This window comes from Hevea brasiliensis, chromosome 4 (genome assembly GCF_030052815.1).
Source record: "Hevea brasiliensis isolate MT/VB/25A 57/8 chromosome 4, ASM3005281v1, whole genome shotgun sequence".
In the NCBI taxonomy this organism is placed as follows: Eukaryota; Viridiplantae; Streptophyta; class Magnoliopsida; order Malpighiales; family Euphorbiaceae; genus Hevea; species Hevea brasiliensis.
In genome coordinates, this window is record NC_079496.1 from 116035221 (window position 1) to 116106744 (window position 71524).

General features: G+C 33.4%; 6 protein-coding genes, 1 long non-coding RNA gene, 1 other non-coding gene and 1 pseudogene across 8 annotated transcripts; 3 read left to right on the forward strand and 6 right to left on the reverse strand.

Moving 5' to 3' along the window:
- Positions 1 to 2088: 2088 nt before the first annotated feature.
- LOC110657308 (uncharacterized) lies at positions 2089 to 4100 on the reverse strand. The gene is made up of 2 exons (XM_021814461.2): positions 3573 to 4100; positions 2089 to 2727 (listed from the first exon to the last, which is right to left on the reverse strand). The coding sequence occupies exons 1-2, from the start codon at positions 3738 to 3740 to the stop codon at positions 2191 to 2193; spliced, it is 705 nt and encodes a 234-aa protein (XP_021670153.1). The 5' UTR covers positions 3741 to 4100; the 3' UTR covers positions 2089 to 2190.
- Positions 4101 to 10382: 6282 nt separating this feature from the next.
- LOC131179360 (uncharacterized) lies at positions 10383 to 13036 on the reverse strand. The gene is made up of 2 exons (XR_009148408.1): positions 12067 to 13036; positions 10383 to 12010 (listed from the first exon to the last, which is right to left on the reverse strand). It is a non-coding gene; the product is annotated as an uncharacterized LOC131179360 (long non-coding RNA).
- LOC131179801 (small nucleolar RNA snoR77) lies at positions 12471 to 12595 on the reverse strand. The gene has a single exon (XR_009148687.1). It is a non-coding gene; the product is annotated as a small nucleolar RNA snoR77 (small nucleolar RNA).
- Positions 13037 to 15979: 2943 nt separating the features above from the next.
- Positions 15980 to 28535, forward strand: LOC110657304 (L-arabinokinase). Its single transcript, XM_058146172.1, has 29 exons — positions 15980 to 16343; positions 16594 to 16701; positions 16811 to 16879; positions 17037 to 17120; positions 17245 to 17321; positions 17835 to 17901; positions 18834 to 18891; positions 19021 to 19088; positions 19175 to 19237; positions 19385 to 19438; positions 19531 to 19633; positions 19711 to 19820; positions 20467 to 20586; positions 20691 to 20747; positions 21512 to 21684; positions 21776 to 21944; positions 22221 to 22304; positions 22558 to 22683; positions 23002 to 23132; positions 23213 to 23294; positions 23899 to 23986; positions 24673 to 24716; positions 24817 to 24912; positions 24993 to 25069; positions 25572 to 25772; positions 26482 to 26647; positions 26791 to 26862; positions 27423 to 27626; positions 28210 to 28535. The coding sequence occupies exons 1-29, from the start codon at positions 16239 to 16241 to the stop codon at positions 28324 to 28326; spliced, it is 2973 nt and encodes a 990-aa protein (XP_058002155.1). The 5' UTR covers positions 15980 to 16238; the 3' UTR covers positions 28327 to 28535.
- Positions 28536 to 29652: 1117 nt separating this feature from the next.
- On the reverse strand, positions 29653 to 32685 carry LOC110657303 (AIG2-like protein D). Its single transcript, XM_021814457.2, has 6 exons — positions 32534 to 32685; positions 32059 to 32326; positions 31873 to 31945; positions 31671 to 31763; positions 31453 to 31536; positions 29653 to 30087 (listed from the first exon to the last, which is right to left on the reverse strand). The coding sequence occupies exons 2-6, from the start codon at positions 32205 to 32207 to the stop codon at positions 29944 to 29946; spliced, it is 543 nt and encodes a 180-aa protein (XP_021670149.1). The 5' UTR covers positions 32208 to 32326; positions 32534 to 32685; the 3' UTR covers positions 29653 to 29943.
- A 410-nt stretch (positions 32686 to 33095) lies between these two features.
- LOC110657302 (proteasome subunit beta type-6) lies at positions 33096 to 41731 on the reverse strand. The gene is made up of 8 exons (XM_021814456.2): positions 41492 to 41731; positions 41309 to 41385; positions 41151 to 41206; positions 40689 to 40761; positions 40388 to 40499; positions 33987 to 34060; positions 33533 to 33607; positions 33096 to 33434 (listed from the first exon to the last, which is right to left on the reverse strand). Exons 1-8 carry the CDS (start codon positions 41586 to 41588, stop codon positions 33303 to 33305), a joined length of 696 nt encoding a protein of 231 aa, XP_021670148.1. The 5' UTR covers positions 41589 to 41731; the 3' UTR covers positions 33096 to 33302.
- Positions 41732 to 48576: 6845 nt separating this feature from the next.
- LOC110657301 (uncharacterized) lies at positions 48577 to 50364 on the reverse strand. Its single transcript, XM_021814455.2, has 3 exons — positions 49340 to 50364; positions 48948 to 49221; positions 48577 to 48864 (listed from the first exon to the last, which is right to left on the reverse strand). The coding sequence occupies exons 1-3, from the start codon at positions 50315 to 50317 to the stop codon at positions 48728 to 48730; spliced, it is 1389 nt and encodes a 462-aa protein (XP_021670147.2). The 5' UTR covers positions 50318 to 50364; the 3' UTR covers positions 48577 to 48727.
- Positions 50365 to 57444: 7080 nt separating this feature from the next.
- On the forward strand, positions 57445 to 58814 carry LOC110667572 (probable LRR receptor-like serine/threonine-protein kinase At4g31250). Its single transcript, XM_058146173.1, has 2 exons — positions 57445 to 58299; positions 58398 to 58814. The coding sequence occupies exons 1-2, from the start codon at positions 57882 to 57884 to the stop codon at positions 58547 to 58549; spliced, it is 570 nt and encodes a 189-aa protein (XP_058002156.1). The 5' UTR covers positions 57445 to 57881; the 3' UTR covers positions 58550 to 58814.
- A 2486-nt stretch (positions 58815 to 61300) lies between these two features.
- LOC110667564 (U-box domain-containing protein 35-like) lies at positions 61301 to 65127 on the forward strand (annotated as a pseudogene).
- The last annotated feature ends 6397 nt before the right edge of the window (positions 65128 to 71524 follow it).

Below are 71524 nucleotides of genomic sequence, written 5' to 3' on the forward strand. Positions count from 1 at the left end.
ACAGGCTATCGACAACCTTGCCCTTGTTGGAAATGATTTCTAAAGTTGCAGGATAGATTGCATCTGTCCTCTGAACTTCAAATACAATAAGGCACCCAGCGCCTTGATCCAATGTTCCAGGAAACTTCATGTCCATAATCATCTGTGACAGCTTCTTCTCCACGTCATCAATAGGTAATTCAATTAGTTCAGTAATATGTGCAATCCATGTGCACAGATTTTGTTCCAAAAAAGTGTAATACAGGGATGAAAGGTGCCTTTGAAGAAATTATCCCAGCGACATCATCAGCTTGATTCACCATGATTTTGCACGGTAGCATTTATTTAAGACTGAAAACTGCCTTAGGTCTTCCAGAGCATTGAAGGACTCAAATGCTTCAAAGAAATAGCTGTAAACAGTTTTATAATCCTTCTTTTTAGCATGAAGAATAATCCCACTCTGCAAATCAATTGTGGCTTATGAAGAAGACATGGGCACTGCTGGAATAATTGAAGTCCTGCTAGATGAGAATTCACTGATTGTTTAATGTGAAGAAATCACAGGATTTGGAAAGTTGCTACATTTAACACCAATATGAAATAATTTAAAAGATCGTTTAGACAGAACCAAATAAAAAAAAAAAAAGGACATGAAAAAAAAAAAGAAATGTTCTGTCTACATGTTAAAAGATGGAACGGAGCATTTTGCTTAAACGAGAGAAGTAATAGAATTGTAATGGAGTAATTTTATGGTATTTCCGTGATTCCATGTAGGCAAATTTAACATGGAATTACAAAAGCAATGAGTGATTTACATGCAAATAAAAGTAGTTATGTTCACTCATCCTTATCTATTGATTTTAAAGACAATTATATTTTTTTTTTCAAATTTAATAATTGCTTATGCTTATTTGCAATGACTCTAATTTGGATTTGTATTACAATTGTAATTTTCATTTTAGATCTTAATGTTGTGGAATAAATCAATAGAAATTAACCTTAGTTTAAAATGATATTTTTAAATTTAAGGGTTTATTTGTTTGCAATTTTTCATGGGAATGGTGCCTCCCTCAGCAGGAATCATTAAAGTTAACTCGATGCAGCCATCTTAGGCAAAGAAAATTGGAGTGCCTATGCTGTTATTGGACGAAAGCATTGGGGAAACCCAATTGGCTGGATATGTAACAGATTTGTCGCCATATCAGACCCTTTAGTAGCAGAGTGTTTGGCTTGTAGAGAGGCAATTCTTTTTGCTAAATCTGAAGTGCTCAAGCGCATTTGTATAGAAGGTGATTCCCTTAAAGAGTCATAAAGGCTCTTCAAGGAGACAAACCAACTCTGGAAATCTCGGGAGTGATTGCTGATATTCTTCATATTGCTGATGATTTTGATGATGTCTTCTTTAGCTTTGTTAGAAGATCTTCTAATAGGGCAGCTCATTTTTTGGCAACAAAAACTCTTCATGATACCTCCTTTACTTGCAATCCGTGGATGCAAGTCAATTATGTGTCAAGTTGCATGCCCTTTTGATCTCAATGAAGCTTTCTTTCGTAAAAAAAAAAAAGGGGGTTGTAAATACTTGAAGGTTAAAAAAGCCCACATTGACTTTGGATTAGCTGGGCCTCAACCCAATTCCATCATAATTAAGATCATCCCACGAGCACATTCCCTTTTTCACAAAGTTTTGCTTTTACTTTTTGCTTCTGTATTCGCTATGATTCCTATGAATATTCACCAAACATTTTAGTGGCGCGGCAAATAATTGGAACACCGCAGAAAGCACGTTGGGGAATTGTGCGCCGTTGAACAAAGTAGTGCTTATACATTCAATTAATAAAAGATCTAACATATTATAATTTTAATTTAAAAAATAAATGATTATTACTTAAAAAGTTATTCTGTTTTATCCAGATATTATTAAATAAAAAATTTTAATTATTTATATTTATATTTCTTCTACAAGATTATCTTTTATTTATCTAACATATCATAATTTTAATTTAGTAGTATTGAAATTATTTTAAAAATTATAAAGTTTTGAATTTAAATTTCAGTCAAATTTAATTATAAAAATAAATTAATTAATTAAATTTCAAATATAGACAACCATTTAAAAAAAAAAAAAAAGATTGAGTTGATTTATTAACTATTTAAGTTAATTACAAAATCCAACCAATATGATATCTGATATGATATACTTACTGAATACATTCAGACAAAATCCCTATCCACATCCCCATTAACGCGGCTCTTTTCCTTTGCTTTGGTAAACACGAAGTCCAAATTGTAAAGCACTGGGATCATTGTAACAGAGCACAAGAAAACTAGCACCGGCCCAAATATCCACAGCAGAAAAGGCATGGCTACATAAAAAAGCCTGTTGCCCACTGTGTTGAGAATAAAACCCCTTTCTAGTAGCTCGGTTACATACTCAGGGGTCACAATGGACAGGGGATCAGGTGGAGTGTTTATGAGTAAGTTCACCTGGTTCACAAACCTAATGGACAGAGAGTGGCAAAAAAATGAGAAGAGGAATAAGCATAGCAGGGTCACATATTTCAATGCCACCATAAATTCACCATGAGCCCCATAGACGGCATCGTTTAATGGCTTCTTCACGCTATAAGTACTGCTTATTATGGCTGCCAGCCCAGCAGACAGAAGGATTGATGTCGTGGCCATTAAGGTGGATCCCATTATCAAGTTTCTAAGCGTTTGGACGGCCAAGATGTTCTTCTTGTCATTGTCCTGCACCAAAATTTTACATTACATTACTCTCATTGTCATATACGTATATACTACTCCTAACACTGCCGTTTCGTTTGGTACTTGAAAAAGTAATGAGATTTGAGTGGGGGGAAGAAAAAAGAAAGATTTCTTGCTTGTCATTTACAACAAGCAAGGCAACAGAGGTTGTTAAGAGACTTGTTTCCAGGCAACTGCCTCTTCTTCTCAATGAAATTTGTGTAGGCTTCTCAATTATTGACGGTGCAAAGTGAGCAAAAAACCTATAAAGAAAAATAAATTATCGACCATCTTCTTCTTCTTCTTCTTTCCCCATGTATATATACATATACATGCAGCAGCTTCAACAGTTGCAGTGATCTATGGTGAAGTGCATGCATAAATAATAATGTATATAGAAACTTTGCATGGGGAGGGCTCTGCCGACTTGGATGGGATCCATCATTTGCCACAAATACTCCTCATCACCTTTTGTTTCCAACTCTATGTTTACATGATTCTTCATCTTACGTTAAGAAGAGGGAATATGATCATCTATTTCTAATTTCTGTAATAATACTAATTAATACTATCCCAAGTGAAGAAGAACTGCTATATGTATTGAAGATGCTTATATATATGCAGAAATCAGGCAGTTGCAGAGCTAGAATGAACTTCAAACCAGAATGTAAGAATTTTTGTTTTATCCTTACAGTGAGCTGAAAGCATAATTAATTTGTGAACATGGTTAGTAGATTAATGGAAAATTATAAAGCTTATATGTATGTTGAATAGAATCAATGAGTTTTAGCTCAATATAAGGTTTCGAAAAACAAAAATATGTATGCATACGTAGAAGATAGAGATACCTTCATCATGGCAGATACCCAGTAACGGCGTCCGCTGGAGTTAGTACCAATGATGGTGGAGAGGGGCTGCGTTCTAACCTTATGCCACAACCATATATGATAGGCCATGGTGATAAAGAATCCAAGCGGTACTAGTATCACATCTAGATAAGATTTTCTCCACTCCATCTCTGCCCTGCCCTGCTCTGCTCTGATCTTCTCCACCTATTTGACTCTTAATTAATATCTTCCTCTGCTTATTGTCCAAGCCCTTCCCATCTATTTATACACTAGTGGAAACATGAATGTAGACCTGTTTTAAATGAGCAATTCAATCAACAGGAACAAGGAGAAAAAGCACACCCCTCTGCCTTCTTTTCCTTTTTATAAACTCCTTGATAAGCCTAATCTCTTCTTTGGGAATTTATCACTTTTTTTTTCTTGTATTGTTGCTCAACTATAAAACATGCCCCATATCTATTTCTTATATTTACAAGAATGGTACACTTCCATGAAAGGAAAACTCATTATCCTATAACACCACTAATTCATCTCACTGTGATTAGAGAAAATTTTAAAGAGAAAGACAGTGTTAGATATTTTTATAACTGATAGATGAATCTAAGGCGCAAACGTAACACAATCACATATAGAGGGAAAAAAGAAATGAAAATACAAGATTTTATATGTGATTTGATTATAAAGACTACATTCATGAGAAAAGAATAAGTTTTTCAAACAATAACCTAAATATATTTATCTAAATTATCACAATTTTCGAATGTACTCAAATTTATTGGTCCGTACCCTTTGTTACTATCCCTAGACTTTTTAAATTGAATCATAATTTAAATTCAGGAAAAACATATACAAAATTTAAATCACAACACAGAGGAAATCATTAGTTTTTCTATTTTAATCATTTATAATAGGTTAATAAAAGAAAATCAAATATGGCATTTTTTTTTAATATAAATATTTTTAATGCAAATCATATTTATTACCAATATATATATAAGGCAAGTAAATTGAAAACTTGATTTTAATCATTGTTGTTAACTCACATTTTTTTTTAATATAATTAATTTGAATTAAAATTTAAACTCAAAATTTTACAAAAATTTTAAAGATGATTCTATATGATATGAATGTTGTAATTTAATTCTAAGATTTGGGGAGATGGACGTTGGAAAGGATTTGTTTAGCATTGACGGTAAGCGTTGAGAAAATGGCATAAAGGGGAAATGGGGAGAAATGGAAGGGTGAGATGGGGAAATGAAGATTGGGGGGGGAAGAAAGTGATAATCTGACAAGGCGCAGGGAAGAAAAAAAGAAAAGAAAAAGAGAAAGAAATGGGCAAACACGCCTTTGTCGTGAGAGAGTGTAGAGAACGTGTATGCGCACTATATATGGAACCGTTTCCTCAATTCTGTTTATTCATGAGGTTAATGGTTATGACATTATGACTCATCTCTCATTAATTTCTTCTCGTTAACCTCTCTCTCTCTCTCTCTCTCTCTCTCACCATTCTCTTCGTTCATTTCCCATAACTCCATTATTATTATTATTAAAGTTTTAGATCAGATATATACTATTTGCCATTTATTTATTTATTTCAATTATAATAAGTGCAGTAATTACTATACGTTAATTAATTTCTTTTATATAAAAATGAGCTTTATAATTTTTAAATTAAATATTTAATGTAAGATTTACGTAGGATTAATATATCAATTAATTATGTGCATATCTTAATTAATTGAATAAAGTTAATTAATTAATTTAGGAAAAAAATCACGTATATAATTCCAACCAAGTGTTGCATTCAGTCGACATGAGATATAATGGAATCATATTCAGTTTCCACTAGTTCAAAGTTCAGACCAAACATTCTCTCCTAAGGTTCATCAATACAAACCAGATGGTAATATAAATACCAAGTCCAGAACAAATTATTTTGCAAAGTCGAATTTATGAAATTAGATTTAATGGGATATTCGTTAGGTTAATTAACAAGGAATCATGATGGATATATTCCTGAATTCTGCAGAAATTAATATATTCTCATTTTTAATCAACTTTGGAATTTGATGGCTGTATATTGTCACCTACCAAATTGAATGTTGCTCTGTTGATTCTTCCATATCCTAAATTGGATTCTTACATTTTATAGATTTTTTTTAATTAATTAATATGTGTTTAACTAACATATTTAAGGAGTTATTCTTTTATTCTAATAATATATAATATCAAATAGACTCTTTAATTTTATTAATGCGATCATGTTAATGACATTGAATAGTAATATATAATAGCGTGAATAATTAAAATTAATGTTGAGTTTAAAATTTAATTAAATTAAAAATTATCTAGGGGTTGATATTTAATATTGGATAAATTTGATAACACGTGTGAAATTCTTGTTTACATTAAATATATATACATAGAGAGAAAAAGAGATCGGATTGTTAAATAAAGCGGAGTTCGTAAAAAGGATGCGGAATAATTACTGAAATTCACATGTATTCATTCCATTAATGGAAAATTTTGGTTACTTGAATCACTTAGTGCTATTATAACATAGGGTTTATTGTGGATGCTAATTTACCTAATTTATTAAAAATGTTATTATTATTAATAAATTATGATTAATAATATAAAAATGATGAAATTTCAAATTAATATGAAATTGAATCATTTGTGATGACCCTTGAATTGATGGGATAGACGTGCAATAATCATAAACATTGAAAGGATTTGAATTACATGAAGTGAATAAAAATGAAGGGTACGTATACATATAGAGTTAGCTAGCTTTTTCAGCTTTATTGTTATGGATTTGCTTTTGGTTGGCTTTATAATTAATGCCTTAATAAAATAGCAAGTTTAATTTTAGACAGAAATTCAAAAGGTTTTAAAAGAGTCTTGTGGATCTTCCAATTATCAACAGGCTTCAAATGTTTTTTTCTTAAGAGCTATTTGGCCTCTTGTGTTTTGTCACCTTATGCTATTTATGCATTATTATGCATACGTAAATGATTGGTTGTCTTCATTGCTACTTAATTTGCTCATATATAATATATATATATTACAACAATAGTTATTAATTGTGTTTGCATATTAATTAATATTTTGTTTCCAAAACCAACTAAATATTGGAAATTATAAGTCTATTATAAACTTTAAAAATCGCAATTGGTGTGCTTTTTTGATAATGTGTATATATCCTCCTCATATGCTTATTAATTGGGTTTAATTGATCTTAAACTACCCCATATCCCATGCATGAGCTTTTAATATTGCCTTCCATTTAATGGAAGCAACTTTAAGAACGATGCAATGTTTAAAAACTTTTGACCAAGAATTAATATAATTGATAATTCATTCAAGTGAATTTTTTAAATGATATTATTATTATGTAAAGCATTTGATTTCAAATTCATATTATAAAAATTTTTTATATTATTATATAAAGAAATAAAATAAAACAATTATTATTGTAAATATATTTTTTTTTTTTTGATTGATTGATCGATATATGATAAAAGTTTTTGGATATGTAGTCTAAAGGATACGTCTTCATCTGAATGGTGTATGCGTTTGAATGAAATAAATTTTTGTCCAATTTCAAGTAGCATATATAAAAGACATGCAAGAGACAAGTGGTGGAGTGTGCATGTAATCTGCATAACAAAAATCAAATATAAAGCTAGCTGGTTGAATAGTCATTCTGTCATATTCAAGGTTTCTTTCCTTCACAATTATATACATATATATATATATCCAATGGGTATAAGAGGGAATGAAGGGAGTGAGTAGAGGTCAAACATAAATATGGGATCCACATAAGACCATTAATGTAAATTGCATATATAAAAATCAACCAGTGCAAGGGGACAACATTTGCAACTTATTGGGAAGTGAGGAGTCATAAAGTAATTAAATGCATTACATACATATAGCATTAGCTAAATAGGCCGATGCTTGCCGGCTGCTCCAAAACGAAACGATAACTTCTACATATTTATAAGAAATTCGACAAATACAATGGATTAGAAATTTGAGAAATGAAATGGATGCTTGAGAAGTTTATTGATTGTTTAATTATAATGGTTTTTTTTTTCGTATCTGGCTGTAATTATATATATAAACTTTATAATTAAATCATGTGAATTTTGTGTTCATTCTTCATATTCTCTCTTTATTGTAATTGTATGATTATGCATGCACATTAAATTTATTTGCTTATTTTAACATTAATAACACTAAAATTATCCTTAAAATATAAATTTTTACATTCTAATTAAGCCAAATAAAAAAAAAAATTACATAATCTTAAAAGTTGCACAACACATTCTTTTTCTAATTATTTATAAAATTATAAAAATAATTTAAATATTATTAAATTAAAATTCATTGATTAGATAAATTTATTTTATAAAATTATCACTTAGGATATTATTAAAAAGCCCTCACTACTTTTGCCCCCTTCCATTCTCCTATTCAATTAAATAAGAAATTAGTATGGAGTTTTCTTAATATTAATTTGAATATATATGTGAAATTCTCAAAAAACAAAAAGATATTTAATTTTTATTTTGAAACATCTACAAGATAATTACCAAAAAGTTCTTTAAAAAAAAAAAAAACCAAATAGCTTAACTTTCCCAATAATATTGCAATCATCCCTAAAAATATTATTATATATTTAAATTCTCTAGAAATGAGTACCCTATGTGTCTGACTACACAAACATGTTACAAGAATATCATAACACTAACACCATATCGCAGCAGTTTCCAGAGCTTTGTCATGCTCCAAGTACAAACGCATGTTGGAGAGTGATGCATTAAGTCCTAACAACCAAAATGGAAAATAGCGTGTGTTCACTCATTCATATGGTCCGGCTAGTGGAAAATAATAAACCATTAATTAGTCGCAAGGCCACGGTAACTACCAATAAAAGAGGAGACCCACACGACACGTCTTTTGACTTTGAGTTTTATAATTGCCAAGACAAACAATGGCATGCTTGGTTTCATACACTCAAGGTCATGTTTAATGGTCTCAAGTGGCTATCTAGAGTCCGGCAACAAAAAAGTGGCCAGCTAGTGTGTCAAAAGCCTGAAATTCATCATCATAGCTAATTTATAATGTAACTTTCATTAATTTTAACAGCAAACCAAAACTCAAATTAATAACCTGGCATTATAATTTCTCAAGAGGCTATTATAATATCATGTGTCAGTCCATCCCTAAAACTAGAGGTAGCTGCGGTCTGATTTCGAACTAGAATTGAATCGGAATTGAAATCAATTTTGATCAAAACCATATCAAAATCAGAATCGATTTCAAATCGAATCAAAACTGTTATTCTACGATTTGGTTCAAGTTTATATTTTTTAGAAATCGTGAACCGGCGAATTCAAAACGGATCAAACCGGCGATTTAAATACAACAAAATTTAATAAATACGTTACTCCACTCCTAATTCATATATATCATTAATTCTCTACACAATTATTCACTACACTCTCTTTAATTTTTAATACTCTTTCAATTTCTCTCACATTTTCTAAATAATTATTTTCTACACTTTTTTTAATTCTCAATACTTTCAAAATTTCCCTGCTTTGTTATTTTATATGCTCACTAAAATTTTTAATACTATCTCAATTACTCTGTTACTATTTTATATCTTCAATAAAATTTTCAATACCCTCTATTTTGATTTTTTTTCTTTTATATTTTTTTAATTATTAATTATTATATAATTAAAAAAAAAGACAAATAATACTCAATTCAATTCAACTCAACTAAATTTTTATCCCAAAAATTTATTAGGATTAGTTATATGAATTTAATTCAACTAAACTTTTATCTTAAAAATTTATTAAGATCGACTATATAAATTCTCTTTCTTCACTTTAAACGATTTTTGGTTAAATTCTCAAAAATATATAATACTTCTAGATTATGTTATACTATTCTCTTTCAAGTCAGTTTAAATCACCTATTCCTTTCTTTTTATCTTCTAACCCAATGTGCTTTACTTGTCTAACTGAAACTTTCCTATGTCTACACTTCACATGACTAAAACATCTCAATCTCCCTTATCTCAATTTATAACTGAAAATTTTAAATCCTCTAAATCATAAAAAGATACATAGGCAAAATTAAGTTCATACACCTTTTTTTTAATTTTTTTTAATTAATTTCATCTCTAATTTTTTGATAAGTTCAAGTCTTTACTTAATAAATTTTTCTTAAAAATAAGTTATTTTTATTTTTTTATTCTTTTTTTTCTTATTTTATTTTCATTCAAAGATTTCTAAGAAAAATTAAAATATTTTTACAAATAAAACTTAAATTCTAAAATAATAAAATTTTTCTCTAATTTTTTTCCTTTAAGACACTCTTAAACCGCCCTTAAACCGCTTCAAAACCGTATTAAATTGTCATTTTTCGAACTGTCCTTTAAACCGAGGCTCGAATTGAAACCGACGATTTATGAATCATCTTCCAAATCGTTCAATGGCGGTTTGATTCAGATTCATAATTTCATTAAACCTGAACTGACAGTTCAGGAACCGCTGACTAACGGTTCCTGAACTGTAACCACCCCTACCTGAAACATGCAAGACTATCTAAATTATTGGGGAAATAATAAATGATTGGTTGTAAGAGTCGAAACTTATTATAAAATAAAACGTTGAAGAATACACACGACCTCCATATGCAAATTAAGACAATAAATGGACGGCACACGATTAATCAAAATTAAGATAATGCCAGGAACTACATGACTATTAAAGCTTTGCCATGTTTAAATGATTAAAGCATATTTTCCTTCTTGCCAATGCAGATCCATCTTGTATATGCAAATACCATACAAAATTGCAACCACAAGGTACGACAAAGCCTCCACCTTTATATAGGTTTGCTCGTATGACTAGAGCACCTTGCTGGACAGCTCAAGTACTAATTACACATTCTTTATGGCTGCAGTCATAGGTCTATAAACTACAAAGCTCATGAACAACTGATCATCTTACTTCCCAGCTTACTGTCAATTTGGTGACTTAGTAAAGTCTTGACTGTCTTACTATTATTACATTGACAACACTTCACGTTCTAACTTCAAATCATCAAGAAAAGAAAATTGTTACTGACATCCAATTGTTCCATAAATTTAATTATTAAAGAAAATCAAGACACCAAAATGTAAAAGAAGGGCACATGCGCCATTGATAACATTCTCTAAAATATAGCTTATATATAGAGGAAATGGGTTGGTAATTTCAAATGTAGGATAGCTGTTGTTCACAGTGAAATAACATATATCAGAACAGTTTTGCCATTTTTCCAAAACTTAAATCACCACCATCAGTACATCTGCATCTGCTAGCCATAAAGGACACATCAAGTCTAATGAACATATACCAAATTGGTCTTGGCCTCCTGGTCAAAGCCCTTTTTGCCATTATAAAAAAAAAGAAGAAAAAAATTATCCAAAACTATTACTGCATTCAACAATCAGTGCTGAACTATTTGACTCATCAATCACAGTGAAGCATATACAAGAAGTCATATTTAGCCCTTCAATCTATATTGCATTAATCATATATGCACGTTACAAAGAGGCTTCTCAAAGAATATCTTTTGAAAGGCAATAAATGGAAAAGACAGGAACCTTAAATAAGCTCCTTAAAAAAAAAAAAAAAACTCTAAGCAAAGTGGTTGAAATATTCCCAGCTCGACAAGACTCATCAGAATGGATCCACACCATCACTATAATTTGGGAAGGTAACACATTTGAAAAATTTACAGTTAGGACATAAGACGTATCCAATCTGCATCAAAATTTTAAGCATAGAAGTGAGGATTATCACCATAATATCTTTTAAAGAGATGCATCCATAAATCACAAATCACGTATACAGGATTCTAAGGTACATTCAAACAGAAATCCAAGCAATGGCATGACAGACACATAGCATTAATAGAAGGCTCACACCACCTGCTAATAAATATGCTGCAAAACACAGAGCAGCATACATAGGACTATGTTAAAATAAGATATCTATCAATTAATTCTTACAATTGAGTTTGTCAGGAAGTAACAAACTGTACTGAAACCTGATAGGATAAATAAATCCTCAGGAAGGAAAGGAACAAGACAATTTAAGATCACTAATTCAAACCAAAAAATTCCATACTTAAATAACACGCAGAATCTAAGCCAGACATTTGAAACAAAAATGTAAATTCAGACCTGGATTTTAACTTCAGCAAACTTAAATTGAGCCAATGCTTGGATATGGTATCAGAGCAAGACACAATACAATAATAAGCTTACTGTTAATTCAACATATCACTTTAAATTTTATTTTTTAAGACGCATAGAAGGCTGAATTTCCACTTCTAAAGTTTTAAGTTGAATTTCTTCTTCTTCTAGACTATGGAAATTCCGATCTAGTCTCCTTCAGCAGAAGGCTTTCAAAGATCCACAAACTTAACTTTAAATGATTCTTCTAATTATCACCTCATCTTGTTCTCAAGCAAGCACTTCGTTGGTATAAACACACTGATGCAAAGCTGCAAAATTTTTATTTTCTTAATAATGAACTATGGAATTTTGTTCAGACTAGACAGACTAACAAAATGGAGATCAAGATTATTTCAAAAGAGCATCAGAGAGAAGTAGGCTTCTGCAACCAACCAATCCGCTATATATAGTTTATATTGATAATGATATTGATATTCCCCTTGATTCCTCATCTAAAATCCCAATAAAAAAGAAATTTATTGGATTTTCTTTCCTTTTCTTCTTGCTTCCCACACTTGCCACCGAACAAACAATCTATAAAATTCAACTTACAAGGAAGAAAGGGGTAAGAAAATAGATGAAAAGTCATAACTGTGCTTAGGCTTACTAGACCAGCTTCAATGAAAAATCAGCAAGTCTGAAGAGCAAAAGGCAATTAATATCCGAGCAGTTAAACACCTTCTTCGCTACTATATCTTCTGCAAAGAGGCTGCCTGAATTACTGCTCGATAATTAACTTTAAAGAAGAAAGGCAGAAACCAATTAAATGAAAATTTAGAAAAAAAAAAAAAAGGATTTTTAAAGAATAAAATGTGACAACCTCACAAAGAAATTCGCTATGATAAGAAAAAATCGTAGCGAACAAGAGTGAGAGGATGAGAAGATTGATTTAGGGAGCTGCATTCATCTCTATGGCACAGGTAACCAGCCAAAGAGCCAAACTCCAGCCCCATATATTCAAAATCCATATACATAGAAAACAATTTGCGTCCTACCGATGTGATTGTACAGCTAGAATCATTGGTGCCCAAGCGCAGCCTGGCTAAAACCCTAACTCAGTAAAAGGTAGATGATGGAGAACTATATATACACAAAATCACGAAGCCCTATGTCATTAAATAAAAATAAAAATTAAATTTCTTCCTTTGCCCTCCCATGTTCCTCTTTTTTACCTTAATACCATCTTTTCTTTCCGATTTTTATTTTAACCCTCACATCCGCAAATCATCTACTTGGATCAGGACCTATTTAGATTAACTGTTGAATATAATTGATAACTGTTAGCTGATACTGTTAGCTGATAGTTGATAACTAATAGCTATTTTATATTAAGTATTTAGTAAAATTATATTTAGCTGTTACTGTTAATATGTGAAATGACTAATCAAAATATATATCATATAATTTATTTTTTAAAATAAATATAAAATTATAAATTTATTACATTATATTATTTATTTTATTATTAAATTAAATAGATAATTATTAAATTAATATATTATATTATTTAAATAAATAGATAATTATTAATTTTTTATATTATATTATTTAAATAAATATATAATTATTAATTTTTTATATTATATTATTTATTTTATTATTGAAATAAGAAAATAATTATTTTTTAAGATAATTAAATAATTTTAAAAATATAGATAAAATAATAAAATAATTATTATTGTCAATAGAAAATTTTATAATTAATTTTAAATTTTTGGATATAAATAAATATTTTATATTTTATGTTATTAATAAAAAATATTTTAACAAAGTTGAAATACGTTAATTAAAATATTAACATTATAAATAAAAATATTAATAATATTAATTTTTAAGTTAAATAAAAAAGGATAATATGGTCAAAATAAAAAATAAAACCATATCAACTATCACCGATTTGATGAAAGCAATTTCTAAAAATAGAAATGACAATGGTGATGGATATCATATCAGTTACCCATCAGCTATCAGCTCTATTTTTTTAAACTTACCAAACACCACAATTACCTGATGGATATCATATCAGTTACCCATCAGCTATCAGCTTTATTTTTTTAAACTTACCAAACACCACAATTTACCTGTTTGGGTGTCTATCGGCTATCAGCTGCACCCAATAGGTAAACCAAACACCCTCTTAGGCTCATCGCTGAGCAGCGGATTAGGGGTGATCACTAACAGAATTGGACTGAAATCGACGATTTAAGGTTTAAGGAATTAGAATCGAAATCGTAGGGTCCTTTCAATTTCAATTTTAGTTTAGTTTGATTTTAATTTGATTTCATTTTAATTAAATTTAACAATTGAAATATTAAATAGAAAAAAAATTTTGATTTTGAATTTAACTTAACCAAACCAAATGATTTTAATCCAATTCAGAACTGATTTTAATCAAAACAGTTTAATTAGTATCCATCTAGAGTTGGGCTGGTCTGGTTCTAAATCCTACCCAGCACCTAGCTAGGTCTAAGTGGGACCAAGCTAAATAGGACGAATAGGTCTATTCAAGTTGTGAATGAATTTCGAAAAAAAAAATTGTGAGTGAATTATTATAAAGTCCTTAAATAATGTGAGTGAATCACATTAAAACGTCTTTATGTTTTTATTTTATTTACTATTTCGTCATTTCGGTTCAATCTCAAAGCCTTTTTATGTTAGTCAAATGAGAGAATTTTTTTTTCTTTTATTCCTATATTACCCCAGCCCTCTCCCTATCTACACACTCCTGTCTCTCTCCCTCCCCTTTTTTTCTCTTCTTCATGAACTCATGGACACTACCAAAGCCACCGTCAGTAAAGCTATACTCAATCTCCACTATCGGTCAGACTTTGAATGGCTTTATAAAGATGCTAAATGAGCTTTTGAATGAAGGGAGCAGGTGGAATTTTCCAGTGTCATGAGCTTAATTTTGGAAAATCAGGCAGAGTTAATGAAAAGAATTAAATCTCTTCTGAAAGAAAATTAATAGCCTTACAAATTACTTTGAGAAATAGCGAAGAGTGCATTATTATGACTGATAATGGATTTTGGAATATGTTCATTTGTTCATCTGTTAGAATCTGTAAAATTAATAATTGTTTTGTTTTATTATATTGTTTGATGGATTGTATTTCGAGCTTCAGGAAATGCAAATATCTAGCTTGAAAATTGAGAGACTTGATGACTTTTATGGAATGCTAATTTTATAGGGTTTAGGAGTTTCTATGCAAGGAAACAAAACGAAAGTCAGATATTTAAAATGGCAAACTCATGGCCATAAACACTGCCATTGCAATGAAAGCCAAGGCCCACAATACTAGTTGCGCCAGCAAAGAAAATCCTTCAGCACTTTGAAGTTCGCCCTCACGTTGGTAGCACTGCTACGTTAGATGCAGTAGCGCGGAGTTACTGAAGAATCCTTCATCATCCTCAATACATAATATTAGCCTAATGAGATTATTTGTTAGGGTGTGTTCTGGATATCTCTGAACTCGACGAGGGCCTTAACCGAGCTAGCTTATATATATATATATATATATCTGAAAGGAAAACTATTATTTATGATCAAAAGAAAGTTATCCTTTTCTAGAAGTACATCTAACAAGGGGATGATGATAAGAAATCCAACTCGCCATTCTAACAGTTTTTACAACTCAATCAACACAAGCATTATCCTTTCTAGGAACATAACATATAGATAACAAAAGGATAAGACAACAACAAAACTCGAAAATGTTATGTTCCTAGAAAGGATAATGCTTGTGTTGATTGAGTTGTAAAAACTGTTAGAATGGCGAGTTTGTCTCTGGGTGGACTTCTTATCATCGTCCCCTTGTTAGATGTACTTCTAGAAAAGGATAACTTTCTTTTGATCATAAATAATAGTTTTCCTTTCAGATATATATATATATATATATATATATATATATATATATATATATATATATATATATATATATTATTTTATCAAATTTACATTTCATATTTCAACATATTCTATCCAAATACAATGTGAATTTATTATGTCAATAATTATATAAATATAAATAAATAATTAAAATTTAAATCACATATTTATTTATAATTATATTAATTCAAAGATAATGTGATATGCCAAGTTTATCCAAAAATTTTCAAATTGATGTTAATCTTCTGCTGATTGCATTCGAAAATATCGCCTGAACTACTGGGGCAAGTAAACGGCAGAAATTGACCTTGGTAGAGTCCAAAAAAGGAGCTATCTCTCTCTAGTTTTCTATGCAATCTACATTCTTATCGATCAAAATCCGGACGTGGGCAGCCGTCACCTTCCCTTCCAAATAAAACTCACTCATCAGACGAACATAGCCAATTCAAACCCAATCCGCGAAAGTCCGACGATGAGAATTGAAGAGAGCGAAAGAGTATCAGCTTCCAGGAATCACCTGGTTTTCGCTTATTATGTCACTGGCCATGGTTTTGGCCATGCCACTCGGGTTGTCGAGGTCTCTTTTTTTTCATTTTCCCCCTTATTTGAATGTGAGAGTTTTTCAGCATGATTCAATTAATTCCAACAATCTTGGATTTGATTATTGCAATCGAATTTTGTGGATATCAGAATGAAGTCGATAATTGTGATTTATGAAATGATGATTTTACTGGGTTTTCTCTCTTTTTGATCGATGCAGCTTTGGTTGCATTATGTGAATTAACCTTTATATAGTTGCTAATTTGAATTCTATATTCCATGGATAGGTCGTCAGGAACTTAATTCTTGCTGGGCATGATGTGCACGTGGTCACTGGTGCACCTGACTTTGTGTTCACTTCTGAGATACAGTCCCCTCGGCTATTCATCCGCAAGGTAACTCCAATGCAATTTAATTTGTTGCTCCTTTCTTAGTCTTATACTTTCTTCTAATAAGCAAATTATAAGACGCTTATTTGTTTCAAACCCATATCTGGATTCATAGGTGCTATTGGACTGCGGAGCAGTTCAGGCAGATGCATTGACAGTGGATCGTCTTGCTTCATTAGAGAAGGTATATAAATCCTTTTATGGCGATATTTGTTTTATGATACGTGCTTTTTTTCCTCTTTCATGTTGATATTTGGCACGTTTAATTGGATTTATTAATTGCTCATTTGTTATTTTCTAACTACTTTTTTCTTTCTTTTTTTGTTCTTGCGATGTGGTAGTATTCAGAGACTGCTGTAAAACCTCGGGACTCTATTTTAGCAACAGAAACACAGTGGCTTCACTCTATCAAAGCTGACCTAGTGGTATTTGAATGCATCTTCTCTTTTTCACTCCTATGCTTCAACCTGTGATATAATCTGTAGTTTAATCTTAAACAATGAAAATGGCATGAATTCTCGGCACTCATATGCGCTCACACAACAACAGGTGTCAGATGTTGTTCCAGTTGCATGCCGTGCAGCAGCTGATGCTGGAATTAGATCTGTTTGTGTCACCAACTTCAGGTATCTTGTTATCACTATTTTTCTTATTCCTAGAGCTTTTTTCATCTCTGTTATTTTACTTTTTAACTACTTTCAGTCCTAACATATGAATCTTATCAAGAATCACATGATACCTTTCTATGCAACTTGTTATGTAACTGAATCTCTTGTCATTGGATAATTTTTTTTTAACCATAGCTTTATTTTCACATTTGGATGATTATTGAATACATTTTTTTACATATAAATTCAATTAAAAGTGTTTGTCCTACCAAAATTCAAACTAGATCATAACCTGTAAGGGTTTAGTCAAGTGAAGGAATTTCTGCCTTGAATGTGTGTTGAAGGTGCACAATTGGGTTCAAAGTTAAAACCATAAGCTCAGTGAACTGGACTTGAATGAAGTTTGGTTTTTGTGGTGACCTAGGCACAAATTATTTGTCTGCCTTGCTTGAAGTCTTCCTAGTTAAGTAATTACTCAATAAAAGCTTTTTTTTTTAATCTGTTTTGTCTCTGTCTTGTTTGCAATTGTAGTTGGGACTTCATCTATGCAGAGTATGTGATGGCCGCTGGATACCATCATCGTTCAATAGTGTGGCAGGTCATCTCTATCCTCTTTTTGTTGAATTTCCCTGAACTTATGATTGCTAAAGTGATGTTACTCTTTTCTATTGGAGTAATTCTTTCTAATTTCTAATCAAGTCTTATTTCATTTGATTTGGACTGGGAACAGTTCGAAATATTACTATCAGGAAGGCTGGCAAGTTTTCCTAACTAGCTGCCCTACAATCCTAAAAACTACAAATTTAATGGTAGGAGCAAGAATTAATGGCATACTCTCCTGAAGCCATGCTGCCCTTCCTGCCCTATATGTAGCAACCTGCCCCATATAATTTATGTATCTAATACAGACATGCTCACATCTGTGCTCATATAGTTTTGAATGTATATTGTTTTTTCTTAAAATTTTTGGGTAATGCAATTCACCAATAGTTGAGAGGGCAAAGGGTGGGTAGAGGGATTCTTGAGGTGAGGCAAGGGTAGATTTTACCCCTAGCCACTCCATTTTCATTTGTAAGCATCGTGTCATGAGTCAACTATTTGTAATGATGGTATAGAATTAAAGCCAATTTCCAACTGAAGCCACTTGATCATATGAGGCACATGAAATGCTTCATCTAGTCATTTTCCATGCAATGTCTCTTACAAAATTACAACTATACATGTGAAGAAAATAAGCATGGTTTATATGGAATTTGATGTGATTATATTGGTCTTTAAACCTTTGCTGTTTTTGAGTTAAAGGTCTTCCTTTTGGTTTGGAATTTGTTATGGTTATTGATTGGCAATGACACTGAACTAGTATATCATCTGAAAAGTTTGATGCATGTAGCAAAGGATTATCAATTCTTGAAATTGAAACTTTGCTCTTATGAAGTTCAATATTTGCTTTCTGGCTTGGTTGTTTGTTTTAGTGAGTGATGTGCTAACTGTTCTAAAATTGGTTATGCTGTCTGTTCAAAATTGTCGCAGATTGCTGAGGATTATTCTCATTGTGAGTTCTTAATCCGCCTCCCAGGATATTGCCCAAGTATGTTGGTTCCCACAAAGCCTCAATATTAGGGTCACTTTTGTATTCTCTTTTCATTTCCATATTTGTTGCTGGGGATATTTGTAGATTGGCTTCCATTTGTTAATTTGATGTTTTCTCCCATTGTAGTGCCTGCTTTCCGTGATGTTATTGATGTACCTCTTGTTGTGAGGAGGTTGCACAAATCCCGCAAGGAGGTTTGGATTTGGACCACTTTTGAAGCCACTCTGTTATTTGATGTGTATTTAATCTTCATATAGGTCTTCTATATTTCTTACTGTAGGTGAGAAAGGAACTTGGCATCAGTAATCATGTGAAGCTAGTTATCCTTAATTTTGGTGGACAGGTGAGAATAATAAATCTTTTGCCAGATTAGATTAATCTTATTTTATATTTATATTGTAATTTTTGTTCTCCATAACCCCTTGTTCATTTGTTAGATGAGTTCTGTTCATTCTATTTTTAACTCCTAGCTGTTTTCTGTAATATGCAGCCATCTGGCTGGAAGTTGAAGGAGGAGTACTTGCCTTCTGGTTGGCTATGCTTGGTAGCTTTTGTAGCATAATCTTTACGTGAAATTCACTTTGACAATGTACAATGAAGAATTTGTTAATGCCACATTATTGTTATTTAATCCAGGTTTGTGGTGCTTCTGATAGCCAGGAGCTTCCGCCGAATTTCATAAAGCTTGCAAAAGATGCGTATACACCTGATCTGATTGCAGCATCTGACTGCATGCTGGGTTTGTATGAAAATTTATGGTGTCTGACTAATTTAAATGGTTAGAAATCAAAATTAATGGTATTTTCATTATCTCAGGAAAAATTGGATATGGTACTTGCAGTGAAGCCCTTGCATACAAGTTACCATTTGTCTTTGTACGAAGAGATTATTTCAATGAAGAACCCTTTTTGAGAAATATGCTTGAGGTGCAATTAAATGCTTGCTTGTGCAATCATAGTCATCTTTCTTTTCTGTTATTCTTCTCTTTTCCTATTCACACAGTTCTGATTAGGGGTGATCATTATTCGGTTCAAACCGAATAAACCGAACTGAACCGCCTTAATTCGGTAATTCAATCTGGTTCGGTTTTATATTATAAAAATTTCGGTTATTTCGGTTTAGTTTTGAAGAGAAAAAAACCGGTTAAATCAAACTGAACTGAATAGTAATTTTATATATTCAAATCAAACCAAATCGAACTGAATCAATTTTTGAATTAATTTATTTTTTTGAAAAATTTATGAATTATATGTAATTATATATATATATATATATAAATTGTTTAATTTTATTGATTAATGGTTATTAGGTTCAAACCAAAGTCAAAATTAGACCAAATAACTTGAAAATCAAGTTTAAATTAAAAAATCAATAGAAAATCAAAACGGTTCGGTTTGAACCGAACCGAAATAGAGCGGTTTGATTCGATTCAGTTTTTCACCTATTTTGGTTCGGTTAGGTTTCTAAAATATGTAACTCGGTTTTCATAATTTAATTCGATTCGACTTGGTTTGGTTTGAATCGAATGCTCATCCCTAGTTCTGATACTGATGAGATGTTATTTTGAAACAGTATTATCAGAGTGGCGTTGAGATGATTAGGAGAGATTTACTTACTGGTCATTGGAAACCTTACCTTGAACGTGCAGTTAGTTTGAAACCATGTTACGAGGGTGGCGTAAATGGTGGCGAGGTATCATCTTCTTTTCTTGGGTTCCATGATTGTCCAAAGTTTCTATTTCGTGAAATACATCTTGCAGATTTCCACTCATCTTTGAGATCATTTTATGTATGTAGGTGGCAGCTCATATATTACAGGAGACTGCTATTGGGAAAAACTATACTTCCGATAAGGTAATATCAAGTTGATGTCTGTTTACTGATGCTAGTTTTAATTTCTGTGATAAAACTGTGGTGAATAGAAATTTCTATGTTGAAGGTTTTAGTCCTATTGTCACATTTCATGCCAACTTTTCAGTCTCTCTGCCAAGTCCATATATTCCCTCTTTATTGTTGCACAGGTAATATGTGACTGATAGTGATTTCCTTGGAGTATGTCAATAACTATTTGTCAATAATTGTTACCCTATATTTTCCATCACTGAACCTTTTGTTCATGGTTCAGTGGCCATGAAAAATAATTTGCATATCTGAAGTACTGAAAAGTGATTACAACTTAAGATAAGACGAAATTCCGTTAGATATATGTTAGAGAATCCTATTGCTACTCTATGCGGGATCAACCCATCTGGAAAATTGTAGTTCATAACACAAAACTCTATCATTCTGTTTTGCCACTTTTCCTTATGATACCTTTCAAAGCTTTTAACCTGTGAATCTTTTCTTTGGAGTTTTGGAAACTTTTTGAAATATTATCAAGCTGTCTTGAACCTTTTATCATCTTGTCCCTTGTAATTATTGTCTCAAACATATTTTGAGTATGTAGAAAGGTAGTGCCACAAGCCAGAACTTGTCCTGGTGATATAGAATAAGACCCATGTATAAGTTGTTATACATGATAATTTTCTTTTATAAACAAACTTTTGGATGTCTTTACATGTGATTGTGTTGACTAACAATTCCACCTATCTTGTTATTTTTGCATTACTAAAATGTAGTTAAGTGGGTCAAGGAGATTGCGGGATGCCATAGTTCTTGGGTATCAATTACAGAGGGTGGCTGGACGAGATATCAGCATTCCAGAATGGTATGCAAATGCTGAAAATGAACTTAGCAAGTCTACTGGGTCACCAGTTGCACATACAAATGAGGATGGACTACCAACAAGCGCGTGAGTTTGTCATTCTCTGTTCAGCCAGTCTTCAATTTGATGATAGATTTAGTTTCATGTTTTGTTAACATGTTTCCGTAAATAATTTTAGTTGGACTGGAGATTTTGAGATTCTTCATGGAGATCTTCAAGGTCTTTCAGATACCACGAGTTTCTTAAAGAGTTTATTAGAGCTAGATTCTGTATATGACTCTGAAAAGAATACTGAGAAGCTCCAGATGCGGGAGCATAAGGCTGCTGCAGGACTCTTTAATTGGGAGGTATTTTTTTTTTATATATATCTCAACTATAAGCTGTTGCTTGTTAATTTATTTGATCTTTGCTCTTGGATGTTAGAAATTATGCACAAGGATAAAAGTTCACTTACCATACAATACCTTCAATATTAGTTTTTTTATTACCACTTAGCAAATTAAAATGAGTTCTCTTCTTGCCTTTCTATTGATTTTGTTCTCAACAACTGGTATTGGTTTGCCTGATTCAGAATTTTTAAATTGGTATTGATGTTGCTACTCTTTTTTTTTTTTCTTGCGCAGGAAGATATTTTTGTGACAAGAGCACCTGGCAGGCTGGATGTAATGGGAGGGATTGCTGATTATTCAGGAAGTCTCGTCTTGCAGGTTAGATTCATCTTCATAGTGTTGCCATTTTGAAAAATTGCGGACTCCTTTCATCATATAGAATGATATTGAGCTGATGCTTTATCCTTCTCGAAGTGGATTTTTCATTGACAAGTTCCCCTCCTCCACAACCCACACCACCCAACACACCCCACACCGGGCCCCCCCGCCGCCCCAACCCCCCCCAACCCCCCCCCCCCCCCCACCAAAAAAAAACAAACTGGAGTTTATTCCTTGGCTGTCTGTCTCATAGATGCCCATAAGAGAAGCTTGCCATGTTGCTGTTCAAAGGAATCATCCAAGCAAACACAGGCTTTGGAAACATGCTGAGGCTCGGCAAAATGCAAAAGGACAAGGACCCACTCCTGTTCTGCAAATTGTAAGTACTGACATTTGAATTTGTTGCTGTTTCAATTCCACAGACACCACCACCTACCCATCCAATTTTCAATTTCAGTAATTCCTATGATGCATTCTCATCATTTCCTCTTGAAGTTCAATGAATGAGACTGATGTAATAGTTGATATTTTTGTCCATTGGATATTTGACTCAAATGTCAGGGATATGTCTGGTCTTTTGTCTAATATCATCAAACTCAAACAAAAAGAAGCAGAGAGAGAGAGAGAGAGAGGTGTAAATATGCATGTTAATGCCTGATAGATATTAAGAATTATTTGTCCATTTTGGTTTTATCAGGTATCTTATGGTTCAGAGTTAAGCAATCGTGGCCCAACTTTTGACATGGATTTATCTGATTTTATGGAGGGCAACCAGCCAATTTCATATGAGAAGGCAAGGAAATATTTTGCCCAAGACCCATCACAAAAGTAGGCCTCTGTTCTTTTTTATTTTGTATGCTAGACTGCTAGAATTACGTTATATTTTACTTATGAGGTTTCTTCTTTAGGTGGGCGGCTTATGTTGCAGGGTCAATTCTTGTTTTGATGAGAGAACTAGGTGTACGCTTTGAGGACAGTATTAGCATGCTGGTACAAATTGCATTCTTTCTTCTTTAGAATATGTTCATGAGTTTCTTACTACAGGGAAATTCTTTTTCTATTGTAGCTAAATATGCCAATTGTTTACGTTCCTTTGCAACTGCTATTAAGTGTAGTGTACATGAAAAGATGGATGAACTTAGTTTTTTTTTTCTTTTCCTTTTTATTTATGGGAATGTAAGCGGTACTAAGATGGGCTTCTCTCTCTCTCTCTCTCTCTCTCTCTCTCTCTCTCTCTTTTCACTGGTACTGAAATATCTTATATTAATTCATTACTAAATCTTTTACAGATACCAGTTCCTATAAAAAAATTCAGTCCCCAATTTTATAGACGATACTCAAAATACAATAAAAAGGCAAATTTATGTCTCACCTTTTAATGACATGCAAATTGGATCAACATAAAACTGTTTCTGTAAATAAAATTCAAATAACCAAACCACTTTTTATAAAGAAAATAAAGGACATGTTGGAGTATCCTGTTACCTGCAGTTGAATGCATCATGCTCCTTTTCTTTAATAAATCATCTCTGCAGTCAGTAGTTTAATGGTGGTATTCAGGGCCCTGCTAATGTTACTATGTATAAAAATACAGGTTTCTTCTGCAGTTCCAGAAGGCAAAGGTGTATCTTCTTCTGCCTCTGTGGAGGTTGCTAGCATGTCTGCTGTGGCTGCTGCTCATGGTGATTATTATTCCAATTTACAAATGCACTTCATCTTTTTTTACTATTGTAATACTACCCACTATATTGCTATATGGCTGTTATTTTCTTATCAATAACAAGGATTATAAAAATGAAAAAATATAAACAGCCACCATTGGATGATGGATGCTTAACTGAAGCATTTGAGTTTTAGAACAGAAGACTATTGTGAGAAAAATATGTTGTGAAGGTTGCCAATGGTTGAAGATCTTAGTTTTTTCAAGTTGGACTTCTATTTAGATAATTTTCTTGTCAGGGACAGGGTACTGCTCACTGTAAATATTTTGCCACATTGTGAAGCTTGTCAATGGTTGAAAATCTTAAATTGATGTCAAATGCTCAAATATTGTCATTTCTAAACAGGAACAAAGATTTTCTAAGCTAATATTGAAACCAACCATTATTTCATTGTCATCTGCAGCCCTCACAAACTTGCATGCATTTTTTTTTTTTTTTAGAAAAATAGTGTTGGATATATGCTTGTGACTTCAGATTGAATTTTTGCAATCCTGCCCTGAATTTCAAGCCAAATCCTAGTTTTATCAGGATTTTTTTTTTATCAAGCTACTATTTTTAATCTATTTTCTGGTGCTTGGAAATTCATGAATTTTTGTATTTTAATGGTGAAGAAATTATTGACTTCACCCATCTTCTATACTTCGCAGGATTAAACATAAGCCCAAGGGATATGGCATTGCTTTGCCAGAAGGTGGATTTACCGACTTCATTGATATTTTTCATTATTAACACTTCCTTTTAAAGTTATGCTAATCATGTAGATCTTGAAATTCTTATTAACTGTTATGTAGGTGGAGAATCACATTGTTGGAGCTCCATGTGGTGTAATGGATCAGATGACTTCAGTATGTGGTGAAGCCAACAAACTTCTTGCAATGGTGTGCCAGGTATGTGACATTAGTGCGACTGAATATTACTCTATTGAAGGTGCTGTAAAGGTTGAGAAACAATCTTGTTTTTTATGCAGCCCGCTGAAGTAATTGGTCTTGTGGAAATTCCTAGCCATATTCGATTCTGGGGGATTGATTCAGGGATACGACACAGGTATTTGATCTTTTAATATGTTAAGTTCCATTTCCCCTGTGATTTGTATTATCATATTAAAAAATTAATAAATTTTTTCATGAAGTCCATCTGCTCCTTGAATATTGCTTTAATTTAATATTGGTTTTTGTGTCCTTTTCAATTTTTTTTTTTCTTAATGAAACCATGGCCCAGCCATGGCAGCCACTTTTCTGGTTTCCAGTCTCTTTTGGCCATGGTATGTAACACAGGTTTTATTCTGCCTGCCGTATAATTCTGGCACTATAAACACAACCATTTATTTATTTTTTCCTTGAACTATTCACATTCCATAATCCATATTGAAATCATGCAAATGTTCATTATGTGCTCAAGTCATTGCAGATTTTTTGAAGTTTCTTTTAATCACTATTCTAGTTGTCTTCTGAAAACTTTGCTTGTTAGATAATCCTTTCTGACCAAGTACTCTCACTTTTTTCTTAGCATTTCCAACTCTTAATTAGTTATTATTCTGCTTTGGCAGCGTTGGCGGTGCAGACTATGGATCTGTAAGAATTGGTGCCTTCATGGGTCGAAAGATGATAAAGTCAATGGCATCTGCTATTTTGTCTAGGTCATTGCCCAGCATTAATGGATCAATCCTTGATGAATTGGAGGACTATGGTTCTGAACTACTGAAAAATGAATCTTCCTTAGATTACTTATGCAACTTGTCACCACACAGGTAAGGCTCACTGGCTGTTGGGTGGACTACGGTAGTAAGCTGCAGGAGGGGTGGGATATTAGTAAGCTGCAGTAGGTGTGGGATATTTTTGTTAAATTCTAAAGATGATGATCTTTATTTATTTATTTTGAACAATTATATTGATTTGGTGTTGGTTACTAAACAATGTCTGGTTGTTTGATATTGTTTCTGCTACCTCATGAAGTTGTTTTACAATGCTGAATTACCGTTTTTTTCATTAAAATAATTTCTTCCACTTTCTAAACATAGCTTCTTTTTTTTTTTTTTAACCAAGTTGATAATTTCATAACTACAAAAAAAAAAAGGCTTTTACAGATGTCCAAGGATCTATAAATAAAATACAGCTTCTAACAGCATCAGAGTTGCAGACTTGACGCCTTAGTAGAATTTCATTTTTGTGCTGCCAAAGTCTTTGTCTTTTTTTTATAAGATTAGATATGTTACCTTTACTTTTCTTTCTCTTCACAATTCTTCTTTGATCACCACTTCATATCTGCCTGTGCATATGTAAGGGTTAGTTTTTATTTATTTATTTATTTATTTTTTGGAGGGGGGGGGGGGGGGGGGGGGGTAGGAGAGATAATGTTCCTATGCTATGAAATTCTTCAATCTTGTTTAATATAGTTTTTTTTTTTAATTGTGTGTGTGTGTGTGTGTGTATAACATGCGTGTTAAACCTCATTTACAGATATGAAGCTCTTTACCATAAAATGCTTCCTGAATCCATTCTTGGTGAGGCATTTTTGGAGAAGTATGTTGATCACAATGATGCTGTAACAGTAATTGATCAGAAGCGCACTTACATGGTGAGAGCACCTGCTAAACATCCTATCTATGAAAACTTCCGGGTCAAGGTGAGTAGCAAAGGATTCATTTGATCTATTGTTTGATAGTTACAAACTGAGAAATTTGATCAACTTTGGATATGTTTTTATAAGGATCTTCTCAAATATGTATTTCTGAAATCTTCTGAGTTACTTTTGGTACTTGATATTAGGCTTTCAAAGCATTGCTATCATCTGCAACTTCAGATGAGCAACTTACTGCTCTTGGTGAATTGCTGTATCAGGTAAATACAAAGTTTTTGCCTTGATGGATTATTGGAGTCTGTTGATAATTTGATTTAGGCCCCAATCCTGATGTAGGAATAATTGCTGCTAATTTAGTTCCTATACATAAGATGAATAATAGAGATATACAGTTCACTCTAATTGTTTAAAAAGGAAATGATTCTTTGATTGTTAAGTTACTTTAGGGAGAGAATTATTCTCTTGACAAATACTTTATAGTGCTTTTCATGGGGTAGAAACTTCACATCTGAACAATGTGTATTCCCTCTTCTTTAGGAATGCATGATTAATTGATAGATCCACAGTTGATGGATATAAATGAACATCCATATACTCTGGATACAATTTTGATTCTTGGTGGATCTTGTTACAGTTTGCCAAGTGATTATCACATTCTCAACTTGCTTCCTGTAGGTTCAAATTTAATATCATAACATTTTTTTTTTCAATTTTTGAAATAAAAAATAGTATTGTAGTTAATGATCGAAGTATTTTGTATGCTTATGTGTAACTATGAAAAAGGGTTGAAATGTCGTTGATGTACAAACTTGTTGCGCAGTGTCACTACAGCTATAGTGCGTGTGGACTTGGCACTGATGGGACGGATAGGCTTGTGCACTTGGTACAAGAAAAGCAACATAGTAAATCCTCTAAATCTCATGATGGGACACTCTATGGAGCAAAAATAACTGGTGGGGGATCAGGCGGAACAGTTTGTGTGATTGGTAGGAACTGTCTAAGGAGCAGCCAACAAATTATTGAGGTAATAAGAGTGCTTTTGATATATAAGATAATCTACATTGAATGTCAAGTTGAAGTAGGTGTGGGCAAGCGTATATAAATTATGTCCCATAAATTAATAACCATTTAGCTGTGGATTCCAAAAACTAATAATTACCCAGCACTTCTTTTTCAAATAATTCAAACAACTGCAATGATACACTTGTCTATTTTTAATTGGCTTGCTAGTATATAGATTGCCTACATATAATCACGGGTTTATGGTATAATTTATCTATTGCAAGAGTGAACGTTTGCATGTAAGATTTGGTTACACATTAGGATATCACAGTAAGATGCCTAAAACCTCAACAGTGCACGATATTGCTCTTCACGGGAGCTTTGATATACACATGATACCAAAGTAGATGGTGAAAATATGTTGCACTTTGAATTTTGATTTTCAATAATCATAGGAATTTTTTAAGGGATAACTTTTATTGACCCAAGCTTTCTTTATGTATTGATTTTTTTTGTCTTCTTAGTTTATTACTGTTAGCAATTTAGAGATTCTTTTAAATTGTAAGTACAGGGATTTGATATATTTGTGGTTTGAATATATCCAGATTCAGCAGAAGTACAAAGGCGCAACGGGCTATTTGCCATTTATTTTTGAGGGCTCATCGCCAGGGGCATCAAAGTTTGGATATCTGAGAATTCGCCGGCGCCTCTCATTTTGTTAAATTAGAATTTGTGGTTTCCCAACTTAGGTATTTCTCCGGTTACTTTGAACGGACTTGAATAATAATTGTGTCTTGAAATGTGATGATTTTTGCCAATAGCTTGACAATTTCTAGACCTAAAACGTAGGAAAAGTAGATTGTTATTTAGCCACAATAATTGAATTCACCTTATTTATAGCATCTAATGTCTATTTAACGATTTGCATACACTTATTTTGCACTAAAATCACACCCAATGCAATATATTTATTTATTTGATATTATTGTTTGAACTACTATAGAGAAAAATAATATTTTAAATATCTTAATTTAATGTAAATTTTTACTCATAATAACTTTAAAACAATATCTTATTTTTCTTTTCTTTTTTTTTTTAATTATGTGTTTGCTAGAAGAGGTAGGCATGAAAATATTCAATTCATTTAATTTATAAATTTAATGGTTAAAATTTCTTTAAAATTTTTATTTTTAATAAAGTGAAATTCAATTTTTATTCAGAATTGAATTGGCCAAAATTAGCACGATTGCATGTTAATCGATAACTGAATTATGTTAATGTTTGAAAAATTATATTTAGCTGTCGTGATTGATGGTAAAAATTATATTATATTTTATTATTAAAATAAATTTATAATTATTAATTTATTAATATTATCATTTTTTTATTATTAAAGTATATAAATAAAAATTAAATAATCTAAATAATATAATATCTACATATAACAAAAATATATATTATTTAAATTTAAAAATATAGTAATAATATTAATTATCCTTAAATAAAATTATTTTACAAAACCCTAAACTATAAAGCCTATTTGTAGGAGATGAATAGCCTATGCTGACACGCATGACAGCAGAAAAAAGTTAGAATTTCAACCAGATAAATCAACATAATTAAAATTATTTTGCAGAAATTATTTTAGGATCAGTATGTGAAACAAATATTCTTTACGTGGAGTTAGTGCAAGCCAAAGAAAATGAAATTGTTGAACATTTGTGAGGAGAAAAAAAAAAAAAAAAAACTCACCGCAACTGATAGGTTATCATTTGTTAGTTGCCTTCTTAAAGAGTTCATCCATTATGCTCTATTGCATTCAACCGCTAAATCAAATAGCCCCTGAATCTGGATTTGACGGGTTTCAATCTGATTCTTATTTGACTTTGATAAGGTCAGTTTCCATACAAACCTGGACGGCATCCATGTCCAAGAGGGGGTTTAAGACAAGAAGCATCGTTAAAAGTTGTCCATGTTCACGTAAAACTCCTACGTTCTATGTTGATGAAATATTGATCCCTTGAGCAAGACATTCATAACTCATAAGAGAAGCAAAAGTTTTTATAGATTGATTTTATTCATATGTATCCACTGTACAGATCACCTAAGGCATATTCTCGTGAAAAGGGATAATAGATAACTTCTAAAGAATGTAAATTACCCCAACCCAAAAAATAAAAAATCAATATGATGGAATGCTTTATAGGGGCATTATAAGCTTTCTAAAGATGGGATAAGCTAAAAAATTGAATGTAAATCAATGACAGAATGACAGTTCTGAAATGCAGTTAAAAACATACATTATATAACCCAAAGAAAATATGATGGCATTGGCACCACTAAGGCATAGGGGAATTGTTGTCATCATGCTGAAAGAAGGATTCATAAGTGGCTACTCTAGGCTTTGATTCAGGCAGCTCCAGTTCTTCCATAAAACCAGTAGTCATCTTGAGAAAATCATTCATGTGCGCTCTTTTCCATTGCTTTTGTAAAATACATCACAGAAGAGGAGAGCATCAAGCAGAGGAAAAAATAACCAAACAAAAATGATATGATAAGGTCATATATAGGAGATATTTGTCCCAAGAAAGATCCCTGTGACTGATGTATAATTCACTTCCCATTCAACAAAAGACCATATTCAGCAGATCAGAAGGCATCTCAATGGCTGCCTGCCTTGACAAGCAAGTACTTACTTGCATTTGGCATGAAATGAAGCACTACAATCTTTGATCTAGTTACATTCTCCTAGAATCCTATGATTGCAGCAGAACTAATATACAAGGAAAGTGCAAGGATTTATCATTTGTATTCTCAAACACTCCCGCAAGTGACAGACTGACCCAGAATTCAGGAGGAAAATAACTTAAAACTGATCTAGCAAAACAATATTTCTAGGTAGGAGGCTTCAAAGTCCAGACAATTGGACTAGACGAATATGTGAAGAGATTGAATGTAATATTAGCTGCCAACAAGGCTTAAGATAAAAATCACAAAAAGTTAATTTCACCCAACACAGATGCAGGAAAATTTGGCAGTGTGTGTAATAGGAACTCAGCTAAAGGCCCAATAAGTGAAATTCATGGCCCAAGACAATTGAGGATTTTCTATAGAAGGAATAGAATAAGAACAAAGATGGTTCCAGAAACTCACAGCTGGAATTGGTTACGGAAGCAGAAAATCAGTAGGAGCCTAGGAGGAAAATGCGGAACCTAATCCACATGGGAAGAATGCCAGCAGTGAAGAAACAAAAGTTATATATAAGGGAAATGAGGCAGCTAGAGGGGGGCAACGAGAATTCCATCTGATTTTCAGCTTAGGCTGGCTAGCTCTGCTAGACGGGAGTATTCTCCTGGTTCCATTTGTTATAGAGTACTTAGTATTTGAGTAGTAGTGTGACTGGAGAGATACAATGTAATCGAGTGATCAGAGTGTTCTAGCTTGTTGGTCATTTTCCAATTAAATACAAGTTTTATTACTCTTCTCTGTGTCTCTATTTCATTTCCTGTTGGTTTATGTTCCTTACTTTATCAGTATGTGAGATTGATAACCAGGAAACTAGTTTTGCCCATAAGAAGCTTTGACACAGCCAAAATGTACTCTTACTGCACTCACCTTGGAATTTGTAACCTAGCTGACGCTTGCTATTCTATCAATTTTGGAAATTCTTGGCTAAAGATGGTTCATCTGGACCTAAGACACAGCATGTAGGGTGGAAACCATATATTTGTGTCTTGGTCCATAATGGATGAGTTCTAGACAAGTCTTTCCCACTTTTCTAAAAACACGAGCAGCACATTTCTTTTCCACAGTTTAAAAAAAAAAAAAAAAACAAAAAAGCCCTATACCTCGAAATCCCACTCTCCAAACAAATTGGGATCATTTTGGTTTCCCCAAACATAAGTATGTGCTCGTAATTTGTGAGAACCATCCTGCAAAACACCATTGGAACACATAAGCTTGGTAGTTTGAGACTAGTAAGGACAATTGAAAGAACAAAATTGAAAAGTGTAAATGTAAAATGATGTGATGAAACTAATAAGAGAAAAAATCACAGCAAATATACCATCAAGGAAACGTCAACGGTAGTCCTTTCATACTCAACGTCCTCGAACGTATCTAAAATATCTAATTCAAGATCAGTGATGCCAAAGAGGACCTGCACTCAATTTGAATTTAACAATTTAAGAAGGAGATGTAAAAGAAAAATTCAATCGAAATTGAAAGAATTTGAGATACACGTACAAAAGAAAAAAGAGAAAAGAAACCTTGCCGGTGACTTGCTTGTTTTGGACTGGAAGAATGGCGGGATAAACACGCCCTTTTATGCTAAACCTATGACTGCAAAACTTTTATGAATTAAAATAAGATCCGAAGAAGAGATCGGACTGAATTGAAAAAGGAATGCATAAAATAGAAATGAAAAGCAAATAGAGAGAGAGAGAGAAACAGACTAGCCGTCGAGAATGCCAGAGGAGGATTGAGGGACGCGGTTGAGTAAGACGCGAACGACGTCGTCAGCCAGAAGGCTTCCGTACACGAAGACTCTGTGAGCGTCACTGCCACCACTCACTCCCACAACTGCTGATGATGACGAATTCATCGTTTCCTATTTTCCTTCTCTCTCTCTCCCTCTGACAATTATAAATATCCAGATGATCAAATGGCTTCACCAATCATAACTCGCCACATTTCTTCTCCCAACGCTAGCACCAGCTCAATCTTCAGAGTTTTTTTACATAAAAAAAATAATTAATATAACTTCAACCGATTTTAATTTTATACAAATTTTAATATAAATATTTAATTTAAAAATTATTAAATTATATATATAACCCAACTGCATTTAAAAAAAAAAAAATCAAACCCTTTCGTTCATGCCTCGTTTCTTTATGTCAAATATAACTGGAAAAATACATGCATACTCACAATGGATTGAATGTTAAGAGAAGGAAAAAGGGGGCGTTTGCTCCCAAATACTACCCTGACCAAAGATCCTATCAAACATGTTCTGGATTTAGATTTGTGTTTATAGTATGTCAATTTCACGCCAGACACGCTGGAAAAAAGATCCACTGTTAATGGGTCCATATTGGCTACTAAAAATTTCTAGTTCTATTTCGCTGATTTACCATGCACGCTTACCTTTGTACCGTGAAGAGTCTAATAATTCGGCAGTTGACAGCTTAGCTTTAACCAGACAAAGAAAAAACACCAACTCACACACGCCTTACCCTGAAACCCATCACTTTTGTTTAGATAGTGGTGAATGGAGCGACGGAAAAAGAAAAGAATTTTAATTTCTCTAAATTATTTTATTTGAACACGAGAGAGAGAGAGAAAAAAAAAAAAAAAAAAAGAGAGAAAAAAAAGAACTTTTGCATTTAAATCAAAACATTCCTCCCTAAATTGACGAAAAATGAATAAAAATTATAGTGCAATAGGTGTTTAAATACTTAACTGTTCTACAATATAATAGACATATGAAAAATAAAGATATAATCCTTTTTTCTTTTTAAGGGAGAAATTGTATTTCTCTTATAAATAATCTATCCAAACAACACATCTAGTTCAAAGATGAACATAAACCATTAAAAATCCCATCTGACAAAGTAGGGTGCAGGCAACAAAGAAAAATAAATGTATCAGTCAATCTACAGATAGAAATACTAAAATATGCAGGGCATCTTTCACTTCATCACATGTGCATTGGCTCAGGACCAGAAGCATTTATAATATCCAACAATGAATTATGCGGCTCCAACTCTTCATGCCACAGTGGAAGTTTGTCCCCAGGATAGAAGTTTCTCGTCACTCCCTCCGAATTTATCTGCAAAAATTTGCATAATATACCAAGGATTAGAGTTGAAAAGAAGAAACCTGCTAGATTGCTTAGTAACAAGTGTTTAAGAGTTATGTGAATCTCACAATGACCGTGCGAACAACACCACCACTAGCACCATCTCTTGCCATGGCCAGGGAAACTGCCTTTACTACTAATTGCTGCAAGAAAGAATCAAATACCGTCACCATCAACGCTTAAGCACAAAATTATTTATTTATTTATTTTCTTTGTTGCTTAGCTAGCAACCAACAGATTCATACAAACAAAGGAACACTAAAACTCATGTTCTTCCCTCAAAAACCATGATTGTCTTTCATGGAGCAAAAAAGAAACAAAAGAAATACAGGCTAACAAATTTTAGATGCACTTTCACTAGTTGAACTTAACCCTCATAGTGGCACAAGGTTATGAAAAGGTACAATGTCACAAGCCATAACCACTGAGTATCAGTCCAATAAACATCCAGGATCATTCCTCAAATATCTATTCCAGGGTGTTAACCAATTTTTCCATTTGCATTCATCAACAGCTACATACCTCAGCTTCATCCTTGGTCATTCCTTCTTTCCATGCTTGATCAAAGAATCCATACAAGTAACTGGAGCCAGATCCTGAAAAATCCATCATTATGTCAACAGTTCCCGCATTCTAAGGAAGAATAATGCACCGAGAATTTTACTTTCATTAATTATGTTTTTAAATAGAAGCACAGAATCATAGGTTGTAAAGTATTGGGCAATTAAAGACTACCAAAATTCAATGGAGTATTTTAATAAAAAAAATCATAGAACTAATGTAACTAATATACTAGTTGCTTATTGGTAATTCTGGAAAACACTAATAAAGTTGAGGCCACAACAGACTTTCCCAAACATGCATTAGGATAGCATTCGCTTCAAAGTCTTAGTAAATTACAAGCACAAGTAGAGAGTACATAAAGGTCATTAATATAAAACATTAGATTCATGCAGTTGAGAAAATTAACTCTTAGATTAATTCTGCTCATACAAAAGGAGAAGGGATGAGCTATTGGCCAGTTTGGTTGCCAGTCAAACTGAATAGACTGGAACCATCAGAATATAGAACTGAACTGACACCAATTTTATTAATGAACTACACTGAATCAAACAGAAAATTTTGGTTTGGTGCAGTTTTGAACTGTGAAAATTTCAGCTCCACGAAAATGAATCCCTCTCCTTTATGCCAAAGATTAAAATCTGATAAGTAAAATCTTAAAAACAATAATAAAATAAACATAAATTACAAACAATTTCTCCATAAATTTTAAAAAAAAAATTCAAATCAGATCTAGCCACAGGATTACATATCTGAAGGATAAAGAATAAGTAGTGAATAAAAAAAGGAGACATGGATTCAAATGATATAAACGATGGGGCGTTCTCAACTTACGACACGCTACATCGAAACCCAAGTGTAGTGAGAAATATGCAAGGGCATAGGGTGTTCACCAAAAGCGACGCGCCATACCGGCGCCCGGGCGTGGTGTTTAAATGAGCAAGGATTTCCACATCATGGATGGGTGTGGGTAAAGAAATTAGTTCATAGGACAGATATTAGAACAGATAATGGTACAGAACACAAGATAGGTATAGAGAACAATAGAAGATATCATAGAAGGAGATCAATTAGGAATGAACAGGATAAGAGGAGAATTTAGGTTGGTACTTGGAATGTTGGATCACTTACAGGAAAATTAATGGAGCTTGTGGATACCTTGGAAAGAAGAAGTGTGAATATTGCTTGCATTTAGGAGACTAAATGGGTAGGAGAGAAAAATAAAGAAGTGGATAATTCATGGTACAAACTGTGGTTTACCGGAAAGGAAAGGAACAAGAACGGATTGAGCATAATCATAGACATGACATTAAAAGATGCTGTAATAGCTATGAAAATAGTAGGAGATAGGATTATACTAGTAAAGCTACTACTAGAAGGAGAAACAATAAATATAGTTAGTGTTTATACCCCACAAATAGGACTAGATAGTGAGAGTAAACAAAAGTTTTGGGAAGATATGGATGATCTAATGCAAAGCATACCGAATGAAGAGAATGTTTTTATCGATGGAGATTTGAATGGACATGTAGGAAGTGATAAGCAAGGTTATGAGAATGTCCATGGAGGTTTATGTTTTGGTTTTGGTTTGGCAGCCGAAATAAGGAGGAAAAAAGTATCATAGGTTTTGCTATAGTATACGACCTAATATTAGCAAATACCTATTTTATAAAAAGAGAATCACATTTAGTGACTTTTAAAAGTGGACAACATAAAAGCCAAATTGACTTCCTCTTAACCAGGAAGACAAATAGAGCTCTATGCAAAGACTTCAAGGTCATTCCAGGAGAGACTTTAACAAGTCAACATCGGTTAGTAGTCTTAGATGTCAAGTTTAGGAACAATTCAAGTAAGGTTAAAAGAAATAGTGTAACTCGAACAAGGTGGTGAGAGTTCAAAGGAGTAAAGCAAGTGAAGTTCAAAGATGAGCTTCTCGAGTCCGAAGCATGAAAGCTGGGTGTGGAAGCCAATGATATGTGAATACGAATGGCATTAAAGATTAGAGAAGCAGCTAGAAAAGTACTTAGAGAGTCTAGAGGACATGGACCACCATCAAAAGAGAGATGGTGGTGGAATGAGGAAGTACAAAAGGCAGTGAAGAGAAAGAGAAAATGGTATTAGAAATTACCTAAGTATGATAATAATGAGACATATGAACAGCACAAGATAGCAAAGAAAGAGACAAAAAAGGCAGTTAGTTAAGCAAGAGCGCAGGCCTCTGAAAATTATATGAGAAACTTGAAACTAAAAAATGGGATAAAGATATTTATAGATTAGCAAGGAGAAAAGAAAAGAAATGTCAAGATCTCAATCAAGTTAAGTGCATTAAGGATAAAGAAGGAAAAATGTTAGTGAAAGATGAGGACATTAAAGAAAGATGGAGAAATTATTTTCATGATCTCTTTAACAACAGTCAAAGTAGTAATAGCGTGAATATAGACTGCAAAGCAATAGAAAAGAATGTGAATCAGTGTTATTAAGGCAAAAGGCGACACTAAGGCGATAGAGTGCCCTATGGCTTTAGGCGAGAGGCGAGAGGCGAGGCGAGGGCCTTTTTGAAGCGAGGCGTCATATCCTTAATTGCCTAAATTATATATATGTGTGTGTGTAATTATAAAATAAAAATTCATACTTTTAAATAGATGATAAATAACAGTAAATTAATAATTCTTATGTAAAATAAATAACTAATTAACAAGATAAAAAGCAAAACTAATTAAATTAAAAAGAATATCAATTAAAAAGTAAACTAATTACAAATAAATTAACAATACTTATATTAATTAATTAATAAGAATAAAAAGTTAAATTATCAAATTAACAATAAAATAATAATTACTATGTAAAATAAATAACTAATGAGAATTAATGTCTAATTAACAAGATTAAAAGTAAAACTAATTAAACTAAAAAAATAAAAAGTAAAAGATAAATTAATTACCATTAAATTAACAATACCTATATTAAATAATCAACCAATCAATAAGTAAAATAATTAATTTAACAATACACATGTTAAATAATCAACTAATTAACAAGTAAAATAATTAATTCAATAATATCCATAAAATTTAAATAATTAATAAAAATTAAAAGTAAAACAATTAAATTAATAGCAAATAAATAATTAATTAATTAATAAAACCCAAACAACCAAAGTACCAAACCAAGAGAAGGAAAGGAAAAAAAAAAAAGCAAAACTGCTGCAAATCAGAATCGAAAATACCGACAAGATAACAGGCTAACAGAGGAGGAAGAAGCCAACCGAGGAGGAGGAGGAGGAGAAGAAGAAGGAAAAGGAAAGAAGAAAAAAAGAAAATCAAGCATGCTCAAGGCTCCAAAGAAAAGAGTGGGAGAGGAGGAAGAAGATAACAGAGTAGGAACAAAATAATGTAAACAGAGAGCAGGAGGAAGAAGAAGATGAGAGAGAAAGAGAGAGACATACTGGATCGATGACACTGACGCACTCCTGGAGTTGATGCAGCTCTATTTTCTTTTTTGTCGGCAACAGGTAAATCTTTAGGGTTTTATATTTTTTATTTAAAAAAAAAAGGGGTTCTTCTGTGCTTGAAAGAGGCGACGCCTCTCGCCTGCCTCATGCCTCGCCTCACCAACCTGAGGCGTCGACTCTTCTGGTGCCAAGAGAGGCGACCCAGTCGAGGCGGCGGAGGGGCGCCTCGCCTAGCGCCTCACCTGGGCGCCTCTCACGCCTTTAATAACACTGATGTAAATTATACTAGAAGGATTAGATCTTTAGAAGTAAAGGAAGTACTTAAGAGAATGAAAGTGAATAAAGCCTGTGAACTCGATAGAATACCAATTGAAGTGTGAAAGTGTTTGGGAGATATGGGAGTGGCATTGTTAACTAAATTGTTTAACAAGATTCTAAACTAAAAGAAAATTCCTGATGAATGGATAAGTATTTTAGTACCTCTTTTTAAAAATAAGGGAGACATGCAGAGTTGCTCAAATTATAGGGGAATTAAACTCATGAGCCATACTATGAAATTGTGGGAGAGAGTTGTGGAACATCAACAACGTCATGACACTTCTATCTCTCCCAATCAATTTGGCTTCATGCCTGGTCGTTCAACTATGGAAGCGATCTTTCTCATTAGAAGCTTGATGAAGAAATATAGAAATGTGAAGAAAGATCTACACATGATTTTTATCGATTTGGAGAAAGCTTATGATAATGTTCCAAGAGATGTCTTATAGAGAGTGTTAGAACAAAAGAGGGTATCTATTAGGTACATACAAGTGTTGAAAGATATGTATGAAGCAGCAACTACTATTATGCGCACAGTGAAAGGGGACACAAGAAATTTTCCTATCTCAATTGGATTATACCAAGGTTCAGCTGTAAGCCCTTACCTTTTTACATTAATTTAGATGAATTGACAAAACATATACAAGAGAGTATCCCTTGGTGCATGATGTTTGCAGATGATATAGTTCTAACAGATGAGATGCGAGAAGGAGTTAATAGAAAACTAGAGCTTTAGAGAAGTACTCTAAAGCTTTGGAGAAGTACTTTAGAGTCAAAGGATTTTAAGTTAAGCAGAACGAAGACAGAATACATCAGTGAAGGGCGAATTGCTGATAGAGAAAGAGTTAGTTTGGATGGAGTGGTACTGTCCCAAAGTAATCACTTTAAATATCTTGGCTCAATCCTTCAAGTAGATGGGGGATGTGAGGAGGATATTAGTTATAAGATTAAAGCCGGATGGTTGAAGTAAAGAAGTGTCACGGGAGTTTTATGTGATCGCAAGACTCCTAATGAGTTGAAAGGAAAATTTTACCGTACAACCATATGACCAGCTATGTTCTATGGTAGTGAGTGTTGGGCACTGAAGGAGTTGTATGTGTCTAAGATAAGAGTTGCGGAGATGAGAATGTTAAGGTGGATGAGTGGTCATATTAGACTAGATAAAGTCCGCAATGAGAGTATTAGAGAAAATGTAGAAGTGGTGCAAATTGAGGATAAGTTGAGAAAATGGAGATTGAAGTGGTTGGTCATGTGAAGCGTGGACACACGAAGACTCCAGTCAGACAAATAGAGCACATTAGGTTAGGGGATAGAAAGAAAATAAGGGGTAGACCTAAACTAACTTAGAGGAGAGTAATACAACATAACCTAGAAACATTACACATTTCCGATGATTTAACCCAAAATCATTTCAAATGGAGAAAGAGAATCCACATAACCGACCCCAAATTCTTGGAATAAAATCTTAGTTGAGTTGAGTGAATAAAAAAGCAATATCCAAAAGAAACCACAGAAACTTCCAAAGAACAAAAAAGCAGTAAACTCAATAAGAAAGAAAAAAAAAAACCAGCATTTACAAGCTGCAAGAATTGGGATTTTTTGTGCTCTTTCTTTGGACAGGGAAGATAGGCCGTGGGATTGCACAAAGAAAAATAGAGGATATGGCAGAGGAGAATAATTCTAAGGGTTTTTTTCCCCTTTGCATAGGGAAGAGAAGATAGTAGAAAAGAGAAGAGTATGAAGGGAGGAAATGAGAAGTGAAGGGAGGCTAGGGTTAGCGAAATAAAGATGCATATATATCGTAACTTAAACAGTTGAGATCATATGAAATGGATGGTTGAGAGTAGTGGTAGTTCTAAAAAGATAGAACAAAAAAAATTTGTTGATGGGCGGAATCGATCTTAGTACCCACAGTTTTTACATTACCTTTGTCAACCACTAGGCTATAAGTAGTCCATAGTCCCTACACTACAAAGTCCACTAATTTTATCTAAATCGATTCATTTTTTCTGAAATTTTTTCTTTCAAAACTAAACTAAATAAACCAAAAATTATAAAATTAAAAACCGAAATGAACCAGATTATTTAAAAAACTGAACCAAATTTCCAAATTAAATCAGTTTGGTAGGTTTTTTCAGTTTGAAACGAATTCTACTCACCCCTAAAAAGGAGCACATTAAAACCAAACACAGCCTAAATTCACAAGCAGTGAGATCTGCTATATGGATCTGTTTCCCCCTATACACCAGGTTTAGGGCTACATATTCGGAGAGAACCAGGGCCGATAAATTTCAAGTTGCCCCAATTCAATCCTACGCCAAGCGATTCTGGATCCAAATCATATTTTACTCATTAGGATGAAATATATATATATATATATTGACAAACCAAGAGGAAATAACTCTCCAAACAATAACTTTGCAACCAAAAAAAAAAAAAGTACAGCGAATGTCAATTGTAATTAACCTACAACATCAAATTAAAACGCACCATCTCTCATTCATAAAGGGCCTCATACACGTATGAAACTTTAAGCTTTATGTGGGCTAAGACTTAAGGCTCTAATTCAAGAATAGAGAAGGGAAATATAAACCTCCAATAGCAAAAGGCTGCTCTATTATTGTTCCACCGAGAGGAACTCCATAAATTTTACCACCTTCATATTTGTCCCATCCACCAACAATTAGGCCAGTTTCTAGCATGTTCTGCAAAATCGAGAAATTTACAAAAAGCCAAACATGAACACGGAAACTCAAATCTTGAGAATTCTCTGAAGCAATAATGCATAACAAGAAAACCAAAATAAAAACTTGCTCCCATCCTTCCTCTCCATTCTCTTTCTCTCTCTCTCTCTCTCTCTCTCTCTCTCATCCATCAGCAAAGCAAGCACAAACCTTATTGTTATAAGATAGCAGCCTGACCAGATTAGCAGCAACTTTGACAGTTGCGGGCTGACCTAACTGTATTCTGTACAAAAGATAATTGATGAATGAGAAGAAAAAAAAAAAAGCAAAAATATCAAGAAAAGGAACGCTGGAGTGGAAAATTCCAATATTAACTAAACCAATACAATTACAAACACATAAGAATGTTGGATATGAAATCAAATTAGACTTAGGACAACGGAAGAAGAAAGCAGGACATCTGTGCCTATCACTTAAATAAATAGAAATGAATTCAATTGAATTCCACCATTTTGATAGTTTATGGTTAAAAAAAAAAGAAACAAAAAAAGAAATAAAAAACAGAGACAACAAACAGAGCGCAAGATTGATGAACAATTGAAAAATTATCACACATCACAGGTTGCCAACAAAAAAAATTAACAAGAAAAAGAAGAAAAAAAAAAGGCTCACGTGTGCTGATGAAGAAAGTAACGAACATAGTCGGACACAATTTGGGAATCTGCAGCCTGCAAAAGAAGAGAGTATGAAATATGAAACCCTAGGAAGCACAGTGTAGAAGAAGACAGAGAAATTGAATATAAGTTGAAGTAGAGAGATGGAAAGAATACCGATCCAGAACGACAAACGTAGACATTATCAGTGAGCTGAGTAATTTTGTCCGAAGCCCTATTTGCGACATACATCCCTAAAAGTAATAGCGATTAAAAGAGTCCTTCTCTTCAACTATTTGATCGAAGCATTATCAGGGCAAAAACTAAAAAAGGAATAGCGAGAGAGCTAAGAGAGAATACCAGTGCTGGTGCGAGAGTCGGCACCCAGGACGACGCCGCCGTCATAGGTGACGCCGATAATAGTAGTACCCATAGAGTGAGGAGCCTTGAGATCCATTAGCTTGCTAAAGATATTTTCTAATTCAATCTAAAGAAAAAGGATATAAAATGCAGATCAGGGAAGCAAAGCAGAAGTCCGAAGAGGGTTTTTATTTTTCTGTTTGCCTGAGAAGCTGACTTCCTCCACAAGCCTATTTGTTGTCTCCAACAAAAAGAAAATAAAAAATGAAATAAAATATGGGTTTTTCATTTTTCTCCTTATTATTATTATTATTATTACACACTTATTTAATTTATAATTAAAATTAATCTTATTAGTGGTATAGGTTGATAATATTGTTATTATTAGAAATGACACTGCAACCATTTTATTTCTAAAGTCTTTTCCTCACATCTAAAATAGAATTTAAGAATGCTAAAGTATTTATTAAGTATTAAGATGATAATGTGTAAAAAATATATTTTTCTCTCGTAAAAAATTATATTTTTGGCTTGTTAAGAAAAGTTTGAAAATTTAGTATTAAGTTGCGTATTGCATCTATAGCCCCCAATTTAAAATTCATGAAAGAAGATAGTAAATTATTTAAAGATCTTGAGAAGTATAGAAAACTGTGATAAATTGAACCATTTTACAGTGACTCATTATGACGTTGCATACTTAAATTAGTGTTGTAAATAGTTAGTCTCTTCATCAATAGTTAGTCATTGAATCTTTTACTACTTGAAGGGAGATTCAAATCATAAACGTTCTAATATTGAATGCCTTTCATATGTGGATTGGGCAAGATCTAAGGTTTATAGAAGATCTGCTATTGGACATTGTGCTTTTGTTAGAGGATATTTTGTGTCTTGGAGGAGTAAGAAGCAAAATATAATCTCTCAATCTAGTGAAGAATTTGAGTATAGAGCCATGACACAATCTGTGTGTAAGATAATGTGGATATATCAATTATTGAATGAAGTTGGTTTTAATTTTTCATTGCCGACTAAGTTATAATATGATAATCATACTATTCTTCATATAGCTTATAACCTAGTGTTTCACAAATGAATCAAGCATATTGAGATTAATTGCCATTTTGTTCATGACAAGATTCAAGAAAAGCTTATATTCATAGGCCATATGTTAAAACTACAGATCAATTCGAAGATAACTTTACTAAAACTTGAATGAAGTTCGAGTTGACTATATCTATGACAAATTGGCATAATTAACATTTATGCTCCAACTTGAGTTTTAAGGAAAGTAAACCATATGTTCCTTATTAATGATGCAACACCACCGTAGGTAGTCCGTACGTTCTACTATTCTGACGACTAATGTCTGTTCGGACAGTCAGAATGCCTGAAACTACACTTAAATGATAGTGAAGAGATATAAAATGATGGAATACATAATAAGAAAATACAAGAAAAATTAAGAAAAAATAAAAGAGATGAAATGTAACTAGGTTAAACAAGCAGGAACTGTAGCGATGGATGACTGCACTGGGAAGTCACGGCGAAGATAGTTATCGACCCCAGGACCGCTGGAAACTCTAAGAAATATTTTCGAGACATAATTAAAAGTCTATTGAGGTACAATTGACATTGAAAATGTCAAAGAAAATTTAGTGAATCGGTACAGACGAAAACAAAAATTTAAGAAATGATCGGCTCAGGAATTAAATCGGTGTTACTGAAAAATTTGAAATATAACCCGAAGAGGGGCATTTTGGTCATTTGACACCTAGAATTGACTTTTAACCTAAATATCCATTAAAATAAGTGATATTAAAATTTTGAAAATCCCATAAAAAATGAAATCATATGTGAAATGCAATTAAGGAAAAATGAGGGGTATAATTTGAAATAATGAAAACTTTGATTACTAAATTAATTAAACCTAAATTAGTGGGCATATAAATAGCCATAAGATGACACATACCTCCACTAACTCACTCATCTTCATCTTCCTCTCCACATTTGCCGAATTTGAATTCTCCCAAATCCTCCATTAGAGCTCTTCCATGCAAGCTCTCCAAACCCACCATTTTCAACCTAAAACTCAAGGCTCACTTCATTAAACTTGGTCCTCACATCTTGGGAAGGATATTGGCAGCAAAAAGAAAGGGATTTGGTGAAGATTTACAAGCGTGGGAAATCCTTGGTTAAAGTTGAGTGCTTAATCTTTCCATTTTTCTTCATTAATTCTTGTTTTGATCTTGGGGTGAGTTGATTTGCTAAAAAAAATTGAGAAAATTGATGAGTATTTGGGGAGCCATGAATTTGGTAGCCATGAAAAGCTTAGGAGTTTGTTTAATTCTTACATGTAAATGATGATTAGTGAGGTTGATTAAGGTGATTACATGTATTAGAACTTAATTGTATGTATATGTTGGAGATTGATAATTTAAATTAGGGTTTTGAATTGATTATTGGAGACTTGTGTAATTACTGGAAATTTGATCAAATTGAGGTTTGATTGATGATAATTAGAAGTGCCATGAATGTTAATGTGGAGTTTGAGAGTTAGAGAATAAAAATTGGAAGTGCAATTTGTGTGCAAGTTGAGTAATTGTTGAGGCAGTGTGTATTTTGAGCCATAAGTGAAGTTGTGTGGCCCCAATTGGTATGAGACCAATTGGAGGTAAAACTAGACCTAAAGTGGACCAATTTTCGTGTAGAAGATATGCCAAAATTTTACCTAAAAAGTGAGCTAAAAATTGACATAATTCGGATTGATAATTGTGAACCTAGAATTTTGACCAAATGAACAAGGTTTATTCAATTGGCCATATCTCATTGTAGACAAGTCCAAATAGCCTGAATTTTATACCATTGGAAAGCTTAGATATAAAGTTACAACTTTTGTGAAGGACACAAAGCTCAGAAATGTCATTAACCAAGTCAAATTACTTGCCCAAGTTGGGTTATCAAAACTGTTCAGTACCAAAACTGCCCAGATTTTGCCATACATGTGCAATCTGTCCAGTTTTGATAAAAAGACCATATCTTGGTCTATAGAACCTCAAATAACATGAAATCCATGCCAAAATTTTAATAAGACATAAAACTACAAAATTGGTATTTGAACGAAAACCCAGAAATTAAGGGAACTAGGTCAATTAGCTTGATTAAGTTGGCATAAAAAATCAGGAAAATGTATAAGAGACCAATGAATCCAGAATATTGTTTTAAGCATATCTACCTTTAGAGAACTTCAATTGAAATGAGCCATACCATTATGGAAAGGTAAGAAGTAGAGCTAAAACTTTATTTTAGACACCCTCCTCACATTATGAATGTAAGAAGCTTTAATTATAGGTCAAAGTTACTTACCTAAATTGGAAACTTGTGAAATAGGACTTTTAAGTCCAGTCCAATAATGTGGCTATAGTTACCCTACAATACTTGAAAAATTGTAACTAAAATTTTTTATTGACCATAAGACATAGGGCAATATATCCTATGAAGAATACTAGGCCTAAATATTACTACAAGCTATTCAAAGAAATTGGTAAAGTCCATAACCAAAATTGCCTAGTAAGGAAACTAAAAATCCAGAATTGACCTAGTTATGGTTATTTGACCATAACTTGAGTTATACAAATCCAAATGGAGTGATACAAAAAGGGAATTAAAGAAGGCACAATAAGAAACAATTTGATGAAGAGAACTTTGCTCAATTCTCACTGTAGCATTGGTCCAATGGAACAGTAAACATTGGCCATAAAATCTGAAATAACATATAATGAGTCTTAAATTAAGATTGACAATTGATGCCAACAAGTGTTAAACTCAAAATGTGGGATCATAGTGCAATTAGAACTAACACATCTATTAAGGGTGAAAAAGTCAACATTTATGTTTGACTAGTAATGTGAATAGTAAACATAATGACACAAAAATGCTTTGAGTACAATGGTACTTCAGGACAACTGATGTGAATTGTGATCATTATGATGATATTTGTGATTTAAAAATCTGTGTTCCCATCAGGAACAGAATCAATTGTGATAAATTGTAATTGAACTTATAATTAAATAATGATAGTTTAATATATATTAATGTTTAATGGTATTTTTATGCCCATGTATTGCCTAGACACATGCGTCAGATTGGACAGATTGGCATGTCAATAGGGTATCGTTTGAGCAGTACTGCGTAAGGTTTTATGCCTATAATTTTGGGGCTTGTATGCCCGATTATCAGTTTATCTGTTAGCATGGCTTTTTAGCCATATTGATTGCATACGTCATTGATGTTCTGTATCTATTTTTCTGTATCTGTTAACATGGCCTTTTTGCTATATTGATTGCATACATGGTTGACGTTCTGAGCTTACGTGTCCCATGGTATGACGGCCCAAAACACTGCAGTGTCTAGTGCCCAGCACCAGTTATCTAGTTTGGTCAGCCTGTCATAGGTTACTTGGGCAGAAAAATTTATTGAAATAAGTTAAGAATATTAGCAATTAAAAATATTAGAAATTAAATAAATGAGTAAGAAGACCTGAAATAAATTAGATTAGTAAAAGAATTATAACTTAAATAAACATTACAAATGCGACTTACATAATAATATAAGCATAGACTTAATATTTAGATTATTTTTGATATTGTACATCACTACTGTAAACTTATGAACTAAGCACCTCCAAAGAAGAATATAGTAGGATAAAGGATGGTTAGTATTAGAAATTTCGAACGGTATTAAATTAATTATATATCTTAATTATCTGAACTCTGTTTTCTTTCTATCTTTATTTGTATATTATTTCTTTATTATATTATTGCACCACTAAGTAGCAATGCTTAGCGCAATGGATTTTTTTCATCGCGCAGGTACTGAAGATAAAACCCAGTGAACATTTGACTAGGATTTTTGGAGTCCAGATCTACAGAAGTGTCAGAAGTGTTCAAGGTTGTCACCTCCTCGGCAATGCATATAGATAGAGCTCACATTAAGCATATTATGTATTTTGTATATTATAAATGTTTCTTATGTTGTAATGCAAATTAAGAAATTGTATTGAATAAGTATGTGATGTAATTAATTTGTATAATATGTAGACTGTGAATTTATGCAATTAGTTGCAAATTAGATACATTAATGAAATTAAGAATTTTGATATATGAGTTGAGTTTGAATATAAATGAGATTGAGATTGAGAATACTGGGAATATATGACATTGTGTTGAGATTGAATTGTAAAAATATATTAGAATTGTTCTTTTACAGGTTAGAAGAACAACTTTGTTAATTTTAGCCGGCACTCTGCCGGATTTTCGGTACAAATTTTTGGAATACCTCCTTAATCAAATTTTAATAAACAGCGTAAATGGCCTAAACCTTACCTAGAGATTTTTGAATAAATAAATCAAGAACTTAAGTGAAATAAAATAAAGTAAGGTGCTCCGACACACTGTGTGACATGCCCTGCTCGGCTATACTGTAGACGGGTGAGGGGTGTTACAAATGATGTATTCATAGTATAGTTGATTGTATAGCTCAACTTTAGAGATTTGCTTTCTTAATTAGTTATGAACAACTTGCATATATTTGTATTAATTCTTTCATGAAATAGAATACATAAATTTTCCTCTACAGAGTAAGAGAAATATTCCATAATAGAATAGAGGATTATTTCATAAATTGAGTTGAATTCGTAATTAGATTATGATTGTAGGGCTAATATTATAGGTTTATTAAAAAAAATAACCAAAAAAAAATGAAACAAATAAAAAAAATTGATATAGGGTAGCCATCTATGAGAAACTCGCTAGTGGTCATCCAAGGAAGAGATCTAAAGGAAGGAAAAAAAAAAAAAGAAGAGGAGAGGAGAGAGAACAGTTGCCCTTCAAACAAACAACTATATTGATTGGTTAGATCAGATTCAACGTCCACATCTCTCTCTTGATTGGATTGGATTAAAAAAAGCTTCAGATTTTTTAAATTAAATTAGAATCATATATCTAAGGTGTGTTTTAAAGAGTTCTTAAATGAATAAAATTAAAAAAAAAATGCATCCTACGTTTCTTATGGGATATTCTTTTGCAATAATGATCTAATTGATGCTACCATGAGCTCTTTTGACTAACTTGATCATTGATGTTACCATGAGCTCTTTTGACCAACTTGATAATGATAATAGTAAGGTCGATAGTTTATGGCCATCCACTTCGACACTCAAATCAATGATTTGCGTAAAGAAAGTAAGAATAATGAGAGTAGATTGTTGTAATCAATTGAGTCAAGTAAGCATACTTGACTGGTGGTGCTGTTTGATATTTGTAAACTAAAGTTCAATGACCACTGAAGGTGGTCGCTGAGAATTTCATATTGTTCGGTTGTAATCTCAAGATTCTTGGTAGTACATCTATCATCAGCACATGATTTTCATTGGTTAGTTTTCCGAACTAACCGAGCCGTTATGTTAAACCTGGCTATCATTCGAATGGTTATTGCTTGGTTGGATAACCAAGCCATCTAATGCTCGACCACCTTGACCGAACTTCTTGAACACTTGACTAAATCTCTTGACCTTTTGATTGGGCTTTTTGACTGTTCATTGAACCATTGATCATTTAACAATTTGATCGAGTCTCTTGACCTTATGATTGAATCATTTGACTATTTGACCGAACTATTTGACTATTGGGCAGGCTACATCACTAATAAAAAATTATTGATAAGTAATTGAGGACAATAAAAATAATTAAATCTTAAATGGTTCAACCCATCAAAATTAACAATGATATAATACAGTAGCTACTTAATTGCAGAGCCTAATATTTCAGGTTTTCTCACTCAAATTTATTCCTTTTTTGGTAGATTTTTAAATTACAAGATAAAAATCCAAAAATCATAAAATATTTCTTAATTGGATTACATGGCAAGCAATGCAGTTACTTTTTACTACCATGAAATATAACTCACAAACTTTTTTTTTTTCTTTTATCAAAACCCACATTCAGAATCTTTCATGAACCTGTTTTAAGGGGTATATAATAATTTTTATTGTTTATATGCGTATTTATAAATATAAAAATTATAGATTATATTTGAACATATGAATAATTCGTCATTTGTGTGAATATACATATAGATTTGTAATTACATAAGATGCTACATTATGAATTTGGTTTACGTCTTCCCTTTTTGTACTGTAAGTTTTATTTATTTAAGGAAACAGGACTTGCGAAAGGAAATTGTTCAAGACAGAACCACCACTTTGCTCAGAATCCACATCACCAAAGAGAACTCAAACGCAAAGAGTGTGTGAAGCAATCCTCGATCAAGTGCAAATCCGAATAGTGTGATTCCTCCATTGTTGTGTTGCAAATATGCCACTGCACAGAAAACATTAGTGTAATGTGCAATTAACAAATGCAAGAGTAAATTGACACCAAAGTATCTGATTTATAATACTTACCAAAAGCCTGCCTGGTTTGGAAGGAAGATGGATCCTGTGAAGAATCTGACACTAAAATGTCCGACAAATTGGCATCAGTATCAGCAGTGTTGGATACAAGAATCCCATCGGCCTCCGGGACAAGGCATTTCCCTTGGTCTGATCTGGCGGATGCAGATGTAACGATCATATGCCATCTAGTTGCTACGGACACGATGCCTTGAGCTCTATGTGTGATTCTAGCTGCTCCCAATAAGCATAAGAAGAATCCACTTAACTGAACCACTGAACAAATCTGCATTCTCCCATAATATAATTTTTTATGATGATGATATAATTTGGCGTAAACCCTTTTGTTATCTTCCACAATTGCACATTCGTTTAGACAAATTTAGTAAAAACAAATTACTTACCACAAGGTCTCCTGAATTGATGAAAGTTTTGTCCGACTTGAATGCCAGAACCAGCAACAATGCTCCCAATTGACTAATGGAAATGGCAACCAAACAAGCAATGATAAAGAATCGGTATCTGTGGCTGGTAACAGACAACTGTTTCTTTATCCTAAGATGCTCCCTGAATATGACACCAGCATCCGATTCGCATCCCTCGAACAACTTATGAAGCCCTTCAAATCTAAGTATCTGAAGCTCACAAGTCAGCCGAAACAGAACGCAGACCAACAGGAAAACACCTGTCCTGTAAACCCACGATGCCAACACCAACACAAACATGATAGAATTCAACGGGACACCTGAACTGATCAGGAAAGGTAATGATATTTTCACTGTGGAGAATAAGATGATTTTGTGTGCAAGTTCCACCAAAAAAGATGGCAGTAAAATGCATGCGAGGAGTCGAAAAGCCTTATCAAGCTCCCGGGAGTATCCACGTCTCACGAACAAAGAATCGTCTTGTAGCCCATCCAGGAACAAGAGCTGGCGAAGACCATATTTTCTGAAAAAACGGGATAGGGTCAAGAAAGCTATTAGAGCCAAGCCAGACTCAGGAAACTGCACCAGTTTGTTGAAAGATATGGGGTTATCGGATGGGACTTTAATAGAGAGGCAGCTTATGATGGGTACAACAATGGAAAAGAATGTGGATGCCAAGTATGATATGAATTTTCCTATGCAAGAGGAATGATCAAGGGCACACCATTTGAGGCTTATTCGAAAATTGCGTAGCTCATCAAAAAGTAGGGATTTTGATCTTGCATATGATGGTTGAAGTAACAAAGGGACATTAGCATCATTGTTCTGATCAGGTAATGTCGAAGTCATCACACGTCGATCGGAGAATTGGACATCGATATGGGCGTCAGAAGAAGGGGTGGAGGTGATCATGGCTGGAGATCCAAATTCAAAAGAATTTGGATTTGATATATGCATACATTAGGTCTCTTGTAGGAGCCAGCAAGTGGCCTGTGATTCTGCGAAACTTTTCTAGTTTTGAAGAAAGCAACGTTATTTATTATTATTATTATTATTATTATTATTATTATTATTATTATATATGCAACATCATTGCTTGGGAGTGTAAGCAAGCTTAATATGCTTTTCTGGGAAGAGCAAAACCACTTTATATTCCTAAATAGGAACACAAACGTTAATTGGAAATTAACATTGGTTGATTGGGTTCTGAATTAAACTGAAGCAACTCAAAATTCTCTAAAAACTAGTATTAATTAATCGAATTAAATAAAAGTAGAAGTTAAATTGAATGGAATAAAAAACTTTTAATTTGTTTCTGTTTGATTTATTGGTTTGAATTATTTTATTAAATTTTTTTAAAAAAATTTTATATTATTTTTTTTGAATTTATTATAATTTTAAAAATTACTTATTATATATTTCATAAAAGTCCCTATAATCAATAAAAATTGATTATAAAATAATAAATTGATTGATTATTTTTTAATTTTGTAATTAAAAAAACTGAATCAAATAAAAAAATTAAAATTTTAAAAATATTATAATCAAAATCAAATCGAATAAATCAGAAAATTAAATTGAAAAAACCAAGTTAAAATGATATGGTTTAATGTTAAACTAGAAAAGCCCGTCAATTTAATTATATTATTAGATTCTTTTTTTAATCAATTGTGAACTCTTACGTTCTTACTCCAGTTAATAATAATAAACTGTTTTCTCCTAATATAATTATAAGAACTCCAAATAATCATTTAAGCTAATAATTTAACAATAAGAATAAATTAAGCTTGCTTCTTACGAGAAAGAGCGAACAACTCCATCGTCAATTCGATGTATGAGTCTGACTATCACATGATCAAGAGAAGCCGGAAAGCACAACTGTAGAAGGGCACGTAAAAGCATAAAACCTGAGTTTATCCCGTGAGTCCTTTCCACTCTATGCCTTTTACTAGAAGCTTCAAATTTCAAATTTTCAATCAAGCCAAGAATAAAGAGAACTAGACAAGTTCCTTTTCCGATTTCTTTATAGTTGCAGCTCATCAAATGTATATTCGTTGCTTCAAGTAGCCAAGATGGACGCAACTATTTTCTTCAATTATTAGTTAATTAATTCACTTTTAAATCGAAAATTTTATTATACTCACGCGTGGGTTAGTAGATAGTTCGAGAGGTTGCCAAGATCACGGGTCTACATCAGTGCATTTTGGGGTTGGATACTAGCCACGAAGTGAGACTGCTCAGATCTTAACTGGGCAGTGACCAATACGATTGGGCTAGACCAGTCCTGTTTCGGTTAAATTCTACTTTCTAATTGATTTCGATCGATTTTAATTCGGTTTAAAAATAATTTTACTCTTGGTTTTTATAGTTTCAATTTTAATTTTAAAAAAACTTGGTATACGTGTCACTCTTTAAATTTGTTATAATTTTTTAAAAAAAATTTTGATTTGCTTTGCCAGAATCAATAATTTGTATTGAAGACCTCATTCCTGCTCAGTCTCATGAGGGGAGCCTCTAGCTGGCTTCTCTATAATTCAGTTTAAAATCATTCTGGTTCAATAAATTGTTTTGGTTCAATGAACTATTGACCCAAACCTATCTAAAGTTTAATTCAAGTTGAATCCTATATGATGCAAGAGTAGAATCAATCCTGGCCAGGCCTAAGAAAGAGCCTAAACCCAACTAAAAATGGAGGCCGATTGCAAGGTCTGTGATCATACACAGACATGCATGCATACAATCCTCGCCAGTTATTTATTAGAATTCATAAAATTTCCTTGAAGACTTGTTCTTACAACATAGACGGTGTGACATTGTCTTAATTTACTATAACAAGCGCTAAGCCAATAATAAAATATCATTATTATTATTTTTTTAAATAAAATATCATTATTATTAATTTATTAGTTTTGTACTATAATATTAATCAATGATAATAATACAAGGCAATAAACATCAAAATTAGCTATGCGAACAAAAACCAAGAATATGGCCTCTTCCATTATTCTAAACCATCAATCTTTTCATTAGGTTAAAAACCCCTTAATATCCTCTCTCCATTTCTCTCTCTAAACCCTTATCTTTAACTTCTCTCTAAAAGAGCAGTTTTAGTGCAGTTCCTAGGGGAGGTCCAACTGGCAGTGCTGTCAACCCTCCCCCTGCCCTCTTTTTAGTTAGTGCCTTTTCTTTAGTTTTTTAGTTGTCTTTTTTTTGCTTTTCTTCTAGTTTTCTTCAGTCTCCCTTTTGGAGCCCAAGTACCCCTCCTTTGAATGAGGTTTTAGTGCTTTTAGTTAGATTTATGGGAAGATCTACATGTTGCTGTTGGATTTCGTGTTGTGCAGTGTGAAGCCAATTGGATCTTCAATGGCTGGCAGTCATAGAGGTGGGCATTGTTCTAGTCCCCTTTGCCAAGCCCGTTTCCGGTTCATCCGGCATGGTTTTAGTCTCTGAATGTTCTCTAGTTTTGCTGCTTTCTCCCGCTTTCTACCTAGATCCATTGTTTTCAAGGCTAGTGAAGATTGATGGAGAAGTCTGAAGCGGAGTTAGCGTTGGTGGCTGCAGTAGATGTTTTTCAAGTCTTACTCGGTAGCCAAGGGATCCATTTTCTTCAGAATTTGGGTCTTTTGTATGGGCTACGTTAGATTATTATAGCTTTATTTATTTACCAGACTTGAACAATGTATTCTACCAAAAAAAAACTTTTCATTAGTCTCATATATGCATCATTATGGGTCATCTTGCTGTAGCGTGTTGGATTTCGTTGTTATTATTATTTTTATTATTTGTAATTCATCGTCCGGCAATGGTAACGCTATTGTCCTCATCACCTTCAAGAATTCCCTTACTATTTGGTGGGGCTTTACAATTGGAACAAGTTAGTTAATCCATGCAATTGGGCTGGTTTGCATTATAGAGATGATGCCATTGATAAGTTAACTCTGGAGAACATGGGCCTTTCAGGCAAGATGATGTAGACTTCCCCATCTAGTTGCCTAAGTTGAGAGCCTTGAGCTTCAAGAATAACAGCTTCAAGGACCCATTGCCTCATCAGTTGAATAAACTCGCTTCATTGAGGACCTTGTACTTGTCCTTGAACAAATTCTCAAGGAAACTTGCTGACGATGCTTTTGCTGGAATGCTTTTATTAAGAAACAAATGAGGAACTGCAGGCTATTAAATATCACAACTGTGGAGGTCTTTCTGGCGAGCTATGTGTGGCTTGGGATGACATCTGTGGTGTGGAAATTGCTGCTGCTAATGTGTTTTTCATTCATATTTGTTAAAGATGTTAGCTTATCCCTTCAATGGGATCTTTTGTTTTTGTATGTCAGTTGTGATGAAGAATTAAATAAAGCCCAATTTGATTATCTTCTAGAGTACAATACTCAGCTTAATGTTGGTTTCCTTTTAGTGGGTGATTTTAATGCTTTCCTTTCTTATAAATGAGAAATTAGGAGGGGATGGCAGCTCTAGATCAAAGATGGCTCTCTTCTAATGCTTTGTTCAAAATATGGGGAATATTGGCTTGGGCTTCTCAGGACCTATGATGACATGGAATAATAGGAGGAATGGGTTATCAAATGTTAAGGAACGCATTGATAGGGCATTAGCTTCAACAGATTGGATGTCTAACTATCCCCTTGCCACAGTTACTCATTTGGAGGATAGAGACTCTGATCATAGGCCTCTTCTTCTCAATCTAAAGATGGTATCTCTAAAGCCAAAGAGGCATTTCTACTTTGATGCGAGATGGACGAGATCTAGGGAAGCGTCTGATATTGTCTCAACAGTTTGGGCTAATAATCAAGATATAATTTCCATTAAATTTGTCCGAACAAAGCTAAATCAGTGTAAAAGTGCCTTGATGGAGTGGAATAGAAGAACAAATCACAACTCCAATGCCCGCATTAATTATCTTCAGCGGCAACTTGATGAGGTTAAAAGAAAAATGACTAGTTGGGATGGAGAATTGATTTGCAATTTAGAGAAAGAGCTGGCTATTGAATTTAATTGGGAAGAATTATCTTGGGCTCAAAAAGCTAGGCAGGAATGGTTAAAAGTAAGGAATAGAAATACATCCTTTTTACATGCCAAGGTGATCCAGAGGAGAAGGAGGAATGCTATAACTAGTCTCCAAGATAAATTTGGAATCTGGAGGCATGATTTTAATGGAATTACTGACATTGCTATTGACTACTTTCGGGATATCTACACATCTTCTAATTTAACCAATTTTCATGATATTTCTGAAGGTATGTCTCCTGGCATTACTTCTTCCATGATTGATGAGCTTATTAAACCTATTTCCAGGGAAGAAATAAGGAGAGCTATATTTGCCATCCATCATACCAAAGCTCCTGGAGCGGATGGACTCACAGATCTCTTTTTTCAAAAGTACTGGCATATAATTAGTAAGGAGGTATGTTAAGCAGTGCAAAATTTCTTCTACTCTGGGGATATGCCATGCAGCTTCAATCACACTCTCATTTCGCTAATCCCCAAAGCTCCACAGGCATGAAGGATCTTCTCCCCATTAGTTTGTGTTTTGTGTTTTATAAAATTATCTCCAAGATCTTAACCTTCAGAATGCAGTTAATTATGCCATCCATCATCAGCAGTGGACAAAGTGCTTTCACTAAAGGGCATTTGATTTCAGATAATATTCTGATTTGTCATGAAATTATGCATCATTTGAAATCTAAATCCAAGGGAAGGAACTATGGGATGGTGTTTAAAATGGATATCAACAAAGCCTATGAATGTATCTTCAGCATGTAATGCATTGTCTTAGGTTTCATGAGAAATGGATCTCTTGGATTATGAGATGCATTACCACCGTTTCTTATACTTTACAGATTAATGGGCATAGAGTTGGGCTTATTCATCATACTAGAGGCTTAAGGTAGGGAGATCCTCTCTCGCCATATTTGTTTTTACTGTGTGCAGAAGAACTTTCTCACAAGCTTGCCTCTTCAAATTTACATGGAATTTCTATAGCTAGACACGCTCCAGCAATCACTCATCTCCTTTTTGCAGATGACTCAGTTATATTCTCTAAGGCAACTAGGAGAGAAGCCCATAAAATCGTGGACATTCTCCACTCTTATTCTCAGGCCAGTGGTAAAACAATCAATTATGCTAAGTCATCTCTGTTTTTCAGCAAGAACACTCCTATGGAAGTAAGATCTGCCATCTCCCATACCTTGAGAATTCATAATATTGGGCCCCAAGATAAATTTTTGGGATTGCCTTCTATTATCTCCAAGTCAAAATAGCAGACTTTTGTGGCAATCAAAGACAAGATAAGGAATAAATTGGAAAGATGGAAGGAAAACCTGCTCTCTCAAGGGGGTAAAGAAACACTTATAAAAGCTATGGTGGCTGGCATTCCAGTATATGCAATGACATGCTTCAAGCTCCCCATTTCTCTTTGTTAGGATATTAACATAATGGTAGCCAACTTTTTGTGGGGACAAAAATAGGAAGAGAGGAAGCAGCATTGGACTTCTTGAGATAATATGTGCATTGGAAAGCAACATGGTTGGCTAGGGTTTAGAGACTTGAGTTGTTTTGATCAAGCTCTTCTGGCTTAGCAGGGTTGGAGAATTATTAATGAACTGAATTCTCTCCTAGCAAGAGTTTTTAAGGGGAAGTATTTTCCTTATTCCTCCTTTCTTGATGTCACATATTCAAGTAGTTCCTCTTGGGCATGGCAAAGTCTGATGTGGGGGAGGAAAATTTTGAAGCAAGTTGTTAGGTGGCAAATGAATAGTGGGGAATCCATGTTATGCGAGGAGGAAAGATGGATTCCTAATTCATTTCCAATTTCCCCAGAGTGAGGAATGATGCTAATCCTGAATTTAATTGGGCATCTCAGCTTGTTGATAGGGACCTCCATCAATGGAACTTGCAAGCGTTGCGCAGGTTTTCCATGAAATGAGATTCCTAATATTTTAGCAATCCCTATAAACATGGTGAGCTATTCTGTTAAATCAGGATACCACCTAGTTCATCAAGCTAAATTACTCCAACACCTATCTAATCGAGTTGGTCTGGGTCCCAATTCTATCACTACCAACACTGCTTTTTGGAAGAAAATCTGGCAGCTAAACCGTCCACCTAAATTGGCAATTTTTCTATACCGGTTACTTAAAGAGAAATTGCCTTTGAACATGCTCCTAAAAAATAGATTCCAAGGCATGTCAGAAGAGTGTGTGGTCTGTGGTCAAGCAGAATCTTTAAAGCATTTTTTTTTTTTTCTCATGTCCAGTTGCTATGGAAGTTTGGTTATTTTCCCCATTCCAACTAAGATCATCTTTGTTGGGAGGGCAGTCAATGTGGGAATGTTGGTCTGAACTTTACGACTATTTGGTTGATCATGCAGATGGGAAAAGACTGATTCAACAAGCAGTTTTCTTCCTATGGCATATTTGGAAGAATCGCAACTGAAGAATTTTCAGGGATACTCTCCTCTCACTCCATCAGGTCATTAATGCTGCCATTAACCATTATAATGATTTCCTAGCTATTTAAGACACCCCAGAGGCTACAGATGCTCAGCCCCAGCAGGAACAACAATGGAGCCCTCCTCTCCAAAACACTATAAAGATCAACTTTGATGCAGCTACTTGTAAAAGGAGGAATACGGGTGCTATTTCGACTGTGGCCAGAAACTCTTTAGGTCATATTCTGGTCTGGAGTAGTAAACGTGTTTATGGAATCATCGATCCCCTTGTCCTTGAGTGTCTAGCTTGCAGAGAAGCTATGCTTTTAGCAAGGAATAGAGGCTTCCAACAGATTCTGGTTGAAGGAGATACTCAAGTTACCATTAACAGTCTCAATGGAGGGATAGTCCCTACTATAATCCAGGGAACTGTCAATGATGTCTTATTTTTTGCTTCTTCCCTTGAGTCTGTTATTTTCCTTTTTGTTAGACGTTCAGGGAATATGACTGCTTATGCGTTAGCTGCTAGAACCTCTGGGTGATGATTCTTTTAGTTGTGATCCTAGTTACCAGGTGTTTTATGTAATTGATTCTTTGCCTTACTAAGATTAATGAAATTCATATTCCGCAAAAAAAAAAAAAAAAAAAAAAAAAATTCCTTGACCCAACTTTATTTGCGAAATAACAACTTCACAGGGGCAATTCGTCTTCGCTTCTTCCCCTTGCCCAAGCTTGTCAGACTCAACCTTGAGAATGACAATTTAATTAAAGGTCAGATACCGGACTTTCAACTTCTCATTGTTTAACATCTCCAATTACTATTTGAACGTTCACATTCCTACTGCTCTTGCCGGCATCAATCCAACCTCTTTTGCAGGTGATCTTTGCTATATGTCTTTTGCAGGTGATCTTTGTTATATGTCTTCTTTTTTTCCTTACAATTTAATCTTATATTATATGTCACTTATATGAAATAATTGTTAATTATATCAAATTTTATTTTATTTTATTTTTTAGGTTTGTTCTCCCCATCTATTATGACATTTAATAATTCAATTTATACGAGAACAATGGCTTATGTGGAAAGCCGCTGTTTGCATGCAAATCCTCCAAGAGGAAACCATGATAATAATAATCGTGGTACTATGCCGTGAGTGTGATTGCATTACTGCTTTGGTCGCATTTGCCTATCTCCGCAGCCGCCAAACCAAAACGAGCCAGGTGAAGCAGATCCAAGTCCAAGGGACAAAACCCCAAACCGAATTTCAATCGCTTGATCATGATCCTGACCAAAAGGGCGAGTTGCATTTCATAAGGAACGATAGAGAGAGATTTGACTTGCAAGACCTTCTGAGGGCCTCTGCCAAGATTTTGGATAGCAGCAATTTTGGGTCATTGTACAAAGTGCATCTTTTAGATGGGCCTGCTATGATTGTGAAGAGGTTTAAGGAAATGAAAAATGTGGGAAGGAAGAATTTCAAGAGCACACGACTAGGTTAGGAAAGTTGTCACATTGTAACTTGCTCCCTCTCGTCGCGTTCTACTACAGAAAAGATAAAAAGGTTTTAATTTCTGAATCTGTTTTAATTACAGGTCTCCAGAATTCACCCAAGGTGACCACATCACAAGCAAGACCGACGTCTTGGAGTCTCGACATCCTGATCCTGGAACTGTTAACTAGTAAGTTCCTGGCCAATTATCTTAGATACGGGAAAGGTACCAATGTTCATCAGGCTAGTTGGTGAATTCGATTGTCAGAGATGAATGGATAGGAGAGGTGTTTGATATGGACAAGTGAGCAATGACTAACGACGATTTCTCTTTCTCTATCAATGGTTGATTACTGAAGCTTGCTTTACTTTTCCTATAGGTCATTTATGGCAATTAATTAGTCCTTGAATGGATGAGTCAGGGATTATTTGTGTGTTTCCCAATTTTATGTTCCTATTCTTTTAATGTTTATTTTGTCCAATTGACATCTCTGTTAATTTATGGGGCTGATTCTCACAATATCCCTAATTCAATCTCGTGATCTTTTTGTCAAAAATGTACCAAAAAAAATTATTTTTTCTGTATGACTTAGGAAATATTTTCCAAACTATGGTGATTTTGTCCAGCTTAGAAAAAAATAATAATAATAATAAAATTGCCTCTAGCATGATTAGAGACATCTCTTGCCTCTAGTATGAGCAGAGGCACGCTAAAAGTTGATAGTAAATTTCTACTTCGCTGTAACAATGCCGCGACTTATAGTTTGGCAGTGTTTGGTAAAAATATATTATTTATGTAGTGTTAATTTTAATTTTGTAGTAATAAAAATAATAGTTATATTTTAATTTATAATTAATATAAAATTACAATACAACAGAATTTATTTATTTTTTATCTTTTTTTTTCTCATATACAATAATAGTCATGCATAAAAAATTTATTTATTTCTTTTTTTTTCCTAATTACACTAGTAATGTACAACAAATATTAAAAAAATATTCTAACATTTTTTCATTTTAATACAATATAAAATAAGTCTCGTATTTTTTCTTCCTCAATAATTTAACAATTGTAACACACATTTGTATTATTTATTTCTAATTTTTTTTATACGTAAAAAATTTCACATATGTATCAAATAAATAACATTTTTCTATTTTAACAAAATACATCTATTTTAAATATATAATAATATAAAATTCTAATTGTAAACAAAATATATACTACTACATATAACACAAATACATACATTTTGTTGATTATCTTGTCTTCTAATTAAAATTTTTTTTACTCACACTTAACAATACTTGTAAGTACAAATTTAAATTTAATATGATTATATGAATTAAAAAAAATAGGGAGTATTTAAAAAAATTTATCTATCTGCCTTACTTTGCAAAGCTTCAAAAAACTTTGACACAGAGATATAAATTTAAGAGATATGAAAAAAATAAAAAAAAAATGGTTGGTTTTGTACGAGGGTGGGGGGTTTTTTATAATCGATGGGGGGAGAGAAAATGTCTACACCAATCATTCTGACTTTTACTCATAAAAAATTCTTTAAGACAACTCCTTTACCGCTATTATATAACTAGCAGCATGTTAGTGGGATTCTTTGCCGAAACAGCCATGTCGCAACTTATAGCGCAGCCATTTTACAATCTTTCTTTTTTATTTTTTTAACTCAATTTAAACAATTGGTAATCAAACAATGCCATTATTATAAGCTGCAACATTGTAGCAGTAGGATGAAAATTATTCTCCATTCTGATGTAACCTATTTTTTAATTATTAAATTTTATTAATTTCATCTCAATTTTAATATTGTATAGGCTAGAGATAAAAAAGTTTTCTATTAGTTCCTCTTAAATTTTTATAACTCATCCCATACAATAATATATTATTATTTTTTATTAAAAATAATTTATTTTTACATATTCATATATTTAAATATTATAGTTTTAATAAAAAATATATTATTTAAATTATATTTAAAATTAATATTTTAATTTATAATGTATTTATTAGTAAATAATTTATATTATGAAATATAAATTAAAATAAAAAGTAAAAGGAAAAGTTTCCGCAGAAAAATCACTCTCAATATGTCTTCTGATGAAAAAGTCACCAGTCAATTCGGCCCCAAACTCCTATGAGATGGGAATGGGGAGCGATACCCACTTGCCACTTCTATGTGACAACAAAGCAGAAATTCTCTACCGACTTTCAACGTCCCTCCAGCATGACCAGCGGCAATGTTCTTTTGCCAACCTAGACAAAATCACTGTGATTTGGGAAATATCTTAAACCACACAAAAACAGTAATTATCTGAAAGGAATTTTCTTATTCACATTTCATTTATCATAGATTTCAGATAAAAAATAAATTTATTTATTAAATACATAAATTCTATGTGATTATATTTTAAATTTATAATAAACTCACTTTAATAAAGAATTTCCAATTACCTCAAACCTTTTCTTTTTTTATTAAAAAGCACCAAAAGGTTTGTAAATAGAACAGTAACACCAACATATATAGGAATGGCTACAGGTTAGGATTCTTCGGAAGCATTACGTGATCCTAGTATCCAACCGTGTAGATTATATATAATTTGAGTGTATATTCATTGAGCAATTTTTATCATAGACTTAATTTATTATAAATCAAGGTATGTTTATGTCTTGAATTTATATGCGGCAAAATTATATATGGAATGGACTGGGTAATGATTTACAGGGTCAAAGCACCTGACCTGACTCACGCCAAGAATGGGCGTTCGATAATTGCATTGCATTTAGCCCTTATTAAGGAGGTGCAAAGAAATTTGGGGAAATGGGTTTTTTGAAAAAGTCAATAACAGATTAAAAAAAAAAAAAAAAGCTCCAGTTCCCTAATTTAAGAAAGATACAACTAGGGCTCTCTATTTTTTTTCCAAAGCGATGAACTAAATACAAATGACTTGACAGACAATTGAAACGAGCATACCAAGGTTTCTCTCTCTTTCTCTTGTCCTCCTGGTCTGGGAGAGAAAGAAGAGATCCTAAAGGTGTTTAGTGTTTTCTTACTATTTATATTTTAAAAACAAAAACAAGAAATAGAAAAACCAACAGTGCCCATTAACAAAAAGCGAGATTGAGGATGTGGATGACAAGATCCCAAACAGAGAAAAGGGAAGGATCTGGAAATGGATTAGTGGCTGTGGCAATAGACAAAGACAAAAGCAGCCAAAATGCCCTGAAATGGGCAATAGACCACGTTCTGCAGCGAGGCCAGATAGTCATTCTGATCCACGTCAAAGTCAAGTCCTACGGTTCCTCATATCCCTCCAGTATGCAGTCCCTCACAGACCCATAATTATTGACATGGAAAAAATTTGTCATGGTTCATGTGTTTTTGGAGAATTTATATAATAAACCTGGGATTCCATGGTTATATAAAAATCGCAAGTCAATAAAATATTGATAAGAATAAATGAATTGATTCTATAAAGTATTAACTACCTAGCAGTGGGTTAAAAAAAAAAAAACTACTTAGTTTTTTTATATTTATCTATTTTTAATTAGATTGCCATACCATATATTAATCTTATATGAAATGTAGGGATAGCATATAATTTATCGTGTTTTTGGTTTTAGAGGTGAACCAGATTGCAGATGCCAATGCTGAGAGTATATTGGTGTGCAAGGATCCAGACCCCCAGACAAAGGAGCTATTCCTTCCATTTCGCTGTTTTTGTACACGTAAAGATGTACGTCACGTTTTCTTAAAAATTAAAAAAAAAATTGAATGAAAATTGTTAATTTAAACTCAATCCTTTGACACCAGATTCAATGCAAAGATGTGGTGCTCGAAGACACAGAAGTAGCAAAAGCTATAATTGAATACGCTACTCACTCAGCAATTGAGACTATAATTGTTGGTGCTTCCAACAAAACAGGCTTTCTTAGGTACGTACCTCTCTTGAATAATATTCCTCCATTCAAGAAATTTCACAACAGAAAACTCCTTTTCCTTACCTAGTTAAAGTTTCTCCTCAGAAGATTCAAGGTCACAGATGTGCCAGGCAGCATTTTAAAAGGAGCACCCGATTTTTCTACTGTGTATATCATATCCAAAGGGAAGATTCAATCCACACGATCTGCCTCCCGCCCTGCTCCTGCGATCTCCCCTTTGCATACCCAACTTGTTGATCAAGTCAGCACAAAACCAGCTCCTGCAGAGGCTGTTCCCCAGACTCCATGTAATAATAAAAGAGGTTATCAATTAGCTGCTAGCTAGGATTCTCTTCCCTCGCCATTTCTATTGATCTCTGTTGCTTATTAAGTGCTTATCTATCCATGCAATTTGATTTCACCATCAGCTATTGAAAAGCCACCACTGGAACAACCTCGAAGATCCAGTGACGAATCGGAGTTCTTCAGGTCCCCTTTCACTAGGAGAGGCGTTGCCAAATCATATGGGGAGCTCTCCGTTCCAGACACTGATATTTCTTTTGTCAGCTCTGGCAGACCAAGTGTTGACCGCATGTTTCCAGCCTTCTACGATGTCCCAGAAGTAGGCCGCACCACCAACCGCCTTTCCAACGTCTCCGACATGGACAGCAACCCTAGCTTTGAGTCCATGCACTATGGAAGGAGATCAATAGACTATGGCTCTCCACCTGAGTTGTCATCAATGTCCTACGATAGCGAGAGGCTCTCCACAGCATCACAGTCGATGGATGACGTGGAAGCTGAAATGCGAAGGCTAAAGCTTGAGCTCAAGCAAACCATGGAAATGTACAGTACAGCTTGCAAAGAGGCTCTCACAGCAAAACAGAAGGTATTGGTCCAACTTTTCACTGCTTCACCTTCAGCATAATTTCTGACAAACCAATAATTGCGTTCCAGGCAAGAGAGCTCCAGCTCTGGAAATTGGAAGAAGAGCGGAGATTGGAAGAGGCACGACTAGCTGAGGAGGCTGCATTGGCAATTGCAGAAAAGGAGAAGGCCAAGTCCAAAGCAGCCATGGAGGCTGCCGAGGCAGCTAAGAGGATGGCAGAATTCGAGGCACAAAAAAGAGTTGGTGCAGAAATGAAAGCACACAAAGAATCAGAAGAGAAGAGAAGGGCACTTGATGCTCTTGCAAATTCGAATGTGAGATACAGGAAATATACTATAGAGGAGATCGAAACTGCAACAGAATTCTTTTCAGAAACTCGCAAGATTGGGGAGGGAGGTTATGGACCTGTATACAAGTGTTATCTTGATCATACGCCTGTGGCAATTAAGGTTTTACGCCCAGATGCAGCTCAAGGAAGGTCACAGTTTCAGCAAGAGGTATGTTGTTTGCAGCAGCCTGAAGGTGCATGAGGTTCTTAGAAAGATTTTCAAGGGCCAATATACCTCTGTTATTGACCTTATGATCTTGCTCATTTGCAGGTTGAGGTGCTTAGTTGCATAAGACATCCCAACATGGTCCTTCTGCTGGGAGCCTGTCCAGAATATGGATGCTTAGTATATGAGTACATGGCCAATGGTAGCTTAGAAGACCGGCTCTTCCGACGAGGAAACACTCCTGTTCTTTCCTGGCAGATGAGGTTCCGAATTGCAGCTGAAATAGGAACCGGATTGATGTTCCTACACCAAACAAAACCAGAACCACTGGTGCATCGCGATCTGAAGCCTGCCAACATCTTGCTTGACCGCAACTTTGTGAGCAAGATTAGTGACGTTGGGTTGGCGAGGCTAGTGCCACCATCGGTGGCTGACAACGTGACACAATATCGCATGACGTCCACCGCAGGGACATTTTGCTATATAGATCCAGAGTATCAGCAAACAGGCATGCTGGGTATAAAGTCAGACATATACTCCCTGGGAATCATGTTTCTGCAGATATTAACTGCAAAACCCCCGATGGGTTTAACTCACCATGTGGAACGCGCCCTTGAAAAAGATACACTTGCTCAGATGTTAGATCCTGCAGTACCCGATTGGCCTATTGAAGAGGCCAGGAGTTTTGCAAAGCTGGCACTCAAGTGCGCAGAGTTAAGACGGAAAGACAGACCAGATCTTGGCAAGGTTATATTGCCAGAAATCAACAGGTTAAGAGAGCTTGCAGAAGAAGCCATGCATCTGGCATTACCCACCAGCGGTCCTGGCCACTCCCGCAGCCCCAGCCAAGTTTCTGTACAGCTAGTAAGTCCATAATGCTAAAGCAAATAATAAAACTTCATTTAGCTGTACCCATTAACGGTTTATTGGTTGGTTGTTTTCTTGGCAGAGCGATGCAAATTTATCGGATATGAGCTCAAGAAATCCCTCAAATATTGTAGAATCACAGACATGAATTGACCAGCAAAAAGAGGAAAAATGTGTTCATGACTTCTCTGAATCATGAATAAGCTGTATATGCAAAGCTTTCTACTTTCCAACATGAACAGATAATCAAGAGAAGGCCCCAAGCTTCCTTAGCATGGACATGAATTTTTTTTTTTTAATTTTTTGCATTTTTTAATTGTGGTCTCTTTATAAATTAGCCAAACTCTTTGAAATGCCTATTTCTTTTTGTCTTCACTAACATGGAAGATAAGTACTTCGAGGAAGAGACTGGCAAAACCGGTTAAATTTGTATATTGATACAAACTCTATATTTCTGGTAATAGATAGCAACCATGCAAGAAGATCCACTTTTGTGGTCTGATATATTAGAAAGAAATTTATTCATGTTGTCAGATGCCAAAATCAAATTAGAATTAATAAGTTGATAGTTCGATTTCAAATCATTGTCATATATGATTTCTGATGCCATTACAAATTTGTTTGACATTTTTGTACAACATCACAAATATTTATTGGAAATATGGGATATAGCTACATTTGACTATGGAGCATTGGAGCAAACTGTAGGGGATGTATGGATTGGGCTTAATGGATGACAATTTCTTTTCGCTCAAAAAAAAAAAAAAAAAAAAAAAAAAATATATATATATATATATAAAATAAACTACTTGAAATAAAAAATAGTTAATTTATTTGTGCATTGCATAAATTATTTATTATTTTATTTTAATAATATAATTAAATATATATTTTATATATTATATATTTTCATAATTATATTATAAAATTTTATTAATGATAAAATTTTTAATTAATTATAGTTGACATAAGTAAAGTAGAAAAAAAAAAACATATGCCATGTAACATTTTTGAAGTATCATGATTAAATTTTTTAGACTTTAAATATAAAAAATATTTTTAAAAATAAATTTTTAAATTTTATAAATATTTTTTATTGAATAACTATATATATATATATATATATATATATATATATATATATATATATATATATATATTGATATAATTTTTAGAAAAATAATCCACCCATTTTCTTATTTAATCTAAAATATAATTAAAAAATGACTGATTATTAGAGAAATAAAATATATATGATGGGTAGAGTTTTATAATGTATTAAATTGTAAACTTAAGAATTTTAAAATTCATTAGATAATAATTACTATTTTTTTGGATGAGATAAGATTTTGGTAGTTGGACATTGAAAATATTTAAATAATAAGTTAATATTTAATATGATAAGTCAATTTTTTTATAAAAAAAATAATATGAAAAAGATATTATACCACATGGTAATTTTTAAAATATATTTATTAAGTTAAGTAATATACTCTTGTAAAGTTATTTTTAAGTTATATATATTTATTAACCCAATTTTCTCCTCTTTGCCTAATTGAGTAACTTCTCTCTTTCTTTTGTCAATCTCAATCTTACTCAATGCCCCAATTTATTTCCAGGATCAATCAAATTCTTTCTTAAAACTGCTCTCTTTTGAAACAAGGTAGAAAATGGATCTTTATCACACTTGAATTTCCCATGACAGAAACTACAAATTTGAAACTAAAGATGCTATTAAAACAAACATCTAATAACTGGTCTTTTCACCCTTGTATCAATTGATGGTTTATCCAAACCACTGCCGTCTCTTTCTTCGAAATGGAATCCATTACTTTGCCTTGAAGACAACGATTACTAATAATCACCCAACCTATGAGAAATTGACACATGTCATCATGTTATTGACCTATATGAATATCGTAGAGAATACAATTAGGGGAAGGATTATACGAGTCTTGAAAAGAATACCCAGGTGAACTCCTTCGGCCACTAGCGTTGTTAGGATAGAGGCCACCGCTTGAAGACGGATCCGAACTGGGGAGAGACTCTGGCGTGAAATTATATATAGGATGAGAAAGGTGTTGACGGATTCTTTTGGTTCGTTGAAGAAATGGGTCTGCAAGTGTTGAAATGCTCCGATTGCAATGTGAAAAGGCTACTACCTGAAGAGGATAGTAGGGCTCTATTTCAATTGATGTAATGCTCTGGTCATAAAGGTTGCAAGAAGGATTTAAAAATTCTATTAAACAAGTTTGTGATGGTCAAAATAGAAGTGAAATCCAAAGAAGTTCTGGGAGAAATGGTGGTCTATTTCAGGAGAGTAGCTTGGGCATTATGTATTTTTGGGCTGTATGTGTATTTTTCGGATCAAGGATAATTGTTTTTAGTATATGGAGGGGTATTTTATTATTATTATTATTATTATTATTATTATTATTATTATTATTATTATTTTAAAAAAAGCAAGAAGGAGAATAAGTTTTATATTTTCTTTTATCTCAACAGTTGCTCTGCCTATCACTAAAAATAAAACATAGTATTTATAGGAAACAAAACCCTAAAATGAAGGATTAAAATTTTAAAACGAAAATATAGGGTTGGGATTTAAAAGGATAAATTTTATTTTTATTATTAATGTTTAAAAAAAAATCTAAATCTAATGATTAAAATTAAAAAGATAAAAGATCAAAGGTTTAGAATTAAATTTGGACTATTTTATTTTATTTCTTTTTGATAAAGGGTGTCAAGACTCAACCTATGGGCCGGACCGGCACCAGGACCTGGGCCAACCTAAAGCCCCCGAGGCCCGTAGTAAGCCTAACTATTCTTCAACCCAACTCTAAGGCCCATTTGGGCCCAATTTCAAGTATTTAACCGGACAGAGTCCGGCCATAAAATGAAACTTTTAATGGGCAGTTTTTGACTCACTCGACCTGTAAACATAATATATAATCAATTGGGGAGCTCAGCTCACCCTCCACATACTCATAATAACATAAAGTCAAATGGGAGCTCAACTCTCTCATCCAGTCCAACATATATGCATATAATAAGTTTACAGGTCCAACATGACAAATTATATTACAGGCCCAAATCAAATAAATATTTCTAACACATGCGAAAATTCTAGGAGTTAATAAAATTATACAAATATTACAGACATTAATAGACGACTTACGAAAAAGAAAAAATAGGTTAACAACAACAATAATCCTTCTGTAGCCTGGAAAAATAATGAACAGGAGTGAGCGTTCGACCCAGAGAGTAAAATATCAATTTTAACCATAATCTCTATAGCTATCTAAAACTAATGCATCATGTGAAGTGAAATGCAACACCGTCATAAATTTCAAACAAATCACATCAAAAAGGCAATTTGGAGCACTCATACACCCAACACTGTCAAATAATACATATCTGGGAGCTGATCCCCTATACAGCCCTCTTAATCCAACCTCTGCTAGTGAAGATCTCAAGCCGGACTTTCGCTTAATAAACTAAATACGGGGTCCTAGTGAAGAACTCAAGCCGTGTCTACCCTGAAGGACCGGGTCCCAGCAAAGATCTCAAGCCGTGTCTACCCGTCTTGTCCATATCCAACACTATACCACATGCACGCCAACGCGCACACACTGCTCTAAATCACCACAAACAACATCCATGGCACTTCAACATTTATAAATGCAATGTAAAACGTGCCTATTGTTTAACTACATAGATACATACATATAAGTGATGCATGGGCATGCTGGAACATATAATAATATCGAAATTACAATTAAAATTAATATTTTACTCACAGACTTAACCGAAGTCACTGTGGCGGCTGGGCAAAGGAGGAAGGCTGTCCCGGCTCACTTGATAATTTTATTACAATTATTTAGTACATTTGACTCAATACAAGCTAAAAAAAGACCAAAAATATCTTAAGTCATACCGAAAATTCGGCAGAGTCTCCCTTATACCTAGGACCTACCCAACCTGCAAAAGGGCTTAAAACGCACTTATATATCCACAAACTATACACCCACAACTCAATCACATCACACAGCCCCTCCTGGGCCTATTCAAACAGTCATCAATCACAACGTGTAAAATTACAGTTTAGTCATCATAATTGACCCTTTTGCAAAATATTACCTAAATGAGCTCTAAAAATTCTAAAAATTTGCTCCGCGGTCCTTACCAATATTACTAAGCTAATGCAAAAGGAATCATAATTTTCTGAGCTACCATGAATATTTTATGGATTTCTAATCCAATTCAAGCACTAGACAATTAAGAAAAAGTAAGGTTCAGGTTTACCTGTGCCAATTTTGACCTCGAGAATGCACTCGGGACGTCTGACAACGGTGGGGTAGCCGAAATCTCTACCCAATTCCAAGACTTTTTCGGTAGCCTGTTTGTCTGGCCGGAAATTCACAAACCCGGGCAATTGTCGATTTTCCACGAATTGAAGGTACCTACACGAAGCCTACAACACGGGGGTTAGTAAAAAATTTTTACGAAATTTTCTAAGCTCATTTAGTGCTTGAAAAAATACTATGAAGTTTCATGAGACCCACAGAAAAACGGTGTTAGAAAATTTTGAAATTTATATTGCCGCGAAGGTCTCGACGAGTGGAGCGTTCTAGTACTTTCAGTTTTCTCGTGGGGTTCACGGTTTGCGAGAAATTTAGCCCAAAAGTAGAAATGGGCTAAAACTTCTTAGACAAAAATTGGGCAAACCGCTGGATGGATTTTGGTATTCTTGGTGTTTATGGAAAACTCTCGAAGTGTAAATGTTGTTTGACACAAGACCCGATCTGATTGATGGCCAGATCGGTTGGATTTTGGCCGGAAAGGTGAGGCGTTGCGCGCATGCAGGGGAGGAGTTCGCGCGTGTTTTCCGGCTGCCTGGAACGTCGGCCGGCAGTGGGGAGGCACTAGGGCGGCACGCCGACGAGGTGGGGAGGGCTGAGTGGTGGCGGCGCAGTGTGGGAAGGAGAGAGGAGAGAGAAAATAGGAAAGAGAGGAGGAGGGGTCAGGGACGTCCGTGGAGGAAGAAAAAAAGGAGCTGGCCAGTTTGATTCGATCGGTCTGATCCAGTCCGATTCGATTCAGTTGGTCCGATTCAAGATACAAAATTTTAAATTTTTACTCTGCCTTGGGACCGAAAACGAGGCCCAAAAATTTCGAAAAAAATTCTAAAAAACTTAGAAAAATTCGTAGAGTTCAAATATATTTTTAGTTTTGCCACATGGTCTTTAAATTAATTTTTAAAAAAATCAGAGTTTTATATTTTCAAAAAATCGAACCCGATTTCTAAAATCTAAAAAATTTCAAATAATTTCCTAAAATTTAAATAAAATAAAATATTAATATTACTCACAAAATAATAAATTTAAAAATTAGGAGTGTTACACTAGCACTAGGACCTGGGCCAGCCTAAAGCCCCCGAGGCCCGTAGTAAGCCTAACTCTTCCTCAACCCAACTCTAAGGTCCATTTGGGCCCAATTTCAAGAATTCAACTGGACAGAGTCCGGCCATAAAATGGACCATTTAACGTGGAGTTTTTGACTCGTCCGTCATGTAAACATAATATATAATAAATTGGGGAGCTCAACTCACCCTCCACATAATCAAAATGTTATAACTCAAATGGGAGCTCAGCTCCCTCATATAATCCCATCATGCATACAGTTAATAATTTTACAGGTCCAACATAACTTTTATAATACAGGCCAAAAATAAAAATAAGTTCTTCTAACACATGCGGAGTATAAAATTTAACTCAATTGTACAAAATACATTAAATACTATTAATGGACCTACGAAGAAGAAGAGCAGGTTAGCCATAATAAATAATCCTCCTGTAGCTTGAAAAAATAGATGTATAGGAGTGAGCGTTAGACTCAGAGAGTAAAATATCAATTTTAACCATAATCTCTATAGCTATCTAAAGCTAATGCACTATGTGGAGTGAAATGCAACATCGTCATAATTTTCATATCATAATAGCAAAAAGGCAATTTGGAGCACTCACACATCCAACACTGTCAAACAATACATATATGGGAGCTAATCTCCTGTACTGCCCTCTTAATCCAACCTCTACTAGCGAGTGTCTCTCAAGCCGGACTTTCGCTTAATAAACCAAATGTGGGATCCCAGCGAGTGTCTCTCAAGTCGTGTCTGCCTCAAAGGACCGGGTCTCTCAAGCCGTGTCCACCTGTCCTGTTCATATCCAATATCAAACCACACGCACGCCACGCACACACACTGCTCCAAATTGCCACAAACTACATCATGGCACTTCAATAATTATGAATGCATATAAAGGGGGTGTTTGGTTTACCTGTTGGGTGCAGCTGATAGCTGATAGACACCCAAACAGGTAAACTATAGTGTTTGGCAAGCTCAAAAAAATAGAGCTGATAGCTGATGGGCAACTGATATGATACCCATCAGCTGCAGTTTGTATCAGCTCTATTTTTAGAGCTGTTTCTCATCAGCTGATAGCTGATTTGGTTTTATTTTTTATTTTGACCATATTATCCTTTTTTATTTAACTAGAAAATTAATATTATTAATATTTTTATTTTTTCATTTTAAATTTTAACATTTTAATTAACGTATTTTAATTTTGATAAAATATTTTTTATTAATAACATAAAATATAAAATATTTATTTATATCTAAAAACTTAAAATTAATTATAAATTTTTCTATTAACAATAATAATTATTTTATTATTTTATTTATATTTTTAAAATTATTTAATTATCTTAAAAAATAATTATTTTCTTATTTCAATAATAAAATAAATGATATAATATAAAAGATTAATAATTATATATTTATTTAAATAATATAATATATTAATTTAATAATTATATATTTAATATAATGTAATAAATTTATAATTTTATATTTATTTAAATAATAAAATAAATTATATGATATATACCCTTATTAGTCATTTCACATATCAACAGTAACAGCTAAATATAATTTTACCAAACACTTAACATAAAACAGCTATCATCAGCTATCGCTATCA

Excerpts from the sequence above, each read along its gene's own strand:
- LOC110657308 (XM_021814461.2), bottom strand. The coding sequence starts at position 3,740 with ATGGAGTGGAGAAAATCTTATCTAGATGTGATACTAGTACCGCTTGGA. Across the intron at positions 2,728-3,572 it reads GGGTATCTGCCATGATGAAG|GACAATGACAAGAAGAACAT; the intron begins GTATCTCTATCT and ends ATTTTGGTGCAG.
- LOC110657304 (XM_058146172.1), top strand. The coding sequence starts at position 16,239 with ATGAGAATTGAAGAGAGCGAAAGAGTATCAGCTTCCAGGAATCACCTG. Across the intron at positions 19,821-20,466 it reads TTTTGAGAAATATGCTTGAG|TATTATCAGAGTGGCGTTGA; the intron begins GTGCAATTAAAT and ends ATTTTGAAACAG. Across the intron at positions 23,133-23,212 it reads GCCCAAGACCCATCACAAAA|GTGGGCGGCTTATGTTGCAG; the intron begins GTAGGCCTCTGT and ends TTTCTTCTTTAG.
- LOC110657303 (XM_021814457.2), bottom strand. The coding sequence starts at position 32,207 with ATGAATTCGTCATCATCAGCAGTTGTGGGAGTGAGTGGTGGCAGTGAC. Across the intron at positions 31,764-31,872 it reads ACAAGCAAGTCACCGGCAAG|GTCCTCTTTGGCATCACTGA; the intron begins GTTTCTTTTCTC and ends AATTGAGTGCAG. Across the intron at positions 30,088-31,452 it reads TTGGAGAGTGGGATTTCGAG|CAATGGAAAAGAGCGCACAT; the intron begins GTATAGGGCTTT and ends ATTTTACAAAAG.
- LOC110657302 (XM_021814456.2), bottom strand. The coding sequence starts at position 41,588 with ATGGATCTCAAGGCTCCTCACTCTATGGGTACTACTATTATCGGCGTC. Across the intron at positions 40,500-40,688 it reads TGCTATCTTATAACAATAAG|AACATGCTAGAAACTGGCCT; the intron begins GTTTGTGCTTGC and ends TCGATTTTGCAG. Across the intron at positions 34,061-40,387 it reads GCAGCCTTTTGCTATTGGAG|GATCTGGCTCCAGTTACTTG; the intron begins GTTTATATTTCC and ends TGGATTTTTCAG.
- LOC110657301 (XM_021814455.2), bottom strand. The coding sequence starts at position 50,317 with ATGCATATATCAAATCCAAATTCTTTTGAATTTGGATCTCCAGCCATG. Across the intron at positions 49,222-49,339 it reads TCAATTCAGGAGACCTTGTG|ATTTGTTCAGTGGTTCAGTT; the intron begins GTAAGTAATTTG and ends GGGAGAATGCAG. Across the intron at positions 48,865-48,947 it reads CCAAACCAGGCAGGCTTTTG|TGGCATATTTGCAACACAAC; the intron begins GTAAGTATTATA and ends TTTTCTGTGCAG.
- LOC110667572 (XM_058146173.1), top strand. The coding sequence starts at position 57,882 with ATGTGGAAAGCCGCTGTTTGCATGCAAATCCTCCAAGAGGAAACCATG. Across the intron at positions 58,300-58,397 it reads TTTCAAGAGCACACGACTAG|GTCTCCAGAATTCACCCAAG; the intron begins GTTAGGAAAGTT and ends TTTTAATTACAG.